General features: G+C 40.0%; 3 protein-coding genes across 4 annotated transcripts; 1 reads left to right on the plus strand and 2 right to left on the minus strand.

Moving 5' to 3' along the window:
• Positions 1–13156: 13156 nt before the first annotated feature.
• On the plus strand, positions 13157–16743 carry LOC127106985 (glycosyltransferase-like KOBITO 1). 2 transcript variants are annotated; one of them, XM_051044277.1, is made up of 7 exons: positions 13157–13410; positions 13551–13891; positions 14455–14533; positions 14718–14859; positions 15377–15423; positions 15922–16009; positions 16124–16743. In XM_051044277.1, the coding sequence occupies exons 4-7, from the start codon at positions 14839–14841 to the stop codon at positions 16403–16405; spliced, it is 438 nt and encodes a 145-aa protein (XP_050900234.1). In that variant the 5' UTR covers positions 13157–13410; positions 13551–13891; positions 14455–14533; positions 14718–14838; the 3' UTR covers positions 16406–16743. The 2 variants fall into 2 exon arrangements, with proteins under 2 accessions (XP_050900234.1, XP_050900233.1); XM_051044276.1 differs by having other exon boundaries at positions 15922–16743.
• Positions 16744–18954: 2211 nt separating this feature from the next.
• On the minus strand, positions 18955–23321 carry LOC127105882 (ubiquinol oxidase 2, mitochondrial). Its single transcript, XM_051043092.1, has 4 exons — positions 22675–23321; positions 22349–22477; positions 21491–21979; positions 18955–19265 (listed from the first exon to the last, which is right to left on the minus strand). The coding sequence occupies exons 1-4, from the start codon at positions 22993–22995 to the stop codon at positions 19206–19208; spliced, it is 999 nt and encodes a 332-aa protein (XP_050899049.1). The 5' UTR covers positions 22996–23321; the 3' UTR covers positions 18955–19205.
• A 31805-nt stretch (positions 23322–55126) lies between these two features.
• On the minus strand, positions 55127–57952 carry LOC127102654 (uncharacterized). Its single transcript, XM_051040001.1, has 3 exons — positions 56853–57952; positions 55663–56708; positions 55127–55581 (listed from the first exon to the last, which is right to left on the minus strand). The coding sequence occupies exons 1-3, from the start codon at positions 57950–57952 to the stop codon at positions 55127–55129; spliced, it is 2601 nt and encodes an 866-aa protein (XP_050895958.1).
• Between the last annotated feature and the right edge of the window lie 14137 nt (positions 57953–72089).

Raw genomic sequence — 72089 nt, forward strand, 5'->3', positions numbered from 1 at the left:
CGCTGTTTTGAGCAGTATAGGTATTAGTAGAGTGTGCTAATACTGTGATTAATTATTTGACATGATATGATGTTTTGATACATGTGTTGATGATGTATGATGGTATGCATAATGCTGTGAATGTATATGTTATGTATGCTATTGTGAATGGACTGTTTATGGCTTAGAGTGTGAGCATATGTCCATTGTGGGTTATTGTTGATGATTTTGCATTGCTAGGTGAATTAGCATGCATATTGTGGCCTTTATGGTGGTAGCTAATTCCCATGGTGAGGAATTAGTGAGTAAATCATTGTAGATTGTTGTTGATGTTTGCATGCTAGGTGATTAGCGTGCATAGCATAGCCCTTGGGGTGGTAGCTAATTCCCATGGTGAGGAATTAGTGAGTGAGTCACTAGGTCTCAAATGAGTGGGACTAGTGGGCTTGGTAGCCGTATCTGGATTTGATCGGTGAGGTGAACTATATGTTCACAAATAGTCGGTACCGCATGCATGGAGTCTCATTGCATAATGTATGTATTGTGTATAATATGAATGGATGTGTTCCAATATTATACGTGTATTTTGATGTGTATGTTGAGCATGATTAGGAGTATGAGTTGATGTTGCCGTTACTGGATGTGTGATATGATTAGGGTGATGAGATGTGTTATTTACTTAACATTGCATGATATTTTATAATGCTTATTATATCGATTGAGGAACTCACCCTTACAACTATGTTTTCAGGTAACGAGCAGTGATTGAGTAGAAGCTAGTGCTTGGAGTCTAGTGTAGTCTCCTTAGAGGGTCATGCTCTGATAGATGTAACATCGGGACGGGATGTTTTACCTTGTTGAATAATTTTACATGTAATGTGTTACATGTTTTGCATGATTGATTTGATTTCTATCCGCTGCGTATTGTGCAAATACTTTATGTCTTGAATTAATAAAAGAGCATGACAGTTATTATGGTGAATGGTGTGAAATGATTGTGTGACACCCTTAATTGCATGATTACTCTGATTGATATATTGCTATTTTAATTAAATATTTGGGGTATTTTAGAAGGGTGTTACATTAGTGGTATCAGAACATAGTCGGTCGAGTCGAGTCGTAATTATTCTGTTTCCCTGTACGTGATAGGTGTTGTGTAACCCTATCAGTACTTATTGTTTTAGCTTGTTGGGTTTTCAGAATAGAGATGGCTGGAAGAGGAAGGGACGATGCTGCGATTGCTGAGGCTCTGGGTATGCTGGCTGGAGTACTTGGAGGGAATCCGAATGTTGTGGGAATGGGAGCTGCTCGTCAACTGAGTGAGTTCCAGAAGAACAATCCTCCAATGTTCAAGGGAGCATACGATCCAGATGGCGCTCAGAAGTGGTTGAAGGAGATCGAGAGGATCTTCCGAGTGACTGAGTGTGCCGATAACCAGAAGGTCAGGTTCGGTACGCATATGCTGTCAGAGGAAGCAGATGATTGGTGGGTCGCTACCCGCACTGAGTTGGAAACTGCTGGGAATGCTGAGATCACTTGGACTGTGTTCAGAGAGAGATTCCTGAGGAAGTACTTTCCAGAGGATGTCAGAGGAAAGAAAGAGATTGAGTTCTTAGAATTGAAGCAGGGTAACAGGTCTGTTACTGAGTATGCTGCTAAGTTCACAGAGCTGTCGAAGTATTACACTCCCTATGATGAGGCTACTGGGGAATTCTCGAAATGTGTGAAGTTTGGGAACGGGTTACGTCCCGAGATCAAGCAGGCTATTGGGTATCAGCGGATTAGAGTGTTTTCTGATTTGGTTGACTGTTGCAGGATCTTTGAACAGGATACCAAGGCCAGAGCGGAGAGCCATCAGAAAAGGGTGATAGGAAAGGCAAGAATCAGAATGATCGTGGGAAACCGTATGCAGCTGGCAAAGGTTTCCAGAGATAGAGTGGGATGAAGAGGCCTAGTGGGGGAGACTCCAGTGCCCCTGCTAAGTGTTTCAGATGTGGTCAAGTTGGACATCGTATCCATGAGTGTACCAGTAATGAGAAGAAGTGTTTTAAGTGTGGCAAAGGTGGTCACTTGGCTGCAGAGTGTCGGTTGAAGACTGTGACTTGTTTCAACTGTGGAGAGGTGGGTCATATCAGTCCACAGTGTCCTAAGCCGAAGAAAGAGAACCAGTCGGGAGGCAAGGTCTTTGCTTTATCGGGTTCTGAGACTTCTGCAGATGATCGTTTGATCCGAGGTACGTGTTATATTAATGGCTTTCCTCTTGTAGCTATTATTGACACCGGTGCGACTCATTCCTTTATATCTTTGGATTGTGCTGTGAAACTTAAGTTAGAGATATCTGAGATGCATAGAAGTATGGTGATTGATACTCCTGCGAAGGGTTCAGTGACTACTACTTCAGTTTGTTTAAATTGTCCTTTGAGTATTTTTGGTAGAGACTTTGGGATGGACCTAGTGTGTCTTCCACTAGTGCAGATTGATGTTATTCTGGGTATGAACTGGTTGGTGTCTAACCGAGTTTATATCAACTGTTTTGATAAGACTGTGATCTTTCCTGAGATTGAGGAAGGGAAGAGTTTGTTTCTATCTGCAAGGCAGGTGAATGAGGAAGTAGCCGATGGGGCAGAGTTGTTTATGCTGTCAGCGACTTTGGAGGCTAAAGATAAACTGGTGACTTGCGATCTAGCTGTGGTGTGTGATTTTCCTGATGTGTTTCCTGAAGAAGTGAATGAATTACCGCCAGAGCGTGAAGTTGAGTTCTCGATTGATTTGGTACCTGGTACTAGGCCGATATCGATGGCTCCGTACCGTATGTCTGCTGTTGAGTTAACTGAATTGAAGAGTCAGCTGGAAGATCTGTTGGATAAGAAATTTATTCGTCCGAGTGTGTCACCGTGGGGTGCGCCAGTGTTATTGGTTAAGAAGAAAGAAGGTACTATGAGGTTGTGTGTGGACTACAGGCAACTGAATAAAGTGACGATCAAGAATCGGTATCCTTTGCCGAGGATTGATGATTTGATGGATCAGTTAGTTGGTGCGAGTGTGTTCAGCAAAATAGATTTGAGGTCGGGATATCATCAGATACGTGTAAAAACTGAGGATATTCAGAAGACTGCTTTCAGAACAAGGTATGGACATTATGAGTATTCTGTGATGCCTTTTGGTGTGACTAATGCGCCTGGAGTATTCATGGAGTATATGAATAGGATTTTCCATCCGTACCTAGACAAGTTTGTTGTGGTGTTTATTGACGATATTTTGGTATATTCGAAGTCTGCAGAAGAGCATGTTGAACACTTGAGAGTGGTGTTAGGAGTTCTGCGAGAAAAGAAGTTATTTGCTAAACTATCCAAGTGTGAATTTTGGTTAGAAGAGGTTAGTTTTCTTGGTCATGTGATTTCAAGAGGTGGTGTTGTTGTTGATCCTTCTAAGATAGAAGCGGTATCTAAATGGGAAGCTCCGAAGTCAGTTTCTGGGATAAGGAGTTTCCTTGGACTGGCAGGTTATTATAGGAAGTTCATTGAGGGATTTTCTAAGTTGGCGTTACCGTTGACGATGTTGACTAGGAAGGGGCAAGCGTTCGTTTGGGACTCAAAATGTGAAGAAGGTTTCCAAGAGTTAAAGAGAAGGTTAACTACTGCTCCTATTCTGATATTACCGAGTTCGTCGGAATCATTTGAGGTTTACTGTGATGCTTCATTGTTGGGTTTAGGTGGTGTTTTGATGCAGAATAAGCAGGTTATAGCTTATGCTTCGAGACAACTGAGGGTTCATGAGAGGAACTATCCGACACACGATTTAGAGTTGGCAGCTGTGGTATTTGTTCTGAAGTTATGGAGACATTACTTGTATGGGTCAAGATTTGAGGTTTTCAGTGACCATAAAAGTTTAAAGTATTTGTTTGATCAGAAAGAGCTGAATATGAGACAGAGGAGATGGTTAGAGTTTCTGAAGGATTATGACTTTGGTTTGAATTACCATCCGGGTAAAGCAAACGTAGTGGCTGATGCATTGAGTCGGAAATCATTGCATATGTCTATGTTAATGGTTAAGGAATTGGATTTAATTGAGCAGTTTAGAGACTTGAGTTTGGTGTGTGAGAGTACTCACAATAGTGTTAAATTGGGCATGTTGAAGTTAACAAGTGGTATTCTGGATGAGATTAGAGAGAGTCAGAAATCCGATGTGCTTTTGGTTGATAAGTTGACTCTAGTGAATCAAGGTCAAGGTGGTGAATTCAGAGTTGATGAGAATGGTGTTTTGAAATTTGGTAATCGGGTGTGTATTCCGGATGTTACCGAACTTAAGAAGAGTATTCTTGAGGAAGGACATCGTAGCGGCCTGAGTATTCATCCTGGAGCTACGAAGATGTATCATGATTTGAAAAAGTTATTTGGTGGCCGGGAATGAAAAAAGAAATTGCGAGTTTTGTTTATTCTTGTTTGACTTGTCAGAAGTCAAAGATTGAGCATCAGAAGCCGTCTGGGCTAATGCAACCGTTGGCTATTCCAGAGTGGAAGTGGGATAGTATCAGTATGGATTTTGTTTCTGGTTTACCGAGGACAATTAAGAATTTTGAAGCGATTTGGGTGATTGTTGACAGATTGACGAAATCGGCTCATTTCATTCCGATCAGAATGGATTATCCGTTAGAGAGATTAGCCGAGTTGTATATTGAGAAGATCGTAAGTTTGCATGGTATTCCGTCGAGTATTGTTTCGGACAGAGATCCTAGATTTACATCGAAGTTCTGGGAAGGTTTGCAGAGGGCTTTGGGAACTAAGCTGAGATTGAGTTCTGCATATCATCCGCAGACTGATGGTCAGACTGAGAGGACGATTCAGTCATTAGAGGACCTTTTGAGAGCTTGTGTTTTGGAAAAAGGAGGTGCTTGGGATTGTTATTTACCTTTGATTGAGTTTACCTACAACAATAGTTTTCATTCGAGCATTGGTATGGCACCGTTTGAAGCTTTGTATGGTAGGAGATGTCGGACACCTTTATGTTGGTATGAGTCCGGTGAGAGTGTTGTGGTTGGACCGGAGATTGTTCAACAAACTACGGAAAAGATTAAGATGATTCAGGAGAAGATGAGAATTGCTCAGAGTCGTCAGAAGAGTTATCACGACAAGAGGAGGAAGTCACTTGAGTTTCAAGAGGGAGATCATGTGTTTCTTCGTGTCACTCCGATAACTGGGGTTGGTCGAGCCTTGAAGTCGAAGAAGTTGACACCTCAATTTATTGGTCCTTATCAGATTTTGGAGAGGATAGGGGAGGTAGCCTATCGTATCGCTTTACCGCCGTCACTTGCGAATCTGCATGAGGTTTTTCATGTGTCTCAGTAGAGGAGGTACATTCCTGATCCGTCGCATGTTGTCCAAGTAGATGATGTACAGGTGAGAGATAACCTGACTGTTGAAACATCACCTATGAGGATCGAGGATCGAGAGTTGAAGCAGTTGCGGGGTAAAGAGATTGCCTTGGTGAAGGTAGCTTGGGGAGGACCAGCAGGTGGCAATGTGACTTGGGAACTTGAGAGTCGGATGAAGGAGTCTTATCCGGAGTTATTCGCTTGAGGTATGTTTTCGAGGACGAAAACTCTTTTAGTGGGGGAGAGTTGTAACACCCCGATTAAAATAAGATAATTATTTAATTAAGTTAATATTATATTTATTAATTTAATTAAATAATTGGAATTATTGGAATAATAATTATTGGAAAATATATATATGTTGGAAATAAGAAAAAGAGTTCCATTTGGTAAAGAAAGGGTTTTTTTTACGTGAAAAAGCAGAGAAGCGGCTGAAAAGGGAGAAAAGGCAGAGAGGAAGAGCAAGAGAGCAAGGGTTGAAGAACGGAAAAGCTTGAAGCTTAAAGATTCGCCGGATTAACTCAGGTAAGGTGGGTTTATCGTCGTTTAATGGGTATTATGGGTTAACATGTAATGGGTAGTGATAAACCGTTGAATTGACCCTAATTGGGATGTTGAATGCTGAAAAATTGTGTTGGATAAGTTGTGTTAAAGCTGTAATTGAATCTGTATTAGTGTGAGTTGCGATTTCCCGAACGTATAGCTTTTTACGGAATTGGAATCGGAGGTCCGGAAGTCCTCCAACGGCGGAAAATGCGGAGGATTCTGCATTCTGCTTCGTGTTAGCGCAGGAACAACTTTCTGTCTTGCGTTAACCGGTTAACCCAGGGGGTTAACCGGTTAACACTGTTAGGAATTGTGAAGTATTGCTGTTTTGCTTGCGTTAACCGGTTAACCCAGGGCGTTAACCGGTTAACACTGTTGTGAGTTGTGAAAATTGCTGTTCTGTCTGCGTTAACCGGTTAACCCAGGGCGTTAACCGGTTAACACTGTTGAGTTTTGCCAGAAAGCGTGTTCTGTGTTGCGTTAACCGGTTAACCCAGGGCGTTAACCGGTTAACACTGTTGAAAAGTGGAAAAATTGGTATTTAAATGTTGTGTACTTATTTGATGGTTGGCCTATATTGGTGTATGATGTAATAGGGATTAATTCCCGCTGTTTTGAGCAGTATAGGTATTAGTAGAGTGTGCTAATACTGTGATTAATTATTTGACATGATATGATGTTTTGATACATGTGTTGATGATGTATGATGGTATGCATAATGCTGTGAATGTATATGTTATGTATGCTATTGTGAATGGACTGTTTATGGCTTAGAGTGTGAGCATATGTCCATTGTGGGTTATTGTTGATGATTTTGCATTGCTAGGTGAATTAGCATGCATATTGTGGCCTTTATGGTGGTAGCTAATTCCCATGGTGAGGAATTAGTGAGTAAATCATTGTAGATTGTTGTTGATGTTTGCATGCTAGGTGATTAGCGTGCATAGCATAGCCCTTAGGGTGGTAGCTAATTCCCATGGTGAGGAATTAGTGAGTGAGTCACTAGGTCTCAAATGAGTGGGACTAGTGGGCTTGGTAGCCGTATCTGGATTTGATCGGTGAGGTGAACTATATGTTCACAAATAGTCGGTACCGCATGCATGGAGTCTCATTGCATAATGTATGTATTGTGTATAATATGAATGGATGTGTTCCAATATTATACGTGTATTTTGATGTGTATGTTGAGCATGATTAGGAGTATGAGTTGATGTTGCCGTTACTGGATGTGTGATATGATTAGGGTGATGAGATGTGTTATTTACTTAACATTGCATGATATTTTATAATGCTTATTATATCGATTGAGGAACTCACCCTTACAACTATGTTTTCAGGTAACGAGCAGTGATTGAGTAGAAGCTAGTGCTTGGAGTCTAGTGTAGTCTCCTTAGAGGGTCATGCTCTGATAGATGTAACATCGGGACGGGATGTTTTACCTTGTTGAATAATTTTACATGTAATGTGTTACATGTTTTGCATGATTGATTTGATTTCTATCCGCTGCGTACTGTGCAAATACTTTATGTCTTGAATTAATAAAAGAGCATGACAGTTATTATGGTGAATGGTGTGAAATGATTGTGTGACACCCTTAATTGCATGATTACTCTGATTGATATATTGCTATTTTAATTAAATATTTGGGGTATTTTAGAAGGGTGTTACAGTTTGCATAGGAAAATTTATGGTGGTTTATCCATCCATGATTATATGTGTTAGAATAAAGATCTCCTCTTTGAGAGTTATTAATATAATTATCATCATGTAAATTGGGTTCTCCATCGGAAATCGTGTTATACTTATTACCATATGACTCCACAAATTTCATAGGTTAGAGTAGCAGAGGTGTTATAGCTTACACTTATTTTATCGAATTTCTAAAATAGAGTATCAACTTTAGAATTTAGGTGGTTTAAGATATCTACTTCATACATGTCTCCTTTTGATAGGGCTAAATGTTTTGTAGATATTATGTCACTTCCCTATTTGTAGTGGGTTGTGTTATGCCTTTGATTAGAACATATGTGTATTCTATATTTTTGTTTATAAGATTTCCTAATGCAGTTGCATCAATTGCTATCCTTGTGATGTATAGAAAACCGTTGTATAAGATATGAACAATCAACCATTTTTATAGCCCATGATGAAGGCATAGCCTTAACGTTTCTTTAAATCACTCTCACATTTCACTTTGTAGAGTGATTCCTTATCTTTCTGAGTAAAACTTGTAATTTGGTTTTAGTTGAGTTGTTTTACTAGGAGAGAAATATTTAGTGAAGAACACAATTTTCAGTTTATCCCATGTCGTAATGGAATTAAAGGGTAAAAAATGTAACCAAACTCTAGCCCGGTCCTTTAATGAAAAAAGGAAAATGTGAATTCTAGTGGTTTCAAGATTGACTCCATTCAATTTCAAGGTGTCACAATATTCAAGGAATACTGACATAATAAGGTTCGGACCACCTGTTCGTGAACTACAAAATTGGTTATATTGTACAGTAGATAGTATAACGTTTTAACTCAAACCTGTTAACATCTATAATAGGACGCACAATACTAGAATGTAGTTTGGTATTGTTGGATGAAACATAGTCTTTTAAGGTGTGATTCACAACAATTTTTTGTTATCTACATCTCCTATGAATATATCTTTCTATCTCAACGATTGGTTGAACAGGGTTCCCAAGACTACAGACTCTTCACATTCTATAAAGAGCCATTTTTTTTATAAAAGTTCAATACTATAAAATTTTAGTCTAATTAATACAAAGGAAAAAGTCAATATTAGACAAGTCCCCAACAACAACGCCCAAAACCATATGTAGTAAGCGCATTGTTTATATCAACATAGTAAAATTATCGTTCCACTGAATGTTAGACGAAGGTAGCTTATCTAAAACGGGGGTGGATAGATCCCAAGTTAAAAAACTTTATAAAAATTGTTTTGAATTTTTTAACGGTTAGCGGAAGTTACCCGAATCGAATCGTCTAAACCGAATCGCTATCGAGAAGCTCAGATATGTATATATGAAAACCAATTGATGATAATGATAGACAAATCAATCAATATTTTTAAAAATAACAATCATTTAAATGATGTAGCTAAAGGTGGAGGTTATTTCCAATGACAAAATACACCAAAACTTAATTGAGGCAAATAATCGAACACCTTGTGTGCAATTAATTTCGTTTAGAATTTTCTATGAGTTTGTTGATTTGAAAAACCAACTACATTATAATGGATTGTAATCAACACAACAAAATCGTTTTCAAAATGTTATCAACAAAAGTTTAACCAAACGTATTAATTGCGCAATCTACGAATTCAACAATTTGCAAATGAAAAGTAATATATATATATATATATATATATATATATATATATATATATATATATATATATATATATATATATATATATATATATATATATATATATATATATATACACACACACACACATAGAGAGAGAGAGAGAGTACACAAGGTTTAGGCAGTTCACCAATCGTCCTCGCTATGGTTATGTCTGCCCTCAATTCCAAATGGAATTGAGCTATCAATCTTACTTTGCAAAAGTAGTTTTACAATAGAAATGTAGCAATAAAACTCCACAAACCATATGTTTGATGTTGATTATAACATTTTATCTTCCTTGATATTGAGCTCAACCAAGCACCCAATGATTCCAATTGATCCTCCGGTTATAGCTACTCCTTCGATCGAACCCACTATTCTTTGAAGCTTTCACTCGACTGAATTCAATTGCAAATTATTTTGATCCAAGATTCCAAATGATCCTTTGTTTATCGCTACTCCTTCGATTGAACCCACTATTCTTCGAAGCTTTTACTCGGCTGAATTTGATTACAAAATTTTATACAAAAAACCCAAATCTACACCGATCTTGAAGGACAAGCCCTAATTGGTTTTTCCTTTGTATCTTTCAGGTTTTCAACATCTTGAAATGATGCATTTATGAAGTATTTATATGTATGCAAGTCGGAGGAAAAAGGAATGCAAAAGATTGGAAGAATTCATGAATTTTTGGAAAAAATGCATCATATGTGTCGACCTATGTAAGTCATGTGTCGACACATTCAAAGCATGTGTCGACTCATAGAAGAAAACTTTCTTCTATGTGTCGACCTAAAACCCCTCCACAATCGACACATCAAACAGACTTAGAGGATATCGTCAAATATACATAAATGCTAAAGTATTCTAAATTTGGCATCATACAAAATACATCTAACGATAAGTTGCACTCATATACTCTCTCTTTTTGATGATGGAAAACTTGAGATGATGTGTTTCGTACCTTCATGAAGGCTCTCCCTAAATGTATGCATCTCAACTTCATCTTGCAGACGCTTCTCCCCATTTGACAACATCAAAAAGAGACAAAGAAATCAATGATAAGTATCTTATATCACACATATACTAATATAACACACATAGGCATTTGTAAAGATAAAATCATTAATAAAACAACACTCATATATAATGATGTAAATATTGAAAATGCCTAAACATAAATAAAAGAAATTTAAGCAACAATATAACATAGTTGCCATAAATCATGCCAAATAAGATATACAATAAATATGAAAGATGAAGGATACAATGCAATCAAAAACTCTTGAGTTGCTTCAAAAGCAACACATTTATGTGAGATATACTTTTGGTGCTCCTGAATGCTGCACACGCATGTGCTCTAGCAAGGTGATTATTTAGATTTATCACCACTCAAACCAAAAACATAAATGTTATCATAACAATGACACACTAAAAGAATTATGTTGACATTATAACATGTTCAAACATATTTTATGTTGTAATAGATAAACAACAATCTCACATATATCATGCAATAACTAATATTAGATAACATGCTTATACACTACAAACATATTTCAAGTATGGAGGAAGGATAACATGAAGTCATTATAAGCATATAAATTGAAATACATCAATTGAAATTTTTGGAAGTGAACATTCATGAAATATTTAATACATCAAGCATATCAAGCATTTGGGACATAGACAACATGCAAAAGTAAAAGGCTTACTTTCAAAAAGAGAAAATTGAACAATATTACCTCGTGTATGAATTGATGAGGGATGCACTCGTATGTGATTGAACTTCTAAGAAAAGTGATAGCAAAAGTATATAAAATACATGCAATAAATCATATTTAGGCGAAATTTGGAATATCAAGTATGCCCAATTCCCTTGAATGTTGAAAAGGTTCATTCGCAAGAGGTTTTGTAATCCATAAGTTGATTTTTGCTATCAGCATGCTCAAATACAATATCTTTTTTTTCAACATGGTCACGTAGGAAGTGGTGACATATCTCAATATGTTTAGTGCGAGAGTGTAACACCGTATTTTTGGTTAGACTAATAGAACTAGTGTTGTCGCACATAATAGGAATACATTGTAGTTCAATATCAAAATCAAGTAATTGTTGTTTGATCCATAATATTTGACCACAATAACTACCAAGTGCGATGTATTCCGCCTCGTTATTTGACAAAGCAACAAAAATCTGTTTCTTGCTATGCCAACTTACTAAGGAGTTTTAAAACATATGGAAAGTTCCACTAGTACCTTTCCTATCCGACTTGCAACCAAAAAAATCGGAATCGGTATAACTAACCAAACTACAATCGCTTCCCTTGGAATACTAAAGCCCATATGTAGATGTACCATTAAGGTATCTAATGATAATGCACTTTACGAATTTTAAATGTGATTCCTTGGGAGCCGATTGATAACGAGCGCACATACACACGCTAAACATAATGTCTGGCATAGATGCAGTAAGATATAGAACATATATAATCCCACCTTTATACTTCTTGACATCAACATCCTTACCATTTTCATCTTTTTCTAATTTTACATTTGTGGGCATTGGAGTGTCGATTGATTTTGCATTTTCCATACCCAATTTCTTTAGTAATTTGTTGCAATATTTTGTTTGACACACAAATATCCCTTCGTTGAGTTGCTTGATTTGAAGATCGAGAAAGTAGTTCAACTCCTCCATGAGACTCGTCTCAAACTCACCTTGCATTAACTTAGAAAACTCATGGACTAATTACATGTTAGTGGAACCAAAGATGATATCATCAATATAAACTTGAACTAGAAAAGTATGTTTTCCTTGATGTTCAATGAAAATTATAGTATCTACCTTTCCTCTAGAGTATCCTTGATTGATTAAGAACTTACTAAGCTGCTCATACCAAGCCCTAAGGGCTTGTGTGAGACCATACAAAGCTCATTTTAGTTTATAAACATGATTAAAATACTCATGATTTTTAAAACCAGGAGGTTGTGAAACATACACTTCCTCATTAATATATCCATTAAGGGAATTACTTTTCACATCCATTTGAAATAACTTGAAATCTTTAGAGCAAACATAAGCTAGTAAAAGGCATATAGTCTCAAGGTGAGAAAATAAAGCATAAGTGATCAATGCATTTTGATGCATATTATTTTATAATTGTACTTAGGCATTTCCTTAGTTTATTTTACTTATTTTACTATTTTATTATGTTTTTAGATCTAAGTTTATTTTTTTCTTTATTTTATTTTCGTATTTTGTTTTCAGCATAAACAATTATTTGATACCTTGTCATCCTTAAATGATATGCCTTTTTTTCCCTCTAAATTGGTGTGGTTTATTTAAAATTAGGTTTGTAAACATGTTTGTACGTTCTAAAAATTGCACCTCAAAATATACAACTTTAGCGTCGGACATAACCGACGCATAATTTCATACCACTACGCCAAAAATGACTTTTAACAGCGCATCTTAGACAACGCTTTTAAAAGAAAGCGCTGTCTAAGGTTAAAATTAAAATAAAACACGGAAAATGTTCCAAAAAAATAATGAAAGCGCTGTCTAAGGGGGGGTCTTAGACAGCGCTTTCTAAAAGCGCTGTCTAAGACCCCCCCTTAGACAGCGCTTTTAGAAAGCGCTTTTAAATATAGACCTTAGTCAGCGCTTTTGATAAAGCGCTGTCTAAAGTCTTTAAATTAAAAAAAAAATTCGAAGAGGCCAAAATAAAAATACCAATACCTAAATATTGGTTTTCAAATATTTTTAAATCTAAAACAGAAAAGTGCTACAAACAAGGCCTCAAAAGTATATATCTTATTTTCTTTAAAAAATAAAACAATAACAAGAACAATAACCTGCTATGATAGTGTGCTTGTATAAATTGATAAACAACATTATTCTCTTGTGTTCGGAGTGTAATTGAGGAAGCTAAGAATAAAACATCCCAAGTAAAGAGAAAATGGGTGTCATCACTGCCCACTGTTACTGTTTCACCACCGTTGGATCACACAAACCCTACCTTTCTCCCTCATCTCACAATTTCCGCCATTCCCCTTCCGTTTCTCTTTCTTCTTCTTCTTCTTCGTCGCCTTCACCACTCAGAAGAATCTCATGCTGAACCTCTTCCGCTCCCGCCGCCGAATCTACTCTCACCGGTAATCCTCTTCTCCCTCACCTTCAACATCAACATCAACCGATTCAGATTTACTTTTCATCAAATTAGGGTTTAGTATTTTTTTTTAAATATTTTATTTAAGTAACAAGTGGCTATTTTTTTTTTTGCTTACTGATACAGCGAAAGTTGGAAATGGGTTGAAAGATTTTATTCACATAGATGATTTTGACAAGGAAACTATTTTGAAGATATTGGATCGAGCTATTGAGGTGAAAACATTGTTGAAATCAGGGGACAGGACATTTCGGCCTTTTGAAGGGAAGACAATGTCGATGATATTTGCAAAGCCATCCATGCGAACAAGGGTTTCATTTGAGACTGGTTTTTCATTGTTAGGTGGTCATGCTATTTACTTAGGACCCAATGACATTCAAATGGGGAAGCGAGAGGAGACTCGTGATGTTGCTCGAGTTTTGTCTCGCTATAACGATATCATTATGGCCCGTGTTTTTTCTCATCAGGTATGTTGCTGTTGGTTGGTGTTCACTTAGAGTTGCTTAGCTTTGTTTATGTTTTATTGAGGAGTCTGATGTTGGCTTTTGAGGATAAGAGTAATTGAGACTGTAGTCTCGAGATGTTATTAATATTAATCCTCTATATCCTTTTGGATCTGTTATGCATGCATCGGATTGCGAAAAAAGCATGCATAATGTTTGATATTAAACACCTGTTAGGGTTATTGGCATTGGTTGTAGATAGGAATATGTCGATAGGTCATGCATAAATTGAAAGAGAAAATAAGTGAATATGCAACTATGATACATAAACAGATAATTGAAGAAAGGTATGAGGTTTTTGTTATTTTTGTCATGTACTATAGGTTAGGTGTGTGGTATTGGATTTTAAATGTGATGCTAATATAGGACCTCAAGAGGACTATGTAGAATATTTTGATAACTAGCAGAATCTTACAATTTTTGTGTGTTTAGTATCAAAATGGGAGTAGCTACTTTGAAATTGCGAGACTTTCTGTCAATAAGCAATTACTTTTGGTTTATCCTCTTTTTATTTTGATTAATTGCAGGACATACTTGATCTTGCAAAGTATGCGAGTGTCCCTGTCATGAAGAAATCGGCGTCAACGTTGTCAATACATATATTAGGTAAATCCGGTCTACTTTGTTTTATTAATTAAACAACTTATGTATTTTCTAACTAATTAATGTTAGTTTAATTCCATACCATTATAAGTAAAATGTTTAAATCCATAATATAATATTAATAGTGAAGAATGCATTTTTTTTTCTGTACATATTTTACTCTAATTTGTACCAAATCCTTTAACAGTGAGATCAAGTTGGAAGAAGCTGCTGTTCTGCATTACACTTACACCAAATTTTCTGATTTGACTTCAAGACGTGATCGGTGTGGCTGCAAGCCTACAAAAGATGATGTAAAAAGATGTTTCATGTTAGACTTTGACAGAGCTGTAAGTTATAGTTTCCCATTACATGCTCTCCTATTTTCTAGTTTTAGTTAACATAATTACTACTAACTTCTTGAAGTGTATTGAGTACATTATTATCTGCAATTACGTTCTTCTTTTTCAAATACTTTTATATCCATCATCATTTTTTGCATCTTGATGTTTGTTTAAGCCCCTGCACTCAGGCTATGTTTTGTTTTGTTATTTTCTGTGCATGGTTGGTTATATGACATTACCTCAGAATATTTTTCATTTCTTAACATTGTAATTTAGAATTAGTTGTTCCTGGTTTACTATTTCATTAAACAGTATTGCCTCTTTTTCCCTTGATGTCTAACCTAAAATAAATGGTGTTTATTCATTGAGTTTTTGTTCTTTACTTTCTAGCATATTCGGCTGTGAAGTTGCGCAAGTGTACATTTTTTGATTGTTTGTTGAGTGGGGTGGGGGACAAGGAAGTTTTAAATTGCACCCAGGTATATATTTATAATCTGACTACTCTGTTCTGTGTCTGATGTAGGCGTTCATAATTGCTTCAACTGCTACGGAGGAAGAAATGCTTCAATGGTAAGTTTAGGAATATGAAAATAATTACTTCAAATTTTTTACTTAAACTAATGCTATATTGTTTTCCTGGGAGGGGTTTGAAATAAGCAGTTAAACTTTTTGTTTCATATATGTCAGTAATTGACATTTTCACTTGTCCATATAGTTATTCATAGTCTTATACTGTATGGAATTATTTAAATAGTCTCTTATTTGTAATTTAAATCATGAACTATGTGGGAATGAATAGTAAATCTATGTCGAGGAGCTCAGGTTGTGTGAAGTGAGAATTTGGTGGATTTGGCTCCTGAAATAAAGATTCTGTTGGAACATTAATATCTTACAATATAAATAGAAAATAATATTAGATACATAGATGAAGACTAGAAATGAACATCTCAAACATATTAAATTTTGTGGCTCGTAGTCTATCCTAAAATCACGTGATAGTTTTTAACATAAAAGCAGCCTCAACTTGTATATCAATTTGTCTTCAAGTCACATTTTTTTTCTATTTAGGTACCGTGAACACATTGTGTGGACAGACAAAGCACTAACGATGAAACTTATTAGAAAAGGCATCTTATCTCGCATTTATGCTCCCATGGTAAGATTCATTTTCTCAAATTTCCTTTCTGGTTTCTACTCAAGCGATTTATACTGTTACCTTACAGTTCTTAGAGAACGTCCAAACTTTTCTTCCAAAACATTGCTTTTGCAGGTCATTATGCAAAGTTTGAGAGAATCTGGTGTTTTTAGCTCGGTGATTGCGAAAGCTGCTCAGACAACAACATCAAAAGACAAATTTTTAAAGTCTGTTGAGAGTAGCAATTCAACTAGGAATGACAGATCAGAAATGATATCTTCTAGAAAAATTGACGCTGGTGGAGTATCCCAAACAATTGCAAGAAGAATCTTGGAGGTTATAGATGATTCAATTCCCTCTGCAATTCCACCATTATCTCCACCCAGCTATGATGATGCTGACTTCCATACGTCCTAGATTTCGACTGACTCCTTGCCATGGCCATAAATTCTGGAGATTTTTTTAAAAGAGGCAACGATAGAAGCACGTCTGGCTGTCATGATGGGCATATCAGTTTTAGGATTCATGGGTTTTTTCCCGATCATTACCCAAGCGCTTATGTAAATTTCAGGTATAGAGTGTAGGCTTAGTGTAGGTATCATACAGGGCAGACTTTTCTATCTGCTCATTATTCTTTTCCTATTTCTTCTGGGCAGATTGGCTGCTATTGTAATGGAAACCAGAGGCCTATTCTATTTTTTGTTCATACACATTGAGAGAGGCATGCTATACATTATACATACAGGTTGAGATTATCTCTCCCAGTTGGAAAAAGGAGAAATGATCCATACAATGAAAATGATATCTTGCCAATTTTTGTAGGCATTGGAATTGCTTCAATACTTTAGTACCCTGCATACAAAGGAAAGTGGAAGAGTTTTAAGAATACTGAGAGTAGTGTGGTTTGAATTGGTATATATATATATTTGTTAGCCAAAAATTGGTAGAAAAAAGGCCAAAATGGCATATATAAAATGTGATAATTGTCTGTCAAAATCTGGTTGAAAACAGGTAGAAATTCTGGTTTATAAACCTGGAAAAAATGTGGTTTAAAACAAAAGCTTCAAAAATTTTCGTATACCTTAGACAGCGCTTTTGTAAAAAACGCTGTCTAAGGGGGGGATTAGAAAGTGCTTTAGGCAAAAGCGCTGTCTAAGGGGGGGGCTTAGACAACGCTTTTTGAAAAGCGCTGTCTAAGGTATACCTAAAAAAATTAAAATATGAGGGTCTTAGAAAGCGCCTTTGGCCAAAGCGCTGTCTAAGGGGGTGGGGCTTAGACAGCGCTTTTCAAAAGCGCTGTCTAAGGTATACCTAAAAAATTTAAAATAAGAGGGTCTTATAAAGCGCTTTTGGCCAAAGCGCTGTCTAAGGGGGGGGGGGGCTTAGACAGCGCTTTTAAGATTTAAAAAAGCGCTGTCTAAACCTTTAGCAACGGAGGTTTAGACAGCGCTTTAAAGCGCTGTCTAAGACTAAAAAAGCGCTGTCTAAGGTCTTGTTTGTTGTAGTGTACGCATAAAATAGGTAACGTCACTACAATCCGTTGCTAGGTAAATACTAGCGTCAACTTAATTCGAAGCTAGAGCAAAAATACATACACTAGGTTACGTCTACAAACGTTGACGCTAAATAGGTAAATAACGTCGAAACTAATAAAATTACAAAGCAAAGTTGCGTCTCCATGCACCAACGCTAAGTACCAAAATAACATCGGCTTTTCAGTCATGTTTAAGCCTCGACCAAACGTCTCAAAATGCCAACGCTACTTAGCATTGGCTAGATGCTGATGATAGTGCCGAGGCTTGAGGTGTCCATCCTAAGACGGAAAATATAATAGTGTCGGCTTTTGACTTTGTAACGTCTATATTAGGCTGAGGCTAAAACACAATTTTCTTATTATAAATAAAAAAATATGAAAAATATACAAAATAGTGAAAAAATATATAAATCACTGTTAAAACAAAATGAAAAACATACAATAATCTTACTTTGTATTCTAATTGTTCAATATTTATTAACAATTTTTCCTGAAAAAAATAATAAAAAAATAATAATAGAATATAAAGAAGAGAGAGAACAAATAGATAAATATACTTCAAAGTTATCAATCTCAAAATTTATGTTGATTAGCATATTAAGATTAGAAAATAGACTTGTTAAGAATGTTTCTTCCACGACCTAATATTCCAACTTAGTAATGCATATGGGGAAAAAAAATTATATTGAAAAATTTATCAAATGTCTAGTTAAAGTTGAATTACTTATAGATTGAATGAAAGTTGAATACCACTTTAATTAAACGGAGTGGAAAAACCACTCGGATTGAATAGAGAAGCTTGAGAAGTATTTGAGAGAGATTTTGTTAAAAATGAGGAAGGAATATGATGCATATCTGAGTAAAATTCCAATCGAAGGTATATTTCTATAAGTTGTTATAAAGATGTATTTTTGTATTATTATTATTATTATTACTATTATTCTTTGTAAAATGAATGTGGTGTACAATGGAGTACGCATCTTCAAATTTCAAAGATATTCCTAATTTTTCACAAGACCACGTGAAAACTACTAAAGATGGAAAAATAACCACCATATTCTCATTAATTTTAGTAAATAAACACTATTTCATATCCAATTCTTGAGTTTCTATAAGATTTTCACTTTAAACTCCATGGACAATGTGCCCAATACAAAACATTGTTAGGAAGTTGGAAGTAGTAAGCTATATACTCATTTTATTGAAAGGATTTGTGGAGGTTTAAGATATAAGACTTGCCAAAGTTATGATAACACAAAATATCTTCAATTTGTAAATCATGTGTAGCTTAAAACTTGTTGAATCCATTTCAGAATACACCTTATCAACCAAAAAGGTCCCCGTAGTCATTGTTCCCAACATGTACTTATCCGACCGTACTGTCATTCTAGTAGTGGAAGAAATCCTAAACTAATTGTGCAACTCTCAAACATGGTTTTCAAATTAGGTGAGTCGTATAGAATCAGTATATATGGTCTATTCAGCAATCTGCATGCTCATTACCATACATAGTATAACCAGTATATGTAGTATAACTGTCTTCCAAAACATATGTTGAAGTATGGGAATTCTATATAATCCAAACACTAGTGCTTTGAAGTTTCTCTCTCTTTTGTCTTGAAGCAGTGCTTATAGGTTTTATAAAACTAAAGGAGAAATTTTATATTCGCGACAGTAAACCCCCTAATGATAACCAAGAGGAGCCGGTGCGTCCCGCAATTCTTTACCGTGGAAGTGGATATCCTGCATGAAAGAAAAGAGTCACATTAGAAAAAACAGGGAACACCAATGCCCAGTATTTTTATCAAAAAGAGGGAGAAAAAAACGATGTACTACATTTGAGATAATAGACATGGTAAATCAGGTAACCTGTGTTTCAAAACAACTATGAATCAGCCACTTTCTTTAAACTAAGTCTTCAATAAAAAAAAATATGGTATACTCGAACTTTCCGAGAGAACAAATCAAACCACAAAATGTATCTTACTTTTAAAGCCAAGGTGGTTACAATTTTCTTTTTTTGCAAAAGCAAAATGGAATGTATTACTGATATGCACAAGATGTTCAGAATGTCTTACAAGTATTCTTCCAGAACAGTGTATTACAATAAAAATCCAATTAGATCTTGGCATTCTTCCAGAAACTTCTCCCTCAAGAAACAACCACTGATATGGTATGGGCATCAAATTGGCTGCAATTATCTCCATAATTTCCCCTATGGCTAAAACATATTAAACCTCTATATATGCTCGGACATCCCTTCATAAACCTCCTCCACAACCTATGCAAGAAGGCAAAAATCAAGCCAATATGAACATGGAACCAACTGCCTAAACTAAACCTACTGCATCTATATGCTGGTCGGGGTGACACAGCATTTGTTAAAGCAGTTATATTGATCAATAAATCTTAGAATTTGGGTTGGTCCTAAGCCCAATATTAAGCATATGAAGCATGACATGAGTGGTTCGATAGCAAATGGCTCAACGAATCTTGGATAAGCTTAGATTCCATCTTAGAATTTGAATTGGGTCTAATTGAACTCTTACGAAACCGACTTGTAATGTGAGGACTGTCCACCACTAATATAAGTACAGTTTTAGGTCATATCCCGTCTAATGTGGGACTCTTACCAAACATCTCATTGCCCTTGCATCTAAAGATAGTCTCTCCATTCTCCCTTTCACAATTTCAATGTCTCATTCATCTTTACCACTAAAGCAGCTCTCAATTATCCCTACACCAACTACTAGTACTAGCATATGCCATTTCTCATATTACCCTTATATCCCAACTGTACTTAAGAAATCAACACCCACAACAGTGGATTACAACTAAGAGCTTTGATTGAAATTCTTGATCTCGCCAGCTAGCCTGCAGATCACCTTATTATACTCCGTTCGCTCCTTTTTAATTGTTGTTTTGAAGTTAATTACACATAGTAAAATAGTTATGAGTTGTTAAAGTAATTAGTTGTCTAGTTTGTTAATCGTTTAGTTAGGTTGTTTTTCTATTTTAAGTTGGTTCCTTGTGATCTTTTGTCCCTTTCTCTTGTATAGGAAGTCTATAAATAAAGACTTACATTACCTTAGAAATGATCTTTGGCATATCTTAGTTTTGATTGGTTTTATAACCAGTGTAAGAGAGCTTGCTCTCTTTGTTATTTCCTAGTTTTCAATAAAAAGTGTTCCTTCTTTGGGATCTAATTCTCAGGCTCCTAACACCACACCCATTTGTCTATTGAGTACCCCTTGAAGCCCTCAAGGTTGATCAAATGTAAATCCACTAGCACTCTCAACGGAATAATTCTCTGCTCCAACTTCAATTCCAATTCCTTCACCCATATTAGCATCATTATCTGTTGTTATTTGAAATAACCTTGTAAACTTCTCTTTTAGAGACTCTCCTTGCCCTAACCATGGATCACTTCAAAATAATATAGCAATTAGAAATCCCCTCCCCTGCTACTTTCCCAAGCTTACTAGAGAACTATCTCTTTTGACTCTCCTCATCCCCCAGGTGGTTACAATTTCTAACCTCCCTCCAAGTTGGGATATAAATCTTCATTATGTGGGAAAAGTGAACAATTAAATGTATACCAATTTCTGTCTATTTGACTCCGTCTGCAGCTCTTTGTACAGTCTTTAGCGACACAGCCTACACTTTGAAAAACTAGGCAGTACATATCAGGAAATAGGGGGGTAGCCATATGGTTTCTGTCAGATTATTAGTCTGTGTATATTACCTTACATCAATCCTTAATTGTACAGGTTACATGTTTTGTTTTTCAAAGAAAAAATGATTCAGTATGTGTTTACAAGTTCAAGAGGATAACGAAATGAAAGAAGCACAAAAATAAATATACCATAAACACAAACTTAAGATGATAAGTTGGTGGGTGGACTTGAACAAGCAAAGTTTTGTGAAGAATTGTTTTTTTCATTAGACAAGTGAGAAAGAACACTCACCGAAGCAAAATGGTTAACATCTCGATGGTGAGCCTCATCAGCACGAATGACTGTTATAACATCTTTCAATTTGGCATCCTTGGGAAGCCTCCAATAGTCTATTGCAATGGCAGGAGCAGGAACATTTTCAACTGCACCGCTATTTATGTCTTTTAAATACTCGGTGTAGGAATGTATAGCTTCCTCCTCAAGGTACCCAACAACTCTATGCGCCAGCTTTGGGGAGAGTATGTAAACTACAAAGAATGCATTGAAGAAAACTCCCTGTACAGCAAGAACCAGCAGTCTTTCATACCACTTTGGCTTCACAAGTTCTACCATAGTCATTAGGTGCATCCTCTCGTTCTCTGCTTCTTCAAGCAATGCTTTGATCCAACCGCCACTATGCTGAAATTTACGAAGTGATCTGAGGTGCAACAGCATCCCTCCAACCATTCCAGGGACAGCTGCAACTGTTTCAAGCATCATTGCACGACAACCATACTGCCTCTGAAAATACACATAGGTTATGATGAATAGCAATTGAGACAACATCCATGGCGCGTATTCCCATGAATTAAAAAACGAATATACCAGACTACTTGTCACCAATAGTAGCAAAAACAAAAGCAAACATTTTGTTTTTGTACAAAGTATAAAAGTAAACATCTTGCTTTGACAGAAGTGAGACTAATTATGTGTTCAAAGTTCAAACCAAGTGGTAGTTGAACAGTTCTAAACTAAACAAACCAACATCACTCAAGAGCAAGTGAATTTCAAATATACACCTCTTTTCAGATAATATAACCTCTCCTTATTTTATCTTTTGCTATGAATCATATTGTAGAATATTTCAAAATCAAGTGCTATATTACACACCTTAAAAAACAAATCTGTGGGAATTCTGAGGAGCTTCACCGTCCTGTAAGCAACTTTATCCAGGAAATTTTTCGGCACATGATGCTTATTCAGATCAATGGACAGGTTTGATTCATAAGTCTCCCACGGCTACAAACTCAAAATAAATAATGCCGGTGAGCATTCAAAGAAAAAAACACAGGCCGAACCAACCAGTTAAATAGCCATAACACTACGATCAACAACGAAATCTTGTCTCATGAGTCAAATTCCGCATATAGAAATCATGAATTAGCTAAGGAAAAAAACAAATCAAAGCAAAGAAATTCAATTCACAGAATCCTTACCATGAAGCAGTTCCAAGGCCACTCCGTCCCATCCTCTCTCGTAATCTTCGGCCTCGAAATCCCCCAATAACTCGACATCACTTTGTTATTCTTTGTTCGGGAACTCTCCTCCTTCTCCGTCGACTTCGCCTCCGTCTCTCCTGTCGGTGGCATCTCCGCTTGAGAGGCCATCATCCTCTTCCAATAAAAGAAACCTCCGTTGTGCATCTGTCTCGTTTCTGCTGCCACGGATGGTCTCGTAACTGCCGCACCGTGACGGTTACAGTTCCGGCCATTGATGATAGCTCGTCGAACCAAATAGCATAATGCTGAATGCTTCATCTTAATGGATCACGTTTTGCAAAAGTTCCCAACTAATCTGGAATTACGGTTACTGAAGAAGCGTGGCGGTTATATATGTGGTCCCATATTTACACGCAGGTCTCGTGATGATTGGTTAAAGACGCTTTTCGCCGTCGATTGAATGGGTTGGAAATGTGATCGACGGTTGTAATTAAGGGAAATGAATGGAGGGAATTTGACGTGCAATAAAGCGCGTAGCTTTTGGATAAGAATCTGTTACGAGCATCAGCATAGCATATACTTGGAGTAAGGCGGTTAGAGAGGGTTCGGATTTGATGTGGCGTAGATAACTGGGGTTTGGTATAGTCGAATGGTGCGGGATTGTTTTTGTTGATGTTTGACTTTGACCGTTGGATCCGAGAGAACAATTATATAGCTAATGGGTTGGCTAGCTCTAGTAGAAAATTGGATTGCATTTTCCAGCATTCAAAAAATATATTTACCTTTTATTTTATAATTTGAGAAATATCAAATTTATATCAGATTTGTGAAAAATTATAAAACAAAGGTTTTGCAATTTATGAGTTTTAGATCACTTAAACACAAATTTATGAGTTTTATGAGTTTTAGATTTGTGACAATTATTGTTACAAGTCCTCCCCGTAAATGTCCTGAAAATTATTAAAGTTTTGATAATAGTTGAAGGAGAATATAAAAAAGAAAAGAAAAAAATGGATTAGGGTTATATATATATATATATATATATATATATATATATATATATATATATATATATATATATATTGACAGTGTAAAATGATTTTACACCGTCAATTAATCTTAAACGTTGGATATTAAAATAAATTTGATTTTTATTTTAAAAACCTATAAAGTAATGCAAACGAGTGATAGTGATGAATAGACAATGTAAATATTTTTACACTGACAGTGCATAGTAATATATATATATGGACCATCATAAATATTTCCTAAACACCCACATTTATAGACCTCGTGTTTGGGGTGGATTCGTTATAAACATTTCTTAAGCATCTCACTTTTATAGACTTCATATTTAGGAGATTATGGGTCATCATTAATAGTGTGTTAGTTCAAAGTGTAATAGTCATATTTTGTCCACTTTATTATAAAATAGGCTATATTTACTATAATCTCAATTATAATTTGTCCCATTTTATTATCAACTCGACAACATGACTATAATCGTGACCACATTTAATATTAAAATGGTCATACTTACTATCAGCTCGATACAAGTTTAAAATCACGACCATGATCTCGATCACTTCTATATGATCTCGCCAAAACCATTATAGACCTCAGATGTGGCATTGACTACGAAGATAAAGTGGTTTCCTATACAAGCATCCACATACATGGTAGGAAGGTGGTTATTGTAGATCTATGTGTTCGCAAGTATTATTTGTGTGATTCAAGGTGGTGAAGTTCGTTGATAGCAAAGTTGAAAAACAATTATTAGCTCTTTGGTTTAGATGATGATATCAATTGATATCAAATGATATCCAATGAAGTCATTATATATTGAAGATAACTCAAGCGGTCGAAAATGCTCAAGATGTTTTATCAAGCTATCATCTTGAATCAAACTATCATTTTAAACATATTTTTGAAGTCAACATTATGGTTGTCAAACGACATTCAAGTGAAGAATTATGTTTCAAGGTTTGTCGGTGGTTTGACCTCTCAACTTTCAAGTAATGGCAATCAACTTGAAGATATCTAAAGGCTCATCAAACTAGAATATTCAAGGTTTTTGTGTGATGATAAACTCAATGATATTGATGTCAAGACCTTAAAATTCAGAGTTGTGAAAGTTCGTTTGGTTGTGTCCGTCATAGTGGGTATTTTTGGAAATATAATGGCAAAATCAAACGCAGTCGAATAACCTTGAGAAGCCTATCATATTCTATTTAAACCACCTGAAAATGTTTTTAAGGTCTAGCCAATTGATTAAGGGAGTGTCTGATTGATTGAAAGACTTTTTCTAACTGAATAATCGATTAGATATAATCACCTAATTGATTATATTTACTAGGTTGAGTATAAAATCAATTAGGATAATCTCTTAATGATTGGTAACAACTAAATATCAAAATCTTCCATTTGTTGCTTAAACAATCAATTATTATGGGTCAATAATCGATTGGCCTAATCATTTAGGCGAGTTATTTCGCCCATGGATTGTTTCCAAATTTAAACAACAACCTGACCTATAAATAAAGAGATTCTATATCATTTTATATCATCTAGAAAATGAGCTTTGGTCTCACTTTTTCTTCTCTCATCATTTTCAATCAATCTTTGTTTTTTTTCATCACATATATTTAGCCATAGTGCTTCGAGAGCATTCTTGTGTCTAAGTAAGGATCAATGTTCGAGGTAAAGGCTTAATTGTAATTTACCAATAATGTATTATATCTTGAGTAAATATTCCTTTGTGTTGTTCCTTTTTGGATTGGTTGCATTATGCAAAATAACATAGTGTGTTCAAGTTATTTTGTGAAGAAAAAACACATATGGGAACATATGTTCCAACATGTGTGCAAAACTGCTTTATGAAGGAAGAACACATGTGAGAACATATGTCCCAACATGCATGCAACATCTAGTCTTTGTCATCATGTCAATGTTGTAGCTGTTATGCGCATGTTTTTCTGGTTATTTCAATCATATTTGTTGTAGATTTGTTGTTATCTTTTAGCAATGCATTTATATGCATTTGTTTGATTGGATTGGATGTGGTCAAATCAATTTAAATGGAAATTTAAATTTGAATTTGAATAAAAAATAAATCATATCTTTTGGAGGCTTTTGTGGAACAAATCAAAACAAAATATCTTATATTCTTGGACGAGATCAAACTTGTTTATGTTCATTAGAAAAAGCCCAGAAGAAACATTGTTATTTAAGGAGACTCAAACCTAATGTCTGAGCACGTGTGTAAGGAATGAAGATACCTAGTGTTAGGGTTTTATTTGAGTCTTTTTTTGTGTGTTAATTGCACACATGTTTCTTTGTCAACAATCTCTAGCCTTCCTATGAGAGGGTTACTTACAGGACCGGCTACAAAGTCCTGGACTTAGTGTTTGAGTGTATGATGTTTTAGTGGGTAATGTCTTTGAAATGTTCAATAAGAGTAAATATAACTCTTGATGAGTTAGAAAGGTAGTAACAAGCAATGACAGACGAAAATATAGTGAAAGTAAAGTAATAAAGTAAAGACAATTTGGTAAGTTTAAATGACTGATGAATATAAATTGAGGCAAAGGTACATTTTTTGTAGGAAGATGACTCTTTTCTCATAAACGCTTTGGTACTTCAAGTCAATCTCATATTCCAACGTGTTTCCTAGTCGAGTGGGTTTGCCTTCTTTAGCCAAAATTTGTCAGTTAACAAATTGCCCCATAAAAAGGCTGGTTTCGACTTAAGCTCGTCGACCGAGGAACTTGCCTTTTGATTGTTCAGATTTCGGCTAGCCGTCTTATCATTAATTATGGCCTAAACTGTAATGATGATTTCCCTACGGCGCAGTTACCCAGACACTCCACCATCATTATCAGTTACCCCTAGGTCGTTGGATTTCAACCGAACCCACTAACTCTCTCACCACTTCCTCGTTAGCCATTTGTGAAAATCGATTAGTGCCCGACTGTTCACCTTGATAGCCTACAAATAGTTATTTCTTCATCCTCAAAGGTTTTTTTGCTTCCATAACCGCGCATTCTTCTTGCACATTTCTTCAAGCAACTTCTGCAGTGAAATTTGTCCCCCAGAATCTTCAAACTCACCCTATTTTCTTCATCTCTTGATGGCTTCTTCTTCCCACGTCAAAGAACTCACTTCCTACGCTACCGGAAATAACCCCATTGCCTTTAAACTTTCTGCCAAAGAAAGTATGAATCGCATTTCTCAACCTACTTCTTCTGATGAAGTAGTGGTGAAGAACTGGAAGCGTTAGATGTTGATTCTCTTCGTGGTTGATAAGAAATTGTATGTGTTTCATGGGCCTCCCGCTGAGCCAAAATCTTTACTGAAAGTTGTTGCAGCCTTTTTCCCTGGATATGCACCTGTTACTCCTCCTGCCTTCGACAAGTCTATCGTACTTGACGTCAGATTCATGGAGGCCAAAGCCAGAGTCTTCAGGTCCATGCCTACTCCTAGCAACAATGAGTATCTGACGTGGCTCAACAAGGTTCAGTGAAAACACAAAGATCAATGGAGGAGCGCATGGATCTTCGACTTAATTCAAATATTAAGGTATGCTCATCGCGTTAATCCCTGTATGTTACTGCCGTCTTTATATTTTTGGGAAGGTTCTACCAACACATTTCAGTTGCCCTGTGGGATGCTAACACCCACACTCTTCGATACATCGACAATCACTGGTCTTTCGCCGTTGGGGGAAGTCTTCGACCCCACACTTTCGACGGATAATACTTTTTCGTTCAGTCGAGCCAGTCTCCAGAATTACATCGAAGATCACCACAACAAAAACTTTGTTGAGGTGTCCGATGAAGAACATATAGCTTTCCTTACCTTATGGATTTCCTACTACGTATTTTCTCCTGGCTCTTTGCAGATAGCGAAGAGCTACATCACCCTGGCGATCCAAATTCATGATGGTCGACGGGTGTCTTTAGGTAAATTGTTGTTAGCATCTTTATATCAGGATTTAGGGCTTGCAACCCTGAAACTAAAACTCCTCTCCAACACTCTCAAGGCCCTGAATCTGTCGGGTCCATTATAGATTTTACAACACTAGTTAAATGCCACTTTTGAGTATCAGTTGGGTTATCCCATGTCGGAATGCATCATGAGGCTAACTAAGGATCAACCGATCAAATGGGCTAGGTTGGCTTTGATGACCTGCCAAGAGACTCCCAACACACATGTCTTCATGAAGTACTTGAATATGTTCATCGAAGCAAATAAACTCGCTCCTGGCATGGCTCTATTTGCTGATCGAACCTTCGGCCCAAAGTGGTTCAAAGATCCTTTTCCAGGTGGCTCTCCATAGACTACAGCACAATCGAACGCAATATGGAGAGCCTTTTTTACTCATACATTGTTATCCTACAAAATTGAGCCAGGGTCGAAAGAGTTTGGTTTCATGAGCTATCAACCCAATCTGGTGGCTCGCCAGTTTGGTTTAAGTCAAATGGTTCTGAAACCTCTGGTATCGCATGTCACTGATATTGAATAGTATAGTCGATCATTAAAAGCTAATGATCACAAAGTTTATCTTCGTTTCTGTAAATCTGCTCACCGTTATAAACTTCCAGTGCTCAAATTTCAACAATCTTTTTTTATAACAATTGATTTCGACGAATGGTGGTCTTCCTACCAGAGTCATTCTTTCCCTAGTGACCAATTTCTCCAAAACATGGTTGACGCTCTATCCACCCTCATCGGCGACATACTGCCTCCACCTCCGTCTGTTAATGTTCCCGACCAAATAATCCAAACTTCTCAAGCCAATGAAGCCCCCAAAAAGGTATATGTCACTAATTTCATTTCCTCTTTTCCTATGGATGCACAAAATTGACAGTTTCTGTTATCAGAGTCGAAAGAGGGTCATTCCCTCATCTAAGCCAACTCTAGCCAAGCCTTCGAAGAAACAACGAGCGCCTTAGACCCCCACTTTACAGTTATTGTGCATCAATGTCATGAAATTTTTTACCTTAGTAATTCCCATTACTTTTTCACTCATCTTGAAATTCATATACCTGAAGAAGTACCTGTAGTGGAAAATGAGGAGTATGAAAGCCATACTCGTTAACTTTTTTTTTAAACTATACCAAGAATAGAATTAGTTTCACATACCTATAAGCATAATAAAACCATCTTAAAATTTTGGAGGCTTTGTGTAGCATTTTTTAGCACTTTAGAGTTATTTTAGAGTTACACAGATTGTTGTAGAGTTGTTTAGAGTTTCTTGGGAACTATGTTGAGTATAACTATATATTGAAATAAATTTTTACGAGTTAAAAGTATAGAATAAATTAATAAAGTTACTATATTTAGATGTTTTGAACTCAGAAAAATGTTATTTTCAATTCTTTTGAGTTTTCGGAACTGTTGATTACCGTTTGATGGTGTTAGGGGCTGTTTGGCGTGACTTTAATGATTAAAAACAATTTTTAATTGATTTTATTATGTCTATTGAGTTAAATTATTATATATATTGGAGTTGTCTTGCTATGTTGAGTATTGTGTGAGCTGTTGTGATAATCCAGGAGAGAGGATTGCGCGAGTTTGTCAATGCATGTATGTTAAAGGGGTCTTAACGTATTGAGTTTTGTTAACATGTTCATACATTCATGTTGACTTGTATCAAGAGGCATGTTTGCTAGTTCATAATAGGGGACTAGTGGCTTGTCCCAAGCTCGGAGAGGGGCTTAGAGCTCAAAAGATGGGGCTCAGGGGTTCAGAAGAGGGGATTCGGTTCCAGAGAGAATCAAATGTTGAGTTGGTACCACATGAATATACATAGAGTTGCATAGATGAGTTGCATTGCATAATGGTTCATATGTGCATTTGTTAAGATATATTTGTTGAGTTGTGATTGATTTGGTGAGTTGGATGCGTGAATGTAATTGATATACTGTGATTGAGATTATGTAGAATATGTTATGTGTTTAATATCATATCTTACAATATATACATGTTATTATTAATTATGATTTCTCACCCATTCTATTTGAATGTTGCCTTTACATGGACATCCTGCAGATACTCAATAGCAGAGACGTTGTTGTGAGTGGAAGCTAGCTCCTAGAGGGGCTTGGAGCTCAAAAGAGGGGGCTCAGGGGTTCAGAAGAGGGGACCCGATTCCAGAGAGAATCAAGCTCGAAGAGGGGCTTGGAGCTCAAAAGAGGGGGCTCAGGGGTTCAGAAGAGGGGACCCGATTCCAGAGAGAATCAAATATTGAGTTGGTACCACATGAATATGCATATAGTTGCATAGATGAGTTGCATTGCTTAATGATTCATATGTGTGTCGCTACCGGGATTTCACGATAACGAAACCGGGACTAAAGAGATGCCAAAGAGAGGCAAAGTCAGAAGAGTCGCCACCGGATTTTATTTAGTTTACCTCTATCGGAGAGGAGAGGGGAAATAGTCGATAAAACCCTCGGAAAAGAGACGCGCACGGGAAGCGCTAAAAGAGAATAAGGAATCGGTATCGCAACCGCGATTTAGGTTCGGAAGTCGGTTACGTAAGGGGAAGGTATTGACACCCCTTACGTCCATGGTACTCCATGGGAACCATTTGAGTTGTTGTACGTACATGAGATTTATCTATTATTGTTTTATTTTCAAAAGAATGTGTGGAAAGAAGGGGGTGTTTTTTGTTATTATAGTGCTCGCCAAGGATTGTGGCCCTTGTGCCTACGTATCACTCATTCGGGGATGAGGAATCAGAGCTCCGTAGTTCGGAGTAGAAAATATTTGTGTGTTGGTTGATTTTACCTTTGAAAAAGGGGTTTTTGGGATGATGCCCTAAGGCACAAAAAAGAGTTTGATGAGTTATATTGTTTTTACCTTGAATAAGGGTTTTATGAAAGAATGTTTGTGATTATATTGTACTAAAGTCTATGGGCGGAGGTGATTATTCTAGACAACAAGTCAAGCATCTTGCGTCCAAAATAATCAGAGTAAGGGTAGGAATGCTCCATTCTCACTCATTCTCCACCACTTAAGGCTCATGGCGCACAATAATAATCGTAATTATTAAGTATTTTTGAATTTGGCTAAGAAAATGCCACTTGACGTTGAATCAAGGGTTTATTTTATTTTGATTATGAAATTTGGCTTATGCAACATGAATGCAAAGTAACCAACAAGAAATTAAAAAAGTCTCATTGTAAGGTAGCCCAAGAGAAAACCTTTTGTGTGCAAAAGTGACCTAAGCTAAACAAAGGATAATGGTCTTACAAACATGTCCCCCTAAGGTGGTGCCATGATGCCATTCTTACAACATGAATGTAAGTTTACAAATAAAATCCAACATTTACAAAATATCACAAAGATAAGGGAAAGGCCTCCAAGCAAGGGTCCTAAAATGAAATCCTCTAAGTCCAAGTTGATTAAGAGTGGAAAGAATATTTTTGTCTTATCATTTTATCATGTTTTTGTTGTTTTTTAATGTTTGATGATAATAAAATAAATAACAAGTAAATAAACATGCATGATGATTTTGTACAATGATGATGATGATGAGTACTTTAATGTAAAATACAAGGTGATGACATAAAAGTAAATTACAAGAAAGAGAAACAATATCACAATAGTAATGGTTAGTGAATATAAATGATATAAAACAAATATAAGTCAATAATACCAAAATCACAATAACAAAGGTTAATGACAAACAAAATTAATGAAGTATAATTAGTGGTTAGTAATATGTACAAAAATGAATATTTTTTAAGACTATTTTTTTTAGACCAAAAAGACTTAAAATATGACACATTAAGGGATAGCTTATCATTGATGCAATGTATTGAAGATGATTAAAAAATCAACTAACAATAGATTTGTAACAAAGAAAGTTATGCAACCTTAAGCCCATCTATTAGTATTAAAAAATAAATAAATAAAGTGATTTGTTCTCTTTCTTTTATTTTTATTCCTCTTTTATTTAACAAGATAATGAGGTGGTAAATAAGTTAGCCTAATGTAAATGATATAGTTAGATAATAATAAACATAAACATAAAATACTTGAAGTAAAGTGAACAAAAGAAAAAAATAAATAAAAAGATAAAGTGCAATAATATAAATGTTAGAAGTTGGTAGTTAGTGAACATAAACATAAAGTAAATGAAATAAAATGAACAATAAAATAAATTACAATAATATAAATATTAGGAGTTAGTAATTAGTAGTTAAATGGATTAACAAGTTAATGTAAAAACATGGTTTCATCTATGCATCAAATGATCCAAATATGGTTAAAATAGAGACAATCTATCAATGACTCAAAGTATCATGAATGATCTATTGATCAACCATAGATAGGTTTGAAACATTGAAGATTTAATCAACTCTAAACAACCATGGTCATGATCTAATAGACCTCATCAACCAAACAAATACAACAATAAGTTCATAATAAAAGAAAAAAAAATAACACACACAAAGCAACCACAAAAAGGTGAAAAAAAGATAGTAAAAAAATCTTTAAAAAAGGTGAGTAAACCAAAGTCAATCATTTTTTTTTGCAAGCTTGAATCTAAACCATCTCAAAAGACCAACCAAGAACAAGCAACCATTTTTAATCAAAAAAAAAGAAACAAAAATTTAAAGAGTTTAAGTTAAAATCATTACCCACAAAAATGTGAAAAAAAAGCTAGGTAGAAATGGTGTTGAGCTTGAATGTGAAGTGAGGGGTTTGGGATGAAAATATTTATGGTGAAAGCTTAGTAAATGGGTTGGGTTATGAGTGTTATAGAGTGAGAAATTTTGAGGAAAAAAAATGTGAAATGAAAAAAAGTTAGTGGTGGTGACTTTTGGGAGGGAAAGGTTTTTTGGGTTTTGATTTAGGTTTGGAGAAGAGGGATTGAGTGATATTTTTTCATCATTTTTGGGGGCTAGAAAGCATGAAAAATGAAGGAGAATGGTGCATCTATTTATAGGGAGAGTTAGTGGGAAAATGGGGGGAACCAAATACCCTTTGTGCAAAAAAGACTCTTTTTTTTTGGAGTGTGCAAGGCAAAATCCGGTTTCCCCCCTTTTCCTCTTTTTTTTTTTGTTTTGTTTTGTTTTGTTTTTTTTTTTAAATCATGCCTTGATCCCATGCAATATGTATTTGGTTATGAAAGTTAATATAATTATGATGAGGAGATAATGAAAGCATGCATGTGCAGTAGGGTCATGGATCAGATGAAAGTTGTATCGGAGTAGGGTGAATTTCGGGGTATGACAGCTGCCCCTATTTAATCTTCTCGAACCTGAATGTTTAGATAGCAACGACTTCCACACATCCAAGGTAAGAGAGGATTAAATAAATAAAAATATCTAGAAATTCAACCTGCTGGGAATGAAATGAATGTGATATGAAGTGATGGGTATTTGTGAAGATTGTTCATGTGGTGGAAAATAAATTTGATATGAAATCATCTGTTGAGGATAGTTTATGGTATCATGTGGGGAGGACATGGGTCAGATGTATGATGGTTATGTCATGATGTGTATGATATGCAATGTATGTTATGGTGTACGCAGAATACTGAAGTATGCTCGGGCTGCTGGGGTATGCAAATGCATGGTCTATAGGTTGTGCCAAATATGATTGGGCTTTAGTGGAACTTTTCGTTTCAGAGGGAAAAATCATGCATGAATTGATGCATGCAATGCATGTGGGACTGCAACTAGGTATTTGGATTTTTATAGGGATTTTTGTTTCCAATGAGGGATCATCATCAAATGGTTGATGGAAAAGGGTGTCATCATCAAAGGGTTGATGGAAAGATAATTTGTCTTCGTCAAAGGGTTGACGGAAAGGTAATTTGTCTTCGTCAAAGGGTTGACGGAAAAGAGTAATTTGTCTTCGTCAAAGGGTTGACGGAAAAGAGTTTGTCATTGTCCAAGGGTTGACGGAAGGGTAATTTGTCTTCGTCAAAGGGTTGACGGAAAAGAGTAATTTGTCTTCGTCAAAGGGTTGACGGAAAAGAGTTTGTCATCGTCCAAGGATTGACGGAAAGGTAATTTGTCTTCGTCAAAGGGTTGACGGAAAATAGTTTGTCATCGTCCAAGGGTTGACAGAAGGGTAATTTGTCTTCGTCAAAGGGTTGACGGAAAAGAGTTTGTCATCGTCAAAGGGTTGACGGAAGGGTAATTTGTCTTCGTCAAAGGGTTGACGGAAAAGAGTTTGTCATCGTCAAAGGGTTGACGGAAGGGTAATTTATCTTCGTCAAAGGGTTGACGGAAAGAAACTGTTGTAAAACGTCGTCATCAGATGGTTGATGAAAAAAAGTTTATTGGGGAAATTCCTAACAACGGTTGGGAAATTCCGAACTCTGACGAGTTAATTTGAGTAAGTTAAGGAGATACTCTTGATGTGATGTTATGTATGCCAATGCATGTTTGGGCTTTCATGGGGAATATATGAAATACATGGTCTGCAAGTTATGCCAAGCATGTTTGGGCTTTGCGGAGGAGTGTGTTTAGGGAATGCCAATGGTGATTGGGCTTAATAAGAGTGATTGGGTGAATCGTACTGGCTTTCCGATACTTGAGAAATTGAAGTTCGACGTCCAAGCAGGCGCTGAATGTAATGTTTTGGAATTCCCATTGGGGGGAGAAATGACCGGCTTAGTCCAAAGAGCTATGTGGCACTCTTGAGTTGGAGATGTGCTTTGACTACCTTTAGCAAAATTCTAGAAAGAATATAATTCGATATTGTCTTCCTTATAGTTTTTTTTTGTTGAAAAAAAAAGTCTTTTAATCGAAAATTTCCCATGTAATCTTATTTAGAGAAAGGTCATATTTAGCAGACAAAACGGGAAAAGTAAAAATATGGAACATATGTGAGGGAACTTAATTTTTATTGACAAGTGATTCCACAAGTAGGGAATTTTGTACAAAGGAAAGCAATTCCTAAAAGAGGTGATTGCGAAAAGAAAATGATAATTGTAATGGCAATGAAACATCTCGAGTTTCCACTAGATTCTAACTCTGCTATAGTCTTCATGTCTTTGGTCGTCCTTTGATCTTGCTTTTTTGAAGGAGGGTGATAGGATTGGCTTGCTTGGGACCCACATAATTGACCTGCCAAGGAAGAAGAAGAATTCCTTACGGGATGCAGCCTCTTGCTCTTATTAAATCCCTAATTTTTGCCTAGTCTGCCCTTTCGGGTTTTCAGTCTACCGGGATACCCATTTTTGTATAAGTTGCCCTTTCAGGTTTTCAACATATCGGGCTATATATTTTATTTTTTTAAGCATAGTATTTTTTTACTGCATCCGCATTCATCGGGGATGGAAGATCTTCACCATCCATAGTTGCGAGGATCAAGGCTCCTCCGAAGAAGACCTTTCTTACAACACACGGACCTTCATAGTTTGGCGTCCATTTTCCCCTTGGGTCAGTATGGATTGGAAGAATCTTCTTCAATACGAGGTCTCCAGCTTTTAGGCTGCGGGAGAAAACCTTTTTGTCATGTGCCCTTTTGATGCGCTTTTGATAAAGTTGGCCATGGCAGATGGCTGCTAAGCGCTTCTCATCAATGAGGTTTAGTTGATACAATCGAGCTTGTACCCACTCAGACTCATCAAGCTTAACATCTATCAAAATACTTAAGGAAGGAATCTCTACTTCGACTGGTAAGACCGCATCCATGCCGTACACAAGGGAGAAGGGAGTTGCCCCAGTAGAAGTGCGTACGGAAGTACGATAGCCGTGTAATGCGAATGGGAGCATTTCGTGCCAATCTTTGTAGGTTTCCACCATCTTTTGCACGATCTTTTTGATATTTTTGTTAGCCGCCTCAACAGTGCCATTCATCTTAGGTCTATAAGGCGATGAGTTGTGGTGGTCGATCTTGAAATTTTGGCATAGCTCTTTCATCATTTTATTATTGAGGTTAGACCCATTATCAGTAATGATCTTGTTGGGGACCCCATAACAGCAAATGATTTCTTTCTTGAGGAATCGGGCCACCACTTGTACGTTGGCGTACGGGGCTGCTTCTACCCACTTTGTGAAATAGTCAATGGCTACAAGGATGAAGCGGTGTCCGTTCGAGGCAGTTGGCTCTATGCGTCCGATCACGTCAATTCCCCACATGGCGAAAGGCCAAGGTGATGTTAGGACGTTGAGAGGCGTTGGCGACACATGGATCTTACCAGCATAGATCTGGCACTTGTGGCAGGTTTGGACGTGGCGATGAAAGTCAATCTCCATAGTCATCCAGTAATATCCGGCCCTTAAGATTTTCTTCACCATAGTACTCCCACTGGCATGCGTCCCAGAGGATCCTTCATGAATTTCCATTATAATCTGGTTTGCTTCTTGCTTGTTCATACATCTAAGCAAAACAGAATCATAATTTCTCTTGTATAATACCCCTCCACTTAAGAAAAATTTGGATGACAGTTTTTGAAGATACTTCTTGTCGGTGATAGATGCGTCCGCAGGATACTCTTGGTTCTCTAAGAATTTCATGATGTCATGGAACCAAGGATGACCGTCAGCTTCGTCTTCTGCTCCCAGACAGTAAGCAGGTTCGTCCAAGTAGTTTAGGTGAAAGGATGGTGCTTCGTTCTTCCATTTAACTTTAAACATGGATGCCAAAGTCGCCAAAGCGTCAGCTAGCTGATTCTCTTCTCGAGGGATGTGGTGGAATGTAATTTCATCAAAATAGAGGACTAGTTTCAAGACACGCTCTTTGTAAGGAATGAGCTTATGGTCTCTAGTATCCCAATCTCCTTTGACTTGGCTGACTACCAAGGCTGAGTCCCCATTGTCATACGGTGAACTGGACCTTATTTGTGGTTTTAATCGCAATGTCGCGGTTAGCAAGAGTCGCCACCGACTTTTCTTTTATCCAATAAGGAAAGGTGGAAAAGAACAGGAAAGACCTTAATTTTAAATTCTTAGGTTCGGGAGGTACTTTATACAAAGGGAAGGTATTAGCACCCTTTGTATCCATGGTTATCCATGGGCTCTTAATTGCTCAATCATTTATGTTTTTTTTCTTGTTTGCAAAAAAGTGGTTGAGAAATGTATGAAAAATGTTTTGAAACGAGAATTTAACTTTGTAATGATTCTTGCATGAATGTATACAAAGTGGTTATCTCGTATAGTTTTCTGAAAGTAGTTTAGAAAAATATAACTCGGCAATGATCCTAGTACGGATGTACGCTAAGTGGTGATTTTCTAAAAGAAGACGTTTGAAAGGTGTGGGGTGTGAAGAGCATTTTTTGTTATGACTGAGCAATTAAGGTTATACCTGTCCGAGGTCTTTCCGGGCATTTCCTATCCTTAGGAGGGTAAAACTGTCCTTACTATTGAGAAGTAAGTAGTTTTATCCTGGGGATGTAGAAGGGTCATCGTAGGGTCATCGGTTGGTCATTGAAGGCAACGGTTGTGAGGATACCTTAGCATTCGAAGGGACTATCATCATTTAACCGTAGGCTACACCGAAGGGTCATCGAGGGACAACATCGTATTTTTGAAGGCAACATCCGAGGGACTATGATGATTTTTTACCGACGGGTCTTTGCTAAGGATATCCCCATATTCGCGGGACATGACCGTAATATTGTAATCGTGGGGTAATAAAGAGAGGTCCGACATCATTTATTTAAAGTCCATGTTTTAGGTTCATTAGGTAATTATGGTGATACCGCATTAAATCGATACATTAAAATCAACATTACATTAAAAATTAATATAGTAAAATTAATTAGGCAACCAATATGGATCTTCACATTAAAGTGAAATGATTTAGAATCCCTCTCCATGAAGGCTTCCCATGCGTAAAGTGGAGTACCTATTTCTTCGGAAGTATGCTAGCCTTTACACCATGAACACACGGATTAAAGCATCGAGGTAAAATACAATTGGAAATTGCACCATAAAATAAATATAACAGCCGGGAACTTAAGCCAAATAATGCAGAATCATCATTAGGTAAACATAAAATGGGCAATAAAGAGGCAAAGCAGCCCCTGGCCCGTTCGCTTCTGCTTCGCCTAGCGAAGGCTTCAGCGAAGGCTCGCTGCGGGCTCGCCTAGCGATGAGCTAGCGAGCGGCCACGGGTTTGAAATTTGAGAACATTATGACCTCAACCTGCAGCATGGCTTATGGCATCCAACATACAATTATATGGTTCAGTTTCACAATAGGCAAACACATTTAAATTCTCATGCAAGACTTCAAAATGCTTATGAATGCAATTATAATCCACCACTAATTAAGAACATGAAGTGGTACCATATGCCAAAAGAGAGTACAAAACAATGTCACATGCAAATTAAGACACTAATGCGGTACCACATGCAAAATAAGAACATAACGTGATGATCACATGCCGATTAAGAATCCTAAATCATATGCCAAGTAAGAAACTAAAGCGATAATAATGATGCAAACCTGTTTGCAAATCGAGTTGCAACCTTGAATCGGCGAGCCGGATTGAGTTGGGCGGCGGTAGCTTCGGAACGGGTAAGCGGCCTTCAGGGTTTCCGCCTTCTGAACTCTTTGGATCAGCAGGGTTTCTGTGTTTCTCCCTCTGGACGCGTGTTTCCGTCCGTCTTCGTCCGTCTCTGTGTGTCCTTTTTCGTGGCAGAGGAGCAGGTATTTATAGTAGAGGTAGTGGTGACCTAATGGGCTTAAAATGAGGTCCAAAAATCTCAAACTTCGCAAGCTTCGCTAGGCGAAGGAATTGCTCGCCTAGCGAGCAAACTAGGTCTGGGCCTTTTCCTGGATCTGACGCTTCGCTGGGCGAGTGTCATGACGAAGCGTTCGCTAGGCGAAGGGATTGCTCGCCTAGCGAGCAAGCTATTTTGGGCCTCTTTTGGGTTGGGCCTGTTGTAAGCTGGGCTTTTGTTCCCTTGATGTCGGTGCCTTGCAGAATAAGTCGGAGGGTCTTGAGAAATGCTTTGTAATACCAACGGGCAAATTTTGGGGTATGACAGCTGCCCCTGTTCAATATTCTTGAACCGAGAGAGTAGAATGGTAGGTGCCGTTCGTGGTCTGGAGGTGAAAGATTATTGAACACTTAGAATGCCCCAAAAATTTGCACCTGTTCATTTGTCTTGACGGAGATGGGCTTAAAGATGCCACCCAAGAAACTTGCTGAGGAGATTTCCAGATTGTGTCGTACGTTAGACGATATCTAGAGACATGGGCGTCACACCGGGTCATACATCAGACAGTATAGTGAACCATCCATTATGTTGTTGACTTCGTTGGGGAGTCAGAGTATGCTATACCGCTGGGGATAAGGGATCAGAATGGACCATACGTTAGACCGTGTCTGAATACCAGAGGGAGCTGTTCATTAGGCAGATGACTTTGCTGGGGATGAAAGATCAGAATGGATCGTACGCTAGATCGTATCTGTGTTGCAGAATGAGCCGTACGTTAGGTTGAAGCTGCTGAAAAGGGAGTAGTCGTATACCGGACTACCATTCAGGAATGTACCTGTCCGAAGGTAGCACCTGAGAAAGGGAGTAGTCGTATACCGGACTATCATTCAGGAATGTACCTGTCCGAAGGTAGCACCTGAGAAAGGGAGTAGTCGTATACCGGACTATCATTCAGGAATGTACCTGTCCGAAGGTAGCACCTGAGAAAGGGAGTAGCCGTATACCGGACTACCATTCAGGAATGTACCTGTCCGAAGGTAGCACCTGAGAAAGGGAGCAGCCGTATACTAGACTACCATTCAGGAATGTACCTGTCCGAAGGTAGCACCTGAGAAAGGGAATAGCCGTATACTAGACTACCATTCAGGAATGTACCTGTCCGAAGGTAGCACCTGAGAAAGGGAGTAGCCGTATACTAGACTACCATTCAGGAATGTACCTGTCCGAAGGTAGCACCTGAGAAAGGGAATAGCCGTATACTAGACTACCATTCAGGAATGTACCTGTCCGGAGGTAGCACCTGAGAAAGGGAGTAGCCGTATACTAGACTACCATTCAGGAATGTACCTGTCCGAAGGTAGCACCTGAGAAAGGGAATAGCCGTATACTAGACTACCATTCAGGAATGTACCTGTCCGAAGGTAGCACCTGAGAAAGGGGAGTAGTCGTGTACTAGACTACCATTCAGGAATGTACCTGTCCGAAGGTAGCACCTGAGAAAGGGGAGTAGTCGTATACTAGACTACCATTCAGGAATGTACCTGTCCGAAGGTAGCACCTGAGAAGATGGAGGTTTAACTTGGTCGTACATTAAACCATACTTGAGTTGTTGAAGATCAGAAGGGATCGTACGTTAGACCGTATCTGAGTTGGAGGTCCCAATGGGTCGCACGTTAGACCGTATTGGAGTTGTTGAGAGTCAGAATGGATCGTACGTTAGACCGTATCTGAGTTGGAGGTCCAAATGGGTCGCACGTTAGACCGTATCTGAGTTGAAAGAGCCATATGTTGGGCTGAATCAGAATGAACCGTACGTTAGGCTGTATCTGATACTGTTTGTTGTATTTGCAGCGAATATCTGGGGTGGGCTTAGAGATGCCACCATTGGGAGAATGTCAGAATGAATGTTGACATGGAGTATATCTAGAAGGTGTAGCTGAAGAAGAAAGTGGTCGTACGCTAGGCTACACCTCGGAATGTACCATATGCTAGGCAGTATCTGAGGGATATAGTTGAATCTTGAATGTAATCAGGAGGATAATTAACCTGAAAAACACAGTTAGCTTCATGCCATGTCATGATGCATGAGATGTTTTATGCTTGCGAACCTGGTATGCATGTGTATGCATATATATATATTATGTAAAGTATATGATGTGGAATGAAGTAAATGTGAGCGTTGTATGCAGGTATGTAATATGAAATGATGTAATGAATGCATTAGGCGTCTGAAACATTCTTCCAAGGGACACTACTGGGGAGATAGATCTCAGTCTGCTGGTCGGAGACATTGGTATGGATGGCCCTTCCTTAGCTGGGGATTTGGGTTCTGTCCCACGGAGCCTGGCTGGGGATAGAAGGGATGACCTTTCGGTAGGGCGATGCCGACCTCTTCTGGGGAATAATTGGCGTTGCCGGGGAATCGAATTAGTAACAACCTCCTTGGAAAGCGTGGTTAGACCTTCTCCTCGATCCTGAAGTCGTGTAGTAATTGCTATTGCTATTTTAGGCACGCATTTTTGTAAACATGGGTCATATTCAAGTGCATAAGTCAATTCAAGTTAAATCAAGGGACGTTTACGCAAACAAAACAGAAAAGGTAAAAACAAAAGCATCTTTTTGGCAATGAAATTGTATTGATTTTGAAAGAGGGCCTATAAACAGGCAATTTGTGTACAAGGAGACAGAAATCCTAGTAAGAGGAAATTGTCAAGACAACAAAAAGAAAGCTATGCAGAATAAGTCCTATTGATTTTGATTCCACTACTGTCATTATGTCTTCAAGCATCTCATCTCCTGCTGTCGGATAGAAGTGATTGGCTTGTTCAGTCCCTGGAACTTGGTTGAAGCTGACAGAGAACGGGACATAGTCATACGCTTTAATCCCTAATTTTTGCCTGGACCGCCTTTTCAGGTTTTCAGTCCACCGGGATACCCCTTTTTGCCCAAGCCGCCTTTTCAGGTTTTCGACTTGCCGGGTATACGTCTTTATATATTTATCCCTAATTTTTGCCCGAACCCTTTTGGTTCGCCGGAATGCCCTTACTTTTGCCTAGGTACGTCGACCTAGCGGGTCTCTTTTATGCGTAGTATTTTTTAACTATGTCCGCGTTCACAGGATGCGGGAAGTCTTCGCCATCCATTGTAGCAAGTATCATGGCTCCACCAGAGAATACCTTCTTAACCACAAATGGCCCTTCGTATGTGGGAGTCCACTTGCCTCTGGGATCCCCTTGTGGTAGAATGATACGCTTGATCACCAAGTCACCAACTTGATACACCTGTCTCTTGACTCTTTTGTTAAATGCCTTGGTCATGCGCTTCTGATATATCTGCCCGTGACAAACAGCCGCAAGTCTCTTCTCATCAATCAAGTTTATCTGATCGAGTCGAGTCTGAATCCATTCATCTTCGTCTAAGCCCGCCTCTTTCATGATTCTTAGAGAAGGAATCTGGACTTCCACTGGTAAAACAGCTTCCGCTCCGTAGACTAAAGAGAAAGGAGTTGCCCCTGTCGAAGTGCGTACTGAAGTGCGATAACCATGGAGAGCAAATGGTAACATCTCATGCCAGTCTTTGTACGTTACTGTCATCTTTTGTATAATCTTCTTGATGTTCTTATTAGCAGCCTCCACGGCGCCATTCATCTTTGGCCGGTACGGAGAAGAATTATGATGCTTTATTTTGAACTGTGTGCAGAGTTCAGTAATCATCTTGTTATTCAAATTAGTACCATTGTCAGTGATAATTCTTTCAGGGATGCCATACCGACAAATAAGACTATTCTTGATGAACCGTGCCACCACATTCTTGGTGACAGAAGCGAAGGAGGCTGCCTCTACCCACTTTGTGAAGTAATCAATAGCGACGAGAATGAAACGATGTCCATTAGAAGCCGTAGGTTTAATCTCTCCAATCATATCGATGCCCCACATTGCAAAGGGCCAAGGCGCTGTTAACACGTTCAATGGAGCAGGAGGCACATGTACTTTATCCGCATAGATCTGACACTTGTGACAGGTTCTGGAGTGATGGTGGCAATCAGCTTCCATGGTAGACCAATAATACCCTGATCTCAGAATCTTCTTGGCCATGGTATGCCCATTAGGATGAGTCCCAAAAATACCGTCATGCATGTCTTCCATAATCCTTTCCGCTTCCTTTTGATCCACACAGCGAAGCAGAGTCGAGTCATGATTACGTTTGTATAACACTCCATTACTCAGCAAGAATTTAGCGGAGAACTTCCTCAGGAATTTTTTGTCCTTGACGGATGCCCCTTCAGGGTATTCCTGAGCTTCTAAATATCTTCTTACGTCGTGGAACCAAGGTTTTTCCTGTACCTCCTCTGTGTTAAGTCCGTAACAGTATGCTGGTTCATCTAACCGTCCAATGGTAAGCATGGGAGCTTCGCTGCCCCATCTGACTCTGAACATAGATGACATGGTAGCTAATGCGTCTGCCAGCTGGTTCTCCTCTCGTGGAATATGTTCAAATGCTATTTCTTCAAAGTATGGGATTAATGTCATCACCTGCTCTCGATAAGGGATGAGATTTGGGTGTTTAGTATCCCATTCCCCTTTGATCTGACTGATTACCAAGGCCGAATCTCCGTACACACTCAAAAACTTGATTCGCCAATCTATAGCAGCTTTGAGTCCAAAAATACATGCTTCATACTCAGCCATATTATTGGTACAACGAAAACATAGTCTAGCAGTGAGAGGCGTATGGTAACCTCCGGGAGAAATGAGTACAACCCCAACACCATGGCCCAATGCATTAGAAGATCCATCAAAGACCATAGTCCATCGGGATCCCCATTCGGGTCCTTCATCCGGTTTAGGTTTTTCATTATCAGCAACAAACATGACATCCTCATCTGGGAACTCAAAATTCATAGATTGGTAATCATCCACCGCCTGATGAGCCAAATGATCAGCCAGCACGCTTCCTTTGATTGCTTTCTGGGTAGTGTACTGGATATCGTACTCTGTTAAGATCATCTGCCATCTCGCTATTCTTCCAGAGAGGGCAGGCTTCTCGAACATGTATTTGATGGGATCCATCCTAGAAATCAACAAAGTGGTATGATTCAACATATACTGTCTTAGTCGGCGAGCAGCCCAGGCCAAAGCACAGCAAGTTCTCTCGAGCAGTGAGTATCTTGTTTCACAGTCGGTAAACTTTTTGCTCAGGTAGTATATGGCATGCTCTTTTCGACCAGACTCGTCATGTTGCCCCAATACGCACCCCATTGAATTTTCTAACACGGTCAAATACATGATTAGAGGTCTTCCTTCGACTGGTGGTATCAGAATTGGAGGTTCCTGGAGATATTTCTTGATTTTGTCAAAGGCTTCTTGGCATTCGTCATTCCATATCATCTCTTGATTCTTCCTCAGTAATTTGAAGATAGGTTTGCAAGTGGCGGTCAAGTGGGAGATAAATCGGGCAATGTAGTTCAAGCGTCCCAAGAAACCTCTGACCTCCTTCTCCGTACGGGGAACTGGCATTTCTTGAATAGCTCTCACTTTAGCCGGGTCAACCTCAATTCCTTTACCACTGACAATAAAGCCTAAGAGTTTACCGGATCTTACTCCAAAAGTGCATTTGTTCGGATTCAATCTCAATTTGTACTTCTTCAGCCTCTCGAACAGTTTGTATAAATGATCGAGATGCTCTTCTTCAGTATGAGATCTAGCTATCATGTCATCCACATATACTTCTATCTCATGATGAATCATGTCATGGAACAAAACCACCATAGCACGCTGGTATGTTGCCCCGGCGTTCTTTAGACCGAACGGCATTACTTTGTAACAGAAAGTGCCCCATTGCGTCACAAACGTAGTTTTCTCCATGTCCTCAGGTGCCATCTTAATCTGATTGTAACCTGAGAAACCATCCATGAATGAGAATACTTTGTGTTGAGCGGTGTTATCTACCAGAACATCAATGTGCGGGAGCGGAAAGTCATCTTTGGGACTCGCTTTATTCAAATCTCTGTAGTCTACGCACATTCGCACCTTACCATCTTTCTTTGGCACTGGCACCACATTAGCAACCCATTGAGGATAAGAAGTAACAGCTAAAAAACCGGCATTGAATTGTTTCATAACCTCGGCTTTGATTTTCTCGGACATTTCAGGACGCATGCGGCGAACTTTTTGCTTGACAGGACGGCAGTCTTCCTTCGTAGGCAGCCGATGCACCACTATATTAGTATCCAACCCAGGCATGTCTTCATAAGACCAGGCGAAAACCTCTACATAGTCATGCAACATCCGAACCAATCTTTCCTTGACACTGCTTTCCAATCCTGCTCCTATTTTGACTTCTTTTCTGTCTACCTCAGTACCCAGATTTACAATTTCGAGGGACTCTTCATGCGGCTGTATAGTCCTTTCTTCTTGCAGTACCAATCTGGCAAGCTCTCCAGGGACTTCACAATCTTCCTCACTTCCATCTTCGGCTTGGTAGATCGGATTTTCAAAGTCATAATGGACAGTAGCGGAATTATTATCAATAGGATCCAGAGTGAGTACGGATCTGCAATTTGTTACGTGAGTGTGTGTAAGAATGCATAGCTTGTTTGAAAGACGACAGGAAAAATAAAGAGCGCAATATTTGAATGCGAAATGTCCATTGATTTATTGAATATGAAAATATGCTTATGAAATGACAAAAACCCTTAACAAATTAGCTATTGTGCCCCGGGCATGGACACAATGCTATACGAAGTTCAATTAAAATTTGCAATGCTAAATAGACAATAACAATTACTCCTGACTAAAGGAGATCGGGATGATGTCTTCAGCCTTCCAATTATTGAGTCCGTTGCCAATTGTTGGGTAGATCCAGCTATCCAGGTCGCAATCACTGTCAGCATCTTCTACAACATTGATTTGATCTTTGACCATCTTTTCAGAGTTGAATCCCAGATCAGCTTTGTCAGACTTGTACGGTACGTTGATCAGTTGACCCCAGCCAGTACAGCCACCATCTTCCACTACAGCTTGAGCATCTTTCAGAGAAATCATAGCAGGAGGAGCTCGAATAACCTCGGGCACAAGGGGAGTTGGCTTAAGGACAGGACTAGGCGGAGGAACCACTTCAAAGGACTGAGACGGAGTCTCGAAGAATTCACCATCCATCTCGACATATCTGAAGGTATGCACACTACTGACAATGTATTCTTCTTCCCCACACACAGTGACAATCTTTCCCTCTATTGGATATCTCAGCTTTTGATGGAGAGACGAAGCTACAGCACCTGCCCCATGAATCCAGGGGCGTCCCAGCAAGCAGGAATAGGCGGGGCGAATGTTCATTACATGAAAGGTAGTGTTGAAGACTTGAGGTCCTATCTTGATAGGGAGAACAACTTCACCGTGGACAACACTCTTTGCACCATCGTAAGCCCGCACCACAATGTCACTAGGCTTCAGTTCAACGCTCTTGCAGTCAAGTTTCTCGAGCACGGTTTTTGGTAACACATTCAAAGAAGAGCCATTATCGATCAGCACATGAGACAGGGTGATCCCTTTACACTCAATGGAGATATGCAGAGCTTTATTATGGTCCTTTCCCGCTGGTGTCAGGTCAGCATTGGAAAAACCTAGGCCACCGTCGACAGTCAGATTAGCAACATAATTTTCGAACTGATCGACGGAGGTCTCTTGAGGTACATGAGCAGTCTTCAAGAATCTTATCAAGGCATGGGCATGAGATTCAGAGGATAACAACAAGGACAACATCGAGATTTTAGACGGGGTATGCCTCAACTGTTCTACCACATCAAAATCACTCTTGCGGATGATTTTCAGCACTTCTTCCATTTCTCGTTTGGCAACGTCTTCAGTAGTAGCTTCGATCGGTGTCTCTGACTGAGAAGGGTTGACTGGTTCCTTTCCTCGGTTTTCGGGAACCGGAGGTGAGATCTCTGGAGAGAAGATCCTTCCGCTTCGAGTAATTTTACTAGACCCAACGATGTCATTAGGATTAGCAGAATCACCAACTTGCTTTACGCCATGGATGTAAACCTCACCTCCATAATTCCACGGAATGGCCTTGCTTGAGGAGTACGGTATTGGGCCAGGTGCAGTAATGATCAGGGGAGCTACCTTGGGCTCAGCAGTGATCTTCACAGGTACCCTGGGAGCGGTAATCTTAACCGAAACTTTGGACCTTGCAATCATAGGTATTTCTTCAATAGGGTTTTCCGCCTTAGAAACCCTTTCAAAGAGAATTGTACGGTCGTCCATCAGCCGTTGAATGCCATTTTTCAATTTCAAGCAGTCCTCGGGCCAAAGTGTGCAGAGATTGCAATCTTCAGTACAACCTGGAAATAAACCAGCTTGCGATAAATTCCGCTTTATGACCGGGAGAGGAGATGTTAAGTCCGCTACAGTAGTGATGAGAAAATCGTCATTGAGAGCATTAACAGCCTTGTCGTGATTAGGCATAGGTGCATTGATGACATTAGGGGTCTCCGGAGGCTCGAACTCAATTTCCCCAGCATCGATCATGTCCTGAATCTTATTCTTCAATAGCCAACAATCATTTGTATCATGCCCGGGGCTATCGGAGTGATACGCACACCTGGCATTGGGATTATAACGAGGCGAAGCAGTGTTGACATTTGCAGGGGGACCTCTGAGAGTGATCAGGTTTACCTTCAGCATGCTTTGCAGTGCTTGTGCTAAAGTCATATTGAGCTTGGTAAACTGCCTTCTTGGTCTGTCTTGTCTTTGCTGGACGTTTTGAGCTGGCGGGGCTGCAATCATCACTGCTCCAATGGCATGGTCACCGATTTTCTTGTTATGATTCTTCTGACCATACACAGCATTCGATTCATTCTTCCCCTGGTAGGACTTTTTACTGCTTGTAGAAGTAGTTGCCTGTAATTTTCCACTTCGAATGCCGCTCTCCACCCGTTCACCTGTCAGTATAAGTTCAGTGAAACCTGATGAAGAACTCCCCAGTAGGTGGCTGTAGAATGGGCCAGTCAGAGTACCCATGAACAGGTCTACTAATTCTCGGTCAGTCATAGGGGGTTTGACCCTGCCGGCCAAATCTCTCCATTTCTGAGCATACTCTTTAAAGCTTTCTTTAGATCCCATGGCCATATTCTGCAACTGTAGCCGAGTAGGTGCTAATTCAGAATTGTACTGGTACTGCTTGTAGAAAGCCGTTGCTAGATCAGTCCAGGTGCGGATGTCAGAACTCTCGAGCTGATAATACCATTCCAATTGAGTGCCAGACAGACTTTCTTGGAAGAAATGGATCCATAGTTTCTTATCAGTGGTATGCGGCTGAATCTTTCTCACATAAGCCCTTAGATGCATCTGAGGACAAGACGCACCATCGTACTTATTGAAAGTGGGGATTTTGAATTTGCGAGGAATGGTCACATCGGAGACCAGACCCAAACTTTCGAAATCCAGACCAGGTGTCTTCTGACCCTCCATGGCTAGCATGCGTTCTTCCAGCAGTTTGTACTTATCATCCCTTGGAGAGTACTGTTCATTTTCATATTCCTCATCATCATCCTCAGGGTTAGAGAAATCAACATTCTCCTCCTCTGAATCATTCTCCGCCCCCTCTTCTGGACCATTCGGGATTCCAAATTTGATTCCCGTAGCCTGTCCTTTACGCCTTCTGCCCGGGTTAATGAAGCTCACAGCTTTCTTGTCCTTCTTCTTTTCAGCCAAAAGAGCCTTCAGCTCCTCCTGCCCCTTGGATAAGCTTAACATCATCTCCTTGAATTGAGCATTCTGAGTCTGGAGATCTTTGACAGTCTGTTCGAGATCCATTTTTCTGTTTAAGAGGCAGACCGTGAGAATATGGTCTTTTAGAACACCTGTTATGCAATGTTATGTTATGCGATGCAATGCATGAAATGTTTTCAAGGACTTTTGGAATTTAACTCTGCATAAATCCCCAACAAGAGGGAAATGTTTTATTGCTACTTTTTTTTTTTGATCAATGTTCATTACAAAAGGAATAATAGTAAAAATACAAAGCTCAAGTCTCCCAGGGGCGGCTTCTTTTCGGGCGAAGATATGCATTGAGTCTTCGTTCCTCATTAAGCTGACTGGTGAGCTCTAACACTTTCTTCCTTTCTGCATTGAACTGAGCTTCGAAAGTATCTCTCTCTTCTCTCAACTGGGTCCAGGATCTTTTCAATTCCTCAGCATCAGTAGGCATATCTGGATAAGGAATGATCTGGGAAGTAACTCCTTCGACCTCTGATTCAACAGTCAATGGTCCGACTGCAAGATATGGCATGACAAGTTCGCGAGCTCTGGCGCGCACCCATCTGAGATAAGGCTCCATAGGAATAGAATTTTTCTTTCCTAAATTGCTTCTTTTCACCATGCCCCATGCTCGTACAAACCTTTGGCGGAGACCTTGAGAGTCATTGTCATAGTCAAACACTGTACCTTGAATAATCATTTCATGTGGACCATCTCTTCGAGCATGCCCAAACTGCCGTAGGGCTAAGGCAGGATTATAAGTAATACCTCCCCTTATCCCTATGAGGGGTACATTAGGGAATTCCCCACAACGGTCGATGATGATAACATTTTCTCTGAGGTTAGAACACCAACGGATATCTGAATGGGAGAGTGCCATTATCCTTTGAGACCATTTCAGATTTTGATCATTCTTTAAGACTGATTGAGGAAGGTGCGAAATAAACCACCTAGACAACAAAGGTACGCAGCACATGAGAGTCCCTTGCCTCCTCATAGTACGAGTGTGAAGGGAATGCAAGACATCTCCAAGCAAGGTAGGCACAGGATTATGTGTGAGGAATATCTTAATAGCATTCACATCTATGAATTGGTCCGGATTAGGGAATAGCACCAAACCATAGATTAGCAATGCTAAAACATCTTCAAAAGCATGGACATTCACAACTTTTAGGAATTCTCGGGCCTTACTTATCAGAAATTTGGCAAGTAAACCTTTCGTTCCACTCCTTGTTACCCAATTGGTCTCAATGTCAGATTTCGTCATGTGTAAAGCTGCGGCCACTTCTTCAGATTTCGGAATCTTTTCCAGACCACTGAAGGGCATTTGATCAAGAATAGGTATCCCAAGCAGCTGGGAAAATTCTTCTAATGTGGGTACCAACTGATAATCTGGGAAAGTGAAGCAATGATGCTTAGGATCGAAGAACTGGAATAGGACTCTCATCATATCTTCCTTGAAACCAGTGGTAACTAAGTTGAGAAGATGACCATGTTTCTTGTTGAACTGAGCATGATCGGAGAGTTCTGACACCAAATCCTTGAGTTGAGGAGAGATTGCTACAAGATTGACCCGGATAGTCTTCCTGGAAGCCATAACCTGTTTAACAGAGCAAAGCTAAATTCCTAAGTCCTTGAAATGGTTAGTATGATGATGTTATGATGTTATGATGTTATGATGTTATGCAAGCACAAGCATGTCACACAACAATTATTCCTAGGTTTTAAGGCTTGCATGAGTTCCATAGGTAAGTACCCTCCCCACTGAAGTTTGGTTGGTTCAACCTGTCCTAGAATAGTAACCGGGTTCTAGAAGGATCTCAGATCATCGACCTTTCTTTAGGTCCACTTCAGTGCAACACCAAGTGGTTGACCGAAGCTTCCCTAAAGTCCAATCTCAAAAAGTGTAGTATCGAGTATCAACCAACTTCAGTCGGAACCGAAGCCAGTTATCTCACTACTTTCTAATGGCTAGGATGAGTCAATTAGGGTTCTAAAGGTCTGGTTAATGCTTTAATGACACCACGCGGAAGCCAAATTTTTCCTCAAGTGAACATGAGGAACATCAGGACAACCAAAGTGTCACATTAACCGTAGCCATCATGTTAACCATTCCAGTATACGCCGGATAGTCGCGATGATCTATTGCTACTTACCTAAGGTACACTAGATCCGGGTGTAGGATCTTTCACTCAAGCAATCCCCTAGAACGAAAGAACAAATTAAAACATAAATGATTTGTAAGGTGGACCTCTCTCCAAATCCCCAGCAGAGTCGCCAGTTCTGTCATACGGTGAACTGGACCTTATTTGTGGTTTTAATCGCAATGTCGCGGTTAGCAAGAGTCGCCACCGACTTTTCTTTTATCCAATAAGGAAAGGTGGAAAAGAACAGGAAAGACCTTAATTTTAAATTCTTAGGTTCGGGAGGTACTTTATACAAAGGGAAGGTATTAGCACCCTTTGTATCCATGGTTATCCATGGGCTCTTAATTGCTCAATCATTTATGTTTTTTTTCTTGTTTGCAAAAAAGTGGTTGAGAAATGTATGAAAAATGTTTTGAAACGAGAATTTAACTTTGTAATGATTCTTGCATGAATGTATACAAAGTGGTTATCTCGTATAGTTTTCTGAAAGTAGTTTAGAAAAATATAACTCGGCAATGATCCTAGTACGGATGTACGCTAAGTGGTGATTTTCTAAAAGAAGACGTTTGAAAGGTGTGGGGTGTGAAGAGCATTTTTTGTTATGACTGAGCAATTAAGGTTATACCTGTCCGAGGTCTTTCCGGGCATTTCCTATCCTTAGGAGGGTAAAACTGTCCTTACTATTGAGAAGTAAGTAGTTTTATCCTGGGGATGTAGAAGGGTCATCGTAGGGTCATCGGTTGGTCATTGAAGGCAACGGTTGTGAGGATACCTTAGCATTCGAAGGGACTATCATCATTTAACCGTAGGCTACACCGAAGGGTCATCGAGGGACAACATCGTATTTTTGAAGGCAACATCCGAGGGACTATGATGATTTTTTACCGACGGGTCTTTGCTAAGGATATCCCCATATTCGCGGGACATGACCGTAATATTGTAATCGTGGGGTAATAAAGAGAGGTCCGACATCATTTATTTAAAGTCCATGTTTTAGGTTCATTAGGTAATTATGGTGATACCGCATTAAATCGATACATTAAAATCAACATTACATTAAAAATTAATATAGTAAAATTAATTAGGCAACCAATATGGATCTTCACATTAAAGTGAAATGATTTAGAATCCCTCTCCATGAAGGCTTCCCATGCGTAAAGTGGAGTACCTATTTCTTCGGAAGTATGCTAGCCTTTACACCATGAACACACGGATTAAAGCATCGAGGTAAAATACAATTGGAAATTGCACCATAAAATAAATATAACAGCCGGGAACTTAAGCCAAATAATGCAGAATCATCATTAGGTAAACATAAAATGGGCAATAAAGAGGCAAAGCAGCCCCTGGCCCGTTCGCTTCTGCTTCGCCTAGCGAAGGCTTCAGCGAAGGCTCGCTGCGGGCTCGCCTAGCGATGAGCTAGCGAGCGGCCACGGGTTTGAAATTTGAGAACATTATGACCTCAACCTGCAGCATGGCTTATGGCATCCAACATACAATTATATGGTTCAGTTTCACAATAGGCAAACACATTTAAATTCTCATGCAAGACTTCAAAATGCTTATGAATGCAATTATAATCCACCACTAATTAAGAACATGAAGTGGTACCATATGCCAAAAGAGAGTACAAAACAATGTCACATGCAAATTAAGACACTAATGCGGTACCACATGCAAAATAAGAACATAACGTGATGATCACATGCCGATTAAGAATCCTAAATCATATGCCAAGTAAGAAACTAAAGCGATAATAATGATGCAAACCTGTTTGCAAATCGAGTTGCAACCTTGAATCGGCGAGCCGGATTGAGTTGGGCGGCGGTAGCTTCGGAACGGGTAAGCGGCCTTCAGGGTTTCCGCCTTCTGAACTCTTTGGATCAGCAGGGTTTCTGTGTTTCTCCCTCTGGACGCGTGTTTCCGTCCGTCTTCGTCCGTCTCTGTGTGTCCTTTTTCGTGGCAGAGGAGCAGGTATTTATAGTAGAGGTAGTGGTGACCTAATGGGCTTAAAATGAGGTCCAAAAATCTCAAACTTCGCAAGCTTCGCTAGGCGAAGGAATTGCTCGCCTAGCGAGCAAACTAGGTCTGGGCCTTTTCCTGGATCTGACGCTTCGCTGGGCGAGTGTCATGACGAAGCGTTCGCTAGGCGAAGGGATTGCTCGCCTAGCGAGCAAGCTATTTTGGGCCTCTTTTGGGTTGGGCCTGTTGTAAGCTGGGCTTTTGTTCCCTTGATGTCGGTGCCTTGCAGAATAAGTCGGAGGGTCTTGAGAAATGCTTTGTAATACCAACGGGCAAATTTTGGGGTATGACACCCATAAACTTCCAGGATTTTGATTCTAAGATCGATAGCAACTTCAATACCAAAGATACAAGCCTCGTATTTGGCCATATTGTTTGTACATTCAAAACATAATCGGGCGGTGAAGGGGAGATGGAAATTAGTTGGAGAAGTGATTACTGCCCCAATGTCATTGCCATGAGTGTTAGAAGCTCCATCAAAAACCATGGTCCATCGGGATCCAGGCTCAGGTCCTTCCTCGGGACCGGGGATGTTGCAATCCCTAATCAACATGATATCCTCGTCGGGGAATTCGAAACACATAGACTGATAGTCCTCCAAGGGTTGTTGTGCAAGATAATCAGATAATACACTCCCTTTGATGGCCTTTTGAGTGACATGTTGGATATCGTACTCGGTCAGAGCCATTTGCCATCGGGCTACTCTACCAGTTAGAGTCGGCTTCTCGAAGATGTATTTGACAGGATCCATCTTAGAGATCAACAATGTCGTATGAGTGAGCATGTATTGTCTTAAACGTTTGGCAGCCCATGCTAGTGCGCAACAAGTCTTTTCAAGCATCGAATACCTACTCTCGCAATCAGTGAACTTCTTGCTCAAATAGTATATTGCATGCTCTTTTCTACCAGTCTCGTCATGTTGGCCGAGGACACAACCCATTGATCCTTCAAGAACGGTGAGATACATGTTTAATGGTCTACCAGGTACATGAGGCATCAACACAGGAGGCTCTTGCAAATATTCCTTTATTTTCTCAAATGCGCCTTGGCAGTCATCGTTCCAAATGATGGCTTGATCCTTTCGAAGAAGTTTGAAGATTGGATCACAGGTGGCAGTGAGGTGAGATATGAACATAGCAATGTAGTTCAATCTACCTAGGAATCCTCGGACTTCCTTCTCGGTTTTGGGTGCAGGCATAGCTTGTATGGCTTTTACTTTCTCGGGATCTACTTCGATGCCACGTTGACTGACGATAAAACCTAACAATTTGCCGAATCTTACCCCAAATGTGCATTTGTTGGGATTAAGCCTCAATTTGAACTTCCTCAGCCTCTCAAACAACTTTTCTAGATTGATAAGGTGTTCTTCTTCGGTTTGAGACTTAGCTATCATGTCGTCGACGTAGACCTCAATCTCTTTATGGATCATATCGTGAAAGAGAGTGATCATGGCTCGTTGGTATGTGGCGCCGGCGTTCTTTAATCCAAAAGGCATCACCTTGTAGCAGAAGGTGCCCCACGGTGTTCTGAAAGTGGTTTTCTCCCTATCTTTTTGAGCCATACGGATCTGGTTATAACCGGAGAAACCATCCATAAAAGAGAAAACAGAGAACTGAGCGGTATTATCTACTAGCACGTCAATGTATGGCAGTGGAAAGTCATCTTTGGGACTTGCTCTATTTAGATTTCTGTAATCTATGCACATACTTACTTTGCCATCCTTCTTAGGTACATGCACAATGTTAGCTATCCATTGAGGATAATTGGAGACCGTTAGGAAGCCGGCGTTGAGCTTCTTTTGTACCTCCTCCTTGATTTTCATAGCCATGTCGGGACGGGTCCTTCGTAGTTTTTGCTTTACTGGAGGGCATTCTTCTTTAAGGGGTAGATGATGGACCACAATGTCAGTATCGAGGCCGGGCATATCTTGGTATGACCATGCAAACACATCTTTGTATTCCTTTAAGAGCTCAATCAATTTTGTCTTCACCTCGTCTTGTAGAGCGGAGCCGACTCGGACTTCTTTCGCTTCCTCATCTATCCCAAGGTTAATCACTTCCACTGATTCTTCGTGTGGCTGGATGACTTTTTCCTCTTGCTTGAGCAACCTTGCCAATTCTTCTGGGAGTTCGGCCTCTTCCTCACACTCTTCATCAGCTTGATTAATCGGGTTGTCAAAGTCGTATGAGACTGTAGCAGAATTGTCATTGGTGGTTGTCGAGGATGATCTGCATGATTTAAGGTTCACGCTTTTATTGGTATGAAAGAAAAGATGATTTGAAAAGACACTTTTTATTATTATTATTTTTTTTTAAAAGAAAAATGTCATTTAAAAAAAGTGAATTGAATAAATGAAAGACAAGGATCTCAAAATTGATTGCGAACATGAACCCTTTTTCATTAATGATTAATAAGGAAATTTGATGAGGCCATACAAATGATTCCCCCATGCCTTGGGCTTGACATGGGTTCTTTTGATAAAAGGAAGGAAAACAACATTGGGAATTACATTTCAATCAAGGTCACTTTAGGTATTTCAAACTCGGTCCATTTGGTGGCACCATTTCCATCAGTCTTTGTGAAGATCAAGCCATCATCTTCTTCTTCTTCTTCTTCTTCTTCTTCTTCCACGGCACAAATACGGTTGTCATCCAGGTAACCAACACTTGAGAAGTTATCGGACAGCGGGATCACTGATCCCCTTGTAGCTATCGGCGCGGGCTTCTTCAAATTCTGGGAGTTGTATCCCAAACCGGTGCGGTCCTTGTTGGCAGGAAGTTCAAGCAATCTTCCCCATCCTTGGGGGTGTCCATCCTTTATGATTGTCAGGGCGTCTTTAAGAGATGCCATGGGAGATTTGGCATCTTTTGATTCACCCCTTTATGGGCAAAGCATTTCAACATTGATAACTTCAAATGATTGGAATGAGATTTCCCTTATCTCCCCTTCTCCCTCAACGTATCGGAAAGATGCGAGGTGACTTACCACAATGTCCTCCTCACCCTCGACAACAACTAGCTTATCATCAGCTAAGAATTTCAATTTTTGGTGGAGCGTTGAAGTGACTGCCCCAACTGAATGGATCCAAGGCCTCCCAAGCAGACAACTGTAGGCTGGATAGATATCCATTACAAAGAAAGTGATAAGGAAAATATGGGGACCAATCTTCATAGGCAAATTCACCTCACCGATTACAGTCCTTCTAGTCCCATCAAATGCTCTTACTATAAGCTCACTCGGCTTCATTACGAGTCCTTCAATAGTTAGTTTAGCAAAGGAGCTCTTAGGCATCACATTGAGGGAAGACCCAGTGTCTATCAAAACTCTTGATAGGACTGTGTCCACACACTCAATGGAAATATGGAGAGCCTTGTTATGATTCCTCCCCTCGGCGGGAAGCTCTTCATCACTGAAACCTAAGCTTAAGCTAGTAGCGATATTGTTAACTACTCCTTCAAACTGACAAACAAATATCTCTTGTGGTAAATGAGCTGTCCTCAGAAACTTTACCAAAGCCTCCCTATGGGCCTCCGAGCACATCAATAGAGACAACATTGAGATCTTCGAGGGTGTCTGGTTAAGCTGATCAACTACTCGATAATCGCTCTTCTTGATGATGCGTAAGAACTCGTCTACTTCACTTGAAGGTGCGGGGTTTTGTCTTTGCTGAGCGCCATCAATTTGTTTGCCTTTTTCTGAAGTTGAAGGATTGATAGTTCCAATTGGAGTGGGTGTCGGTGCAAATATCCTTCCACTTCCTGTGACTCCGCTAGTGCCGGTGATATTGATCATTGGGTCACTAGACTTTATCGGTTCTTCTTGAATCTTCTGACCATGAATGTAGACTGAGGTGTCATACATCCAAGGGACTGCCTTGGTGTCAACATATGGGAATGATGTGGGAACTGTTATTATGATTGGAGTAATAGGATTTGTCGACAGAGTTAACTGAGATAATTCATATGGAATTTGCAGAGGAGGGACTTCGTCGTATGGTATCTCGAGGGTAGACACATCTTCCTTTGTGGATGGCCAGTCTACCACCAAGATCCCTTGGTTCATTAATTGTTGTATGACAGACTTCAATATTCTACATTGTTGCGGGTTAATCAGACAATGTTCACAATCATTACCACAAATGGGAAAGGTATTATTCTTCATCAAAGCATTCTTGATCTCGATGAGTGGTGTTTTTAACTCGTCCACACAGGACATCAATCTCCTTCCATTGTCAGCTTCCATCATATTCACCGATGCATTGTTGTGAGGGGGAATCGGGTTATTATTCACATTCGGCCTCTTGGGGGCGAATGTGATTGCCTTAGAGTCAATAAGATCTTGAACCTTGTACTTTAATGCTTTACAATTCTCGATCGAATGCCCGGGAGCGCCAGAATGAAATTCACAGCGGGCATTTGCATCATAACCAGGAGGAAGAACCGCTGGTGGGGGTCCTAACTCCCTTAGTTGCACAAGTGATCCCCTCAATAAATATGGTAGAATGTGGCTATAAGGCATGGGAACTGGGTCAAATCTTCTCTCGGGCCTTCGCATCCTTTGTTGTTGCTGATATTGTGGTTGTTGATGTTGCGGTTGTTGTTGATACCGTTGTTGTTGTTGAGTTTGAACAGGAATTGCAAATGATTGTTGTTGACTTGGTTGGACGGGAGCTATTGCAGCTACTTGTGGATAAGTGGGATTTCTTGTTCGAATGATGGAGGCAGCATTGGTCTCGCCTTCTCGTTTTTTACCATAGGGAACAAAAGGTTTCTTCGATGCACTAGAAGTACTGGCAGAGTTCTGGATCTTTCCCATTTTAATCATATTTTCTATCCTTTCACCGGCTAAGACCAGGTCAGAAAAGCCTGAAGAGGTGCTCCCTACCATTCTATCAAGGTATGGACCTTGCAAGTTTCCCATAAACATGTCTACCAGTTCTCTTTCTAGCAATGGGGGTTGTACCCTAGCAGCTAATTCCCTCCACCGCTGGGCATACTCTTTGAAGGACTCCTCAGACCTCTGAGTCAAATTTTGCAACTGCGTGCGATTAGGTGCCATATCAGTGTTGTACTGATAGTGCTTGAGGAATGCCTCGGCCATTTCCCTCCGGGTGTGAATATGGTTGCCCTCGAGTTGCATGTACCAATCCAAAGATGCCCCACTGAGGGAATCCTGGAAAAAATGCATTAGAAGTTGATCATCGCTGGAATAGGCAGCCATCTTTCGGCAGTATGCTCTAATGTGTGTCCTAGGGTCGCTATTTCCCTTATATTTTTCAAAGTCCGGAACTTTGAACTTGGCCGGAATGATGACCCCAGGTACTAAGCATATTTCTTCCGCATCGAGGCCCAAAATGTCAGTGCTCCCCATTGCCTTGAGCTTTTCCTCAATAGCCTTTACCTTCCTCTCCACCTTGTTGGTTGCGGAACCGAAGGCGTCATTCTGAGAAGCGTCCCTTGGGCTGAAGAATGCATCAAGTTGGTTGTCTGTCTCAAGAGCATAAGGACGAGGATTGTCGTTTGGAACACCGCCGGGTGCATTAATGTTAATTGGAGGATCAGCTTGAGGAACTGGAGTCGGATTCTCAACCGTTTGAGGGGTAGGAGGATTGGTAGTACTGGCACGTTGATTCATTTCTTCTTGCATTTTTGCCATAACCTCCTGGCCTCTTGCGACTGCTTGAATAGTCTCCATCAATTGCCGCATTTGGGATACTTATTCCTGAAGGACAACTTGGTTCTCTTGAAGTTGCTCCATGATAGCTTGTCGACGTCCTCGTGTATCGTACCAAAAAGTCAGCTTTGAAGAGTGGTTCTGGAAGAAAAAAAAGGGGTGGATGGATGAGTTTTTGTTTTTTTTTTGTGTTTCGAAAGATGCATATGATGCATGATTTTTTTTTGTTAAAGCAAAGCTCTTTTTATTTATTCATGTTTATTCATTGCAATAACTACTTGACGATTCTCGTTCACAATCCTGAAATAGGAAAACACAATAGAGAAAAATCGCAACTTTCATTCATCCTTTGAAGGGAAAATAGACAACAATACATAGAAGTTGCAAAATACAAGTAATGGAAACAAATAAACCAACTAGATATCCACCCTAAAAGTGACCCCTTGAGACTTGCGGAGAGCCTCAATGTCGGTGATGAGTTCGGCCATTGTTCTTTTGCAGAACTTGACAAAGTGGTAGACCTCTTTAGGGATATTATCTAGGTACATGATCAGATCTGCCTCCTTCAACTTGTCAGGAAAGTCTTGAAGGGCATAGTTGGTTAATAAGGTCATGTTGGTGTACTTGTCCCTCCATTCTTCGTAAAGGACTTGGAGATTATGGATGATTTCGTCCCTTTGAACAATGGCAGCTTCGAATTCATAGCAACGCTCCTCCCAATGTCTGCAATTGTTTTGCAGTTCTACATAGGCTTGGTGTAGCACCTCAAAATTTGCACCTACCTTTTGTACATACATTCTCATACTAGGTCATAACATTAACATAGTCCACTGCATAACATTGCATTGTCCCTTTGCCCAAGTGCAAGCCATTCAGAAGAATTAGGTCAAACTGGTCAGGAGATCAGTCAATCAAGCAAGCAAGTACAGTTTTCATTGAGACAAGGCCCTAGGGTTGGTCCAACATGTTCACATGACCTAGGGGTCCTTTGGAAGTGATTTGGTCAAGTATTGGATGCTCAGAAGTCATCAGTCAGTGTTCAGTCTACCAGAAACCCTAGAAAGTCAACTATGGTCAACTGTGCCTGATTTTATGGATTTCAAGGTGGGAAATGGTTTGAAAAGGTTTCATTCATGTCCATACAAGTCTCATTCAACATTTCAAAGGTCAAGATTGAAGAATTTGAAGTCAGACAAGAAATTTCCAAAAATAGAAAGTTGACCTGTAATTGGAATTTGCTAAAAATGGAAAGTCTTGCTCCTCAAAATTACATCATCATACAAGCTTCAAATGAAATTTTGTCCAACATGAAAGTTGAATATCTTGCTCTCACCTTTCCAAAAAGTCCAAGAACACTCATTTCTCACTTATGGTTGGCAAGTTATGATCAAATCATTCTCAAGAATTTTTGAACTTCAAAGTGGCATATCTTCCAAACCATTTGGCCAAATTGGGTGGGGTTTTTTGCTACAAGTCATATTTGATGTGCTCTATCAAAATCTTTCATCACAATTCACCAAGAATCTTCCAAGCAAAATGGCTTTTTTTGAGTGGCATGAATTAAAAAAGAGTGACTTGAAAAATGGACTTTCAATTTAAACATTTCCAATGATTTGTACCAATTACATTTGTTCAGAAATCATGTTTGGGGTATGTTTGAGGCCCAATTTCGTGCATTACCATACACCCCATGTAATTTGGTTTGGTTTTAGCAATTATCAAAAACACCTCATTAAGCAAAATTCCATTATCATTTCCACTAACCATGCTTAGTAACATTAAACAGACTACATATATTTCATTTTCTGCTGAAAAGCCCTAGCACACTTTGCCAAAACAGATCAAAATCTCTTTCTCTCAAAAAACTCTCATGTTCTTCATTTGAACTTTTGGTTGAAAACCTTCAAAGAGCACGAGCCCTGTTGATTAATTCATCATCCACCAACATTTGTTAAGCTTTTGCAAGCCTCAAACCGTGACTGTAAAGCAAGGAAACATCACTGTTCCATTGACCTTCTTCCATGGCAGTTTTCAATTTGAGCTAGAATCAAGGTTGCTGAGCCAAAATCCTTCTCCCACTCACCTTCTGGAGCATATTGGTGCATCTGTTTCAGCCATTTGAAGCCAAAAAACCACTGTATCATCACAGCTTTTCAGATTTGGTAAGAACTCGAACCTCACCATTTTCAAAATTATGACATGCTTTAGAAAGATCCTTCCATGCTGAGTTCATTGATGTTTGTGGTTTGAAAAATGGTTGAGTATTTTGAGAGTTACACTGAATTTAAGTTTGGTTGTTAAAGATGTTAGTGCATGTTTCTTTGTTGATAGCTCGAGTTAGGGGAAAATAGGACTAGATTATGATTGTACATGTTGAGATGGTTTGAATGATGTGTTTGATTCCCAAATCTGGGAAAATTGTTCATCAACGATGATGAACAGGTACTGTAGCATGAACCCTAACATCCATTGCCCAGATTTTCTGTTGTTCGTGTTTGGCTCGTGTTTGGATTTTCATTTTTGCATGGAAAACACTGTTTCATTGGCCATGACCAATCAGCACGCAGCATTCCCTTAAGTGAAACGCAGCGTTTCACTTAAGGGACCGGATATTTACCATAATGCCACTGGCCGGTTTATTTAATTAATTAATCCATTTTCTTTTCAATAATTATTTCATTTTGTGACCCAATCTTAGAAAATTCATAAGTTGATCATTTCTTATCCAAATTTGATGGGATTTTTTTGCAAAATACTCCTCTTGATCTCTAGTTTTTTATCATGATTTTTCCAGATTTTTTGCATGTGTGGATTTTAAATTGTGCTAGGGTTTGTCATATGTATCCATTTTATGTATGTCTCACCAAATCAATTGTGAAATGGTGATGCTTTATCCAATGCTTCCCAATTTTTTTGTGCTCAAACTAGACATGTTCATGGTGATTTTGGTGTAGAGTTTGTGAATTTATCATTGCTGGTTGTGGAGTTATGATTTTTTGAATAGGGGTGTGACAATTTGTGTCACACCATGTATGTCCAACTTCATGATTTTAATTACCATGCTTAATGAACTCAAAATGGTCTGATTTTTTTCATGAACATACTTATGGATGTTAAGAATGTTTGAGAATTTTTCTGGAATTTTTGGGAGCATTTCCTATTTGATTGATGATTTCTCCCCTGTTTGACCAAATTGTTGACTTTTGTGACACATGATGCCATATGATTTGTGAAATTCTCATACATTATTGGATGAACTTGAAATTTGACATGTGCATTGTGAACATCTTGAAGTACATCATGGCTTTGATCCCATTCATTTATCATGTATTGGTTCTGTTTTATGATTAATTGAAGTTGGTGCATGTTTTGATGCTTTGAATGAGTATGCTTGAACTTGCCTTGCCTTTCTGAATTTAATTTCCCTACTTCCTTTGATCCAAATGAGCTGAAATTTGGTATGCCTATCATGTCGTGAATGATGTTTGATCATGATTTATTTGAGGAATTTTTGAAATGTTTATGATTGGATTTGAGTTGAGTCATTCTGTTGACTTCTTTGAGCTTCTATATGCCATGTTTTGACCTAATTTGCTTATGAAATGATGATGATGATTGATATGAACATGAAACCAATTGAGTTTTTTTCTTGATTGTGTGAACTTGATTTTGGACACTTGTCACTTGCTGTTTTGATTTTCTTATCTCTTTTGGACCCCAGGCTTGTCCTAGTGGTCATGTTGCTCATGTTTAAATTTGTTGTTTCAGGTTAAGCAACAAATACCCAAAGAGATCAATACAAATTGAATGAGCTTGATTGTTTATCATGAACTAACTTGTTTGTTTTTGTAGGTTGCCTGGCTCACATGCTTTGAGCCTTGTGCATTGCACATTTAACTGATTGTGTTGACTGATGATCTCTATCTCATTTTGATTTAACTTTGAATTGTATACTGATGTTGTCTGACTGGTTTCAGGTACCTTTAGTTGCTCATAGTTCTTTAAGAACTTTGCTTTGATTTGCTTAATAGCAATTTGCATTGAGGTATAACTTCTTATCTTCATGTAGTCTGAAAGACATGGCCTGTTACTTGGCCAGACAACTGTCTGAAGTCCTCCTTAAGAGGCAATGTTTGTGACTGTTTACATTTGTCCTTGTATATATTCAAAGACCTCCTAAGTGAAGAGGCAATTGGCAGAACCCAAGGGATATGCAATCTATCCCCTGCTATTCTGTGTGTCATCTGCTTTGCTCACACCACTGTGTTGATGCATTGCAGATACTAACCCAAGATCTTGTACGGTTGTATAGTTGAGTCAGTATCAAATGTGTAGAAGGGTTCCCCCTTTCTGAACCCACACATTCTTGTCTTAAGCTCTCCCAGGCCAGGGATAAGAGCTGTGAAGTCTCATCTTCACTCACCTTTCATCAGCTTCACCCTAACTCTCAATGTTAGGGTTAAGAGCTAACACTACCCAGTTACAGTGGTTTGTTTGTTGAGGTTGATATGACCCCTCGACTAAAACCTAACCTTGTTTGAGCCCATTGCTTGCATATAGTGTGTGCTACTTGTGTTTGTGTGTTTGCTTTAGCTTGCTCCCTGTGCAAGTTAGGTTTAGTTTGGCTTGCTTCCTGTGCAAGTTAGGTTTAGTTTGGCTTGCTTCCTGTGCAAGTCATGTTTAGGATAGGCTTGCTTCCTGTGCAAGTTAGCTAGAAACCTTAACTTAGGGATGAATTTGCATGATAACATCTAGGCTCGAGTCGTAGTCTCCCTAGTTGTGTCTCCCTATGTTATCTGGTTAAGCTAGTCATGTGTCCCTCCGTAGGGGAACTACGTCGCCCTGATCCTCATACCAGATGAGGTACGTAGGCAGGAGATGAGCTGATCTCTCTGGGCGCCCTTTTTCTTTTTCAACCCTTTTGTCTTCAACCCCTCTGTGTGTGTTGTTGTGTGCTTGGAAGCTGATGTAAGTCCATCGAGTGGCGTTCGGGTTCCAGTGTGGTTTTGTTTGGTTCGGATGCTGATGTAAGTCCAGTGATTGGCATTCAGGCTCCACATTTGCCTTTGCCTGTGTTTGTTTGTGTGCGTGTTGGCCGAGCTACGAATGCTCTGATTCTCCTTCGTCCGAGGAGATACGTATGCATAGGATGCGATATCCTAGCGAGCATGTGTCATTTCCCCAGTCCGAACTACTTTGACTCTGATGTCTATGCTTGATAGACTAAGTAAGCCCAGGACGCGATATCCTGCCGAGTCAGTTTTGTTTGTTTTCTTGTGTCTCTTTCAGCCAGTGTGTGTGTGTGTGAGCAGTGTTTTAGCAACCATTTTCCTTCCTTTTGTGCGTGGATCCCGTCGAGTACGACGGATGCGTAGGGGTGCTAATACCTTCCCTTCGCATAACCGAGTCCCGATCCCATTCTCTTTGGTCGCGAGACCATGCTTTTTCCAGGTTTACTCTGAGTGTTTCCTTTCCCTCTTTTGGGATAAATAACGCACGGTGGCGGCTCTGTTGTTCTTGTTTTCCCGCCGGTTTTTCGCGTAATGCGACAGCTGGCGACTCTGCTGGGGATATAGAGAAGTTGACCTGTGCTGGTCCGTCTTCCCTAAGCGAGTCTCTCCTAGCGCTCTCTAGGTTAGGGTTTTGGTTGCTGTTTGCTGTTTTGTTATTGCGTTCATTATTTATTGTTTGCGTTTATGTTTGCACTTATGTTTGCATTCATTCACATTCATTATTCATCTGGCTGGTTGTCTGTTTCTCTCTGTTGGGATGGGAGTCACTTGAGGTAAAAGGTCCAATATCCAGACCATGAGTGAAATCTAGGATGCTTAGGAATAGAGTGATTCATTCGAAGCGGGTTGTATTGCGCCACTTAGCGGAACATTGATATCACGAGCAGTTCAGACCCTGGTGGGATATTGTCGTTGCATACTTCAGGTGTGTATATGATGGTATTCTGCGAAAGGTTATTTATGCTGCGTTTCTCTCGACCTTACCCCGGCCTAGACGACACCCGTGAGTGGGGAAGGGTTTGATCATTATTACAGGTACCGTTGGTGACTTGCGGTTCTGTTGGTGACTTTGGGTTCAGACGACAGTGTCTCAGTTGACCTTGGGTTTTCAAATTGGATTTGGGTTCTGAGTTTAGACCGAAGCTTCGACCTTGTGATTCAGAGATGCAACCAGCCAGTCCTGTCTGCATCATGTGCATCATAGCATATTTATTTTTTCAAAAGAAACGCTGTAAAAAAAATGAATAAAAAAAAAAGGAAAAAAAAAACTAATCTCTGCATGCATATCATTTCTCAGGTACATTCCAGAGCTTGATTCACTGATAGAGATGGCAACAGTCCCGGAGCCGAAGCGGAAGACCTGTTCCTACAGCTTTCATCGTGAGCCGTTGACTTCATTGATCGAGTTGAGTAGCCTGATGCCCAGTGGTAACCAGAAGGGGTTCGTGGACCAGTTTGGGGATATTCTGACGTTGTTGAAGATGGTAGTTGATCCGGTGCCGCTGCAGACTCTTCTTCAGTTCTACGACCCGGAGCTTAGGTGTTTCACCTTTCAAGATTATCAGTTGGCACCTACTCTCGAAGAGTATTCTATTCTGACGAGCATCCCGATTCAGCATCAGGTTCCTTTCCTGGACGTGCCTAAGGAGGTTGACTTCAGAGTTATTGCCAGAGCTCTCCGGTTGAGTGTCAAAGAAGTTTGTGATAACTGGAAGCCCAGTGGGGAAGTAGTGGGTCTGCCGTTGAAGTTTCTGCTGAGAGTTGCTAGAGGAGAAGCAGAGAAGGGGAATTGGGAAGCTTTTCACGCCCAGTTTGCTGCCATGATCTATGGGATCGTTCTATTCCTAAGCATGCCCAATTTCATTGACCATGCTGCAATCAGTGTCTTCATTGGAGGGAATCCAGTCCCCACTCTTTTAGCTGACACTTATTATGCCATGCACAGTAGGCATGGTAAGGGTGGAGCTATCCGATGTTGTCTACCTCTCCTACTCAGATGGTTCATGTCCCTTCTGCCAGCCAGTGGACCCTTTATGGATGCTCAGAGCACTCTTAAGTGGACTCAGAGGATCATGTCGCTTACCTCCTATGACATCAGGTGGCAATCTTACCGGATGGATGTGCGGGATGTTATTATGAGCTGTGGAGAGTTCCGGAACGTGCCACTCGTGGGGACCAAAGGTTGCATAAATTATAATCCAGTTCTTTCTCTTCGTCAGTTAGGGTTTGTAATGAAGGGAAAACCACTTGAAGCTGAGATAGCTGAAAGTGTGTATTTTGAGAAGTAGAGTGACCCGACTAGATTGGAGCAGATTGGAAGAGCTTGGAGATCTGTTGGAGTAAAGGATGGATCTGTCTTAGGAAAGAAGTTTGCCATTGCTATGCCTGATTACACTGATTGGGTAAAGAAGAGAGTGGAAACTTTGTTGCTACCCTACGATAGGATGGAGCCACTTCAGGAGCAACCACCTTTGATCCTTGTTGAGAGTGTACCTGCTGAGCACTATAAGCAAGCCTTGATGGAGAATCGCCGGTTGAGGGAGAAGGAGCAAGATACCCAGATGGAGCTTTACAAAGCCAAGGCTGATAGGTTGCACTTGGCCCATCAACTCAGGGAAGTGCAAGGAGAGGATGCTAGTGGAGTGAGAAGCAAGAAGAGATCCTATGAAGAGATGGAATCCATGTTGGATGCAGAGCACCGGGAATGCTTGAGACTACAGAGAGCTGAAGCCAGTTACCAGAAGAAGATCAGAGACCTGGAGAAGCAACTCAGAGACAAGGACATTCAGTTGAAGAAAGAGGTAGATTTGAGGCAAGCATCAGAGGACTATCTTGGAAGAGAAGTCATGGAGCTTAGAAGACAATTGAAGGAGAAGATCACCCTTCTACCAGAATGTTCAGAATGCACACTGTTGATAGACCAGTGCCAGTACCTGAAGACTCTCATTCTGGAAGACCGTTTATCTTAGCCTGTACCTTTGATGTTTATGTTAAGAATCACCTCCAGGCTTGTTGGATGGGATTCATTTGTTTGTACTCCGTTTGTTAGGTATTTGCTGACTTGATTGTATCTTTTTGCCCTTATTTATAGATAAGGTTGTTGGTGTTCCCTGTTGTTCTCATTTACCTTGTATTTTGTTGTTCTCCTGTTGATGCAGGTTGCCATCTTTTGAGGATGGATCAGGCTCTTTGAATGCTTGAGAAATGAGCATATCATGTGCATCATACACATCATTAACATCATACTCATCTCATTTGCATAACAGGTGTTCTTGTGCCGACTTCTCACTTTGGTTCCTGTGTTTAGGCAGGATAGCTGATCAGAGACCGCATCGCTACTCAACGAGACTCAACCATCAAAGGAACATGGATCAAGTACAAGCTGAGTTAGCTGAGATGAGGGCTAACATGGCCCAGTTCATGCACATGATGCAAGGGGTTGCGCAAGGACAAGAAGAACTCCGAGCTCTAGTTCAGAGGCAAGAAGCTGTGATTCCGCCGCCCAACCAAGCTCTGCCAGAGGGAGGCCCGATTAATGATAACCCTACTGCGGCTGTGCCCATCAACAACTATGCTGTAGGGGAGGAATTAAGAGGTATTCGAATCAACGGTCAACCTATTGCTCCAGAGACTGCCAATGCCAGAGTAGTCTGTGCTCCGGCCCGTAATCAGGCTCCGATTATCGACAGACAAGAGGATATGTTCACTCTACTCAGTGAAGACGAAGACATCTTGGGGAGGGTTGATGAGAGAGACCGCAAAGTTGAGGCCCTTGCTGAGAAGATCCGGGCTATGGAGTGTCAAAATTCTCTTGGTTTTGACGTAACTAATATGGGATTAGTGGAAGGTCTGAGAATCCCACATAAGTTCAAAGCACCCACTTTCGACAAATACAACGGCACTTCTTGCCCTCGCACCCATGTGCAGGCATACTATCGAAAGATCTCGGCGTATACTGACAACGAGAAGATGTGGATGTATTTTTTCCAAGACAGCCTATCTGGGGCGTCTTTGGACTGGTACATGGAGTTAAAAAGAGATTCGATCAGATGCTGGAGGGATTTGGGAGAAGCGTTCCTCAAACAATACAAACATAACATGGATATGGCACCGACCCGGACTCAGCTGTAGAGTCTGTGTCAGAAAAACAACGAGAGCTTTAAAGAGTACGCCCAGAGATGGCGCGAGCTTGCTGCGAGAGTTCAACCCCCTATGCTGGAAAGGGAGTTGACAGATATGTTCATAGGCACTCTTCAGGGTATATTTATGGACCGGATGGGAAGCTTCCCATTCGGTAGTTTTTATGATGTCGTCATCTGTGGCGAAAGAACTGAAAGTCTGATCAAGGCCGGCAGAATTCAGGATGTGGGGTCTTCTTTGTCATCAAAGAAACCTTTCTCTGGGGCACCTCGCTGTAGAGAAGGTGAAACCAATGCTGTACAACACCGAGGGAGTGTGTACAGAGGAAGTGTGAGTAGAGATCAATATCGCCCGGTTGCTGCAGTGACCATTCCTGCACCTCAACCTCGTCAACAACAAAGGGTTCAACAACCGCAACAACAACAACAGCAGCAACAACGTCCGTATCAGCCCAGATAAAGAATGGCTGATCGACGTTTTGATCCTTTGCCAATGTCGTACGCTGAACTATTGCCCGAACTACTCCGGTTAGGGTTTGTTGAGCTGCGTACAATGGCTCCACCAACAGTGTTTCCACCTGGGTACGACGCCAACGTCCGCTGTGACTTTCATTCTGGGGCACCAGGGCACCACACTGAAAAATGCCGGGCTTTCCAGCACAACGTCCAAGATTTAATCGATTCCAAAGCGATCAACTTTGCTCCGGTACCAAACGTTGTAAACAATCCTATGCCTCAGCATGGCGGGCATAGGGTGAACAATATTGAAGCAGAAGCTGAAGATCTAGTTGATAGTGTGGATGATGTTCAGACTTCTTTGTTGACTGTGAAGGGCCGTCTGCTGAAGGGGGGTGTCTACCCGGGTTGTGATGAAGGTTGTTTGGGTTGTGTTGAAGCTGTTAACGGTTGTGACCAGTTGAGGGCTGGTGTTCAAAAGTTGATTGATGAAGGTTGTGTTCAGTTCAGTCGGGCTGTCAGAGGTAAGGGGTCGGTGTCAACTGTCACCATTTACTTCAAACCGGCTGAAGGACGAGGACAAGGGGTTGTTAGTTCATCTGCAGCAAGTGGTACTCCAGTTACCATCTCCGCTCCGGTAACCATCAGTGCTCCGACTACTATCGTTGCGTCTGGAAGAAGACCGTTTGAGAATTGTAGGGCTGTCCCTTGGAGGTATGATAACGCCTACCACAGCAATCGAAGGGCTGATAATCAGACAAGGCCAGCAAGTCAAGCTCCGGTAACTATTGTGGCACCTAGTAGAACTCCGGCCGTTGTAAGTCCAGTTGTGGACAACGTTGGTGGTCCGGGTGGTTTTACTAGAAGCGGACGACTGTTTGCGCCTCAACCATTGAGAGATGCCAATGCTGAGGCATCCGCTAGGGCGAAGGGCAAACAGGTTGTCGTTGACGAGGAACCGGCTCAGAAGGAGGCTGAGGGTTCATTTGAAAAGGACGTAGAGGAATTCATGAAGATTATAAAGAAGAGTGACTACAAGATCGTAGATCAGCTCAACCAGACTCCGTCCAAAATTTCAATTCTCTCTTTGCTGTTGTGCTCTGAGGCACATCGGGATGCTTTGTTGAAGATGCTGAACATGGCATACGTACCGCAAAAGATTTCCGTCAACCAACTAGAGGGAGTGTTGGCCAACGTGAGCACCAGGCATGGTGTAGGTTTCACTGACCTAGACTTGACGCCTGAGGGTCGCAATCATAACAAAGCCTTGCATATCACTATGGAATGCAAAGGTGCAGTTTTGTCTCACGTGTTGGTAGACACCGGGTCGTCGTTGAATGTCCTACCAAAGCAGATTCTGAAGAAGATTGATGTTGAAGGAGTCGTGCTCACTCCCAGTGACCTTATTGTGCGCGCATTTGATGGATCCAAACGTTCTGTGTTTGGTGAAGTTACGCTGCCGGTGAAGATAGGTCCCGAGGTTTTCGACATTGTTTTTTATGTTATGGACATTCAACCCGCCTACAGCTGTCTGTTGGGGCGTCCGTGGATTCACGCAGCAAGAGCAGTCTCGTCAACTCTCCACCAAAAACTCAAGTATGTCTGGAACGGCCAAATTGTGACCGTGTGTGGCGAAGAAGAGATTCTGGTGAGTCACCTATCCTCGTTCAAGTATGTCGAGGTAGATGGCGAGATCCACGAAACATTGTGCCAGGCATTTGAGACCGTGGCTCTTGAGAAGGTAGCCTATGCTGATCAGAGGAAGCCTGGTGCTTCGATTGCTTCATACAAGCAAGCCAAGGAAGTGGTTGATTCCGGCAAAGCTGAGGGCTGGGGCAAAATGGTAGACTTGCCTGTCAAGGAAGACAAATTCGGCATTGGTTATGAGCCTCTCCAAGCAGTGTAGAGCATGCAGACGGGTCCGAGTACCTTTACCAGCGCCAGGCTGATGAATCATGGCGACGTCTTTGCAACTGGTAGCGAAGACTGTGACAGCGAATGCGATTTAGACATCTGGGTCCGCCCGTGTGCACCAGGGGAGTCTATCAATAATTGGACGGCTGAAGAAGTGGTTCAAGTTACTCTTCAGACAAAGTAATTTTCCTTTGTTTTTATCATTTTGCATGAAAACCCTACGTTCTGCCCAAGGCATAGTGGTTCATTGTAGGGCCTCATCATGTTTTAATGATTATCATAAATAAAGGACGTTTTGCAATCAAATTTTGTGATCCCTGTCTTTCTATTTTTTTTGTTGTTTTCACTTTTTCTAAAAATAATAAAAATGACAATGTTTTTGTTTTTTGTGACTTTTTTGAACTCTTTTCTAAAATAAGGCATTAACATGCAGAAGTGACCTCATGGAGTCCACTGTGAACAATTCTGTTATGGCTCAGTACGATTTTGATAATCCCATCTACCAAGCTGAAGAGGAGAGTGAGGAAGACTGTGAACTCCCCGCAGAATTGGTCAGACTGCTGAAGCAAGAGGAAAGGGTCATCCAACCTCATCAGGAGGAGTTGGAGATTGTTAATCTGGGTACTGAGGACGCCAGAAGAGAGATCAAGATTGGGGCTGCTTTAGAGGACTCTGTCAAGAGGAGGCTGATTGAGATGCTAAGAGAATATGTGGAGATATTCGCCTGGTCATATCAAGATATGCCTGGGTTGGATACAAACATTGTGGTGCATCGATTACCTCTTAGAGAAGAGTGTCCGTCGGTCAAGCAGAAGCTTCGCAGAACTAGTCCTGATATGGCTGTCAAGATCAAGGAAGAAGTTCAGAAGCAATGGGATGCAGGTTTTCTGGCTGTTACCAGTTATCCACCGTGGGTAGCCAACATCGTTCCTGTGCCGAAGAAGGATGGCAAAGTCAGGATGTGTGTCGATTACCGGGATTTGAACAGAGCGAGTCCGAAAGATGATTTCCCATTACCTCACATCGATGTATTGGTGGATAATACGGCTCAATCCTCGGTATTCTCTTTCATGGACGGTTTCTCGGGCTATAATCAGATCAAGATGGCGCCAGAGGACATGGAAAAGACGACATTCATTACACCTTGGGGCACGTTCTGCTACAAAGTGATGCCATTTGGGCTGAAGAATGCTGGTGCTACCTATCAGAGGGCAATGACGACTCTCTTTCATGACATGATGCACAAAGAGATTGAAGTGTACGTGGATGATATGATTGCGAAGTCGCAGACAGAAGAGGAGCACCTGGTAAATTTGCAGAAGTTGTTTGACAGATTGGTCAAGTTCAAACTGAGGCTGAATCCGAACAAGTGTACGTTTGGGGTGAGATCAGGGAAGTTGTTAGGCTTCATTGTCAGTGAAAAAGGGATAGAGGTTGATCCAGCTAAAGTCAAAGCTATTCAAGAGATGCCTGAATCGAAAACGGAAAAGCAAGTCCGTGGGTTTTTAGGGAGGTTGAACTACATTGCAAGGTTCATATCTCACTTAACTGCCACGTGCGAACCAATTTTCAAATTGCTCAGAAAGAACCAAGCAATCAGGTGGAACGATGATTGTCAGAAAGCTTTTGACAAAATCAAAGAGTATTTACAGAAACCTCCAATCCTGATCCCTCCAGTTCCTGGGAGACCATTGATAATGTACCTGTCAGTTACCGAGAACTCGATGGGGTGTGTATTGGGGCAGCATGACGAGTCTGGTCGAAAAGAGCATGCCATATACTACCTTAGCAAAAAGTTTACCGACTGTGAAACAAGATATTCACTGCTCGAGAAAACTTGCTGTGCTTTGGCCTGGGCTGCTCGCCGACTGAGGCAGTATATGTTGAACCATACTACCTTATTGATTTCTAAGATGGATCCAATAAAGTACATCTTTGAGAAGCCGGCTCTCACCGGGCGCGTTGCTCGATGGCAGATGATTTTAACAGAGTATGACATTCAATACACGTCACAGAAGGCCATCAAAGGTAGTGTTTTGTCAGACTATCTCGCCGAGCAACCGATCGACGATTATCAGCCTATGATGTTTGAATTCCCTGATGAAGACATCATGTATCTGAAGGTGAAAGATTGTGAAGAGCCGCTTGTCAAGGAAGGACCGGATCCTGATGACAAGTGGACACTGATGTTTGATGGGGCTGTGAACATGAACGGTAATGGTGTTGGGGCAGTGCTCATTAATCCCAAAGGTGCTCATATCCCTTTTTCTGCCAAATTGACGTTTGATGTCACCAACAATGAAGCTGAGTATGAGGCTTGTATCATGGGGATAGAAAAAGCCATCGACCTGAGAATCAAAACTCTTGACATATTTGGAGATTCTGCTCTAGTGATCAATCAGGTCAATGGAGATTGGAATACGAACCAGCCGCATCTGATTCCGTATAGAGATTACACCAGAAGAATACTGACGTTCTTCAAAAAGGTAAAGTTGTATCATGTCCCCCGGGATGAGAATCAGATGGCTGATGCCTTAGCTACTTTATCTTCCATGATAAGAGTTCATTGGTGGAATCATGTGCCACATGTTGCGGTAAATCGACTCGAGAGGCCTGCGTATGTGTTTGCAGGCGAGTCTGTTGCGATTA

This window comes from Lathyrus oleraceus, chromosome 7 (genome assembly GCF_024323335.1).
Source record: "Lathyrus oleraceus cultivar Zhongwan6 chromosome 7, CAAS_Psat_ZW6_1.0, whole genome shotgun sequence".
NCBI lineage: Eukaryota > Viridiplantae > Streptophyta > Magnoliopsida > Fabales > Fabaceae > Lathyrus > Lathyrus oleraceus.

Excerpts from the sequence above, each read along its gene's own strand:
- LOC127106985 (XM_051044276.1), top strand. The coding sequence starts at position 14,839 with ATGTTAGACTTTGACAGAGCT. Across the intron at positions 14,860-15,376 it reads TGTTAGACTTTGACAGAGCT|GCGTTCATAATTGCTTCAAC; the intron begins GTAAGTTATAGT and ends TGTCTGATGTAG. Across the intron at positions 15,424-15,921 it reads GAGGAAGAAATGCTTCAATG|GTACCGTGAACACATTGTGT; the intron begins GTAAGTTTAGGA and ends TTTTCTATTTAG.
- LOC127102654 (XM_051040001.1), bottom strand. The coding sequence starts at position 57,952 with ATGCGGCAATTGATGGAGACTATTCAAGCAGTCGCAAGAGGCCAGGAG. Across the intron at positions 56,709-56,852 it reads CAAACTCAACAACAACAACG|GGAGTTAGGACCCCCACCAG; the intron begins GTATCAACAACA and ends TGTGCAACTAAG. Across the intron at positions 55,582-55,662 it reads CGCTACTAGCTTAAGCTTAG|TCCTATCAAGAGTTTTGATA; the intron begins GTTTCAGTGATG and ends GTGTGGACACAG.
- LOC127105882 (XM_051043092.1), bottom strand. The coding sequence starts at position 22,995 with ATGAAGCATTCAGCATTATGCTATTTGGTTCGACGAGCTATCATCAAT. Across the intron at positions 21,980-22,348 it reads CCACAGATTTGTTTTTTAAG|AGGCAGTATGGTTGTCGTGC; the intron begins GTGTGTAATATA and ends GTGTATTTTCAG. Across the intron at positions 19,266-21,490 it reads ATGTTAACCATTTTGCTTCG|GATATCCACTTCCACGGTAA; the intron begins GTGAGTGTTCTT and ends TCTTTCATGCAG.